The sequence below is a fragment of the Benincasa hispida genome, chromosome 3, assembly GCF_009727055.1.
Source record: "Benincasa hispida cultivar B227 chromosome 3, ASM972705v1, whole genome shotgun sequence".
Taxonomy (NCBI): domain Eukaryota; kingdom Viridiplantae; phylum Streptophyta; class Magnoliopsida; order Cucurbitales; family Cucurbitaceae; genus Benincasa; species Benincasa hispida.
This window is the reverse complement of record NC_052351.1, coordinates 3,231,331-3,303,419: the sequence shown is the minus strand read 5'-3', so window position 1 is coordinate 3,303,419 and position 72,089 is coordinate 3,231,331. Positions and strand designations below refer to the sequence as shown.

Here is a 72,089-nt window from a genome sequence, read left to right as displayed (position 1 = left end):
TTGAACCTCTGAGCATTTAATCGACAATACATATTCTATAACAGTTGAATTATGCTTATACGCTGATCAACATTATTATGATTCATTAAGTTATACTCATGCAGTAAATGAACGTATTTACGAGCTAGTATGGTCAGACCACTCTAAAGCACGGTTCATTTGTTCTGAAAAAAACTGTACAGCTTCTATTTATAATGCTTTTAGAACTATCCACTAGATACTCTAATCCATAGAGGAATTATCATTAGTTAAAACACAACTAGCCACTAGATACTCTAATAATACAATGGAAAATTCATCTCTCTTAAAAAAAGTTGCAGACTCGATGGAGGTATAGGTATAGATAAACAAAATACCATTTAGATTACCAATAATCTTTACAAGAGCACGAACCGTCTTTAAAATGATGAAACCTACTACGATCCCTTATGACAATCTCACGTTCAAAAACCTTGGATATGATTTTGATTGCCAGATGACAATCTGCACAAATTCTCAAATTCTTCATGATTCTAATTGGAGTTTTTGGTGGGGTGTTAACCAACATAAAAGCAATAGCAACTTTCTCTGTGTGATGAGACAAAGCTGTCTCCTTTTCTTCCTCTTCTATATCTGCAAGAACATTAACCGTGCGAGGAACATATCCTTCAATTTTCAACAACTCGGTGATCTTCGTCAGCATTGCATATGTCTCCTCACTTTGAGGATGAGATCTATCACCCATGATAAATTTATAAACACGATTTTTCAACTCGACTAGGCTATAGCCAGGAGTTTTCTTCACTCCTTTCATAAGCATCATCCTCCTCACGTTTTGCACGTCCAGCCAACGACGCTCCGATGCATAAAGGTTCGAGAGAAGGACAAAGTCGCCAGTGTGCTTTGGTTCTAAGAGCAGGATTTCAGCTCTTGCAACCTCACCCAGTTCCAAATGGCCATGAATTGTGCAAGCTCCCAACAAGGTCCGCCAAATTACCGCATTGGGCGGGACAGACATGTTTCGAATATAATCGTAAGCATCTCCGACCTTGCCTGCCCTGCACAACAAATCAACCATACAGCCGTGGTGCTCAATTCTTGGCAAGATCCCATATTCTTCTTTCATCCTTCTAAAGTAATTGAAGCCTTCATCAACCATACCACAGTGGCTACAAGCATACAAAACTCCAACAAATGTGATCTCACTAGGCTTCAACCCCTTCCTTTCCAACTCCCCAAACAGCTCAAGAGCTCGATTTCCCAATCCATTAACAGCCAATCCAACAATCAGAGAAGTCCAAGAAACCACACTCCTCTCTTCCATTTCATCAAACATCTTCAGTGCATCCCTAATGTTCCCACATTTGGAATAAAGATCAAGAAGGGCATTGCTAGCATGTAGATTCTGTATTAAACCAACCTTCAACATATACACATGAACCCTCTCCCCCAAGGCCAGTGCCCCAAGCTCAACACAAGCAGATAACAAACTAACCATAGTGAACCCATCAGGCTCCACGCCCTCAAATCCCATTTCCCTAAAAAGGGTCAGAGCTTCATTAGCCATTCCATTGAGAGCAAAGCCATTAATAACAGAGTTCCAAGCCACAAGATCTCTGTCAGACATAAACTCAAACACCTGGTACGCACTCTCAGCAAACCCAAAAACAGAGTACATGTGAACCAACGAATTCTGAACAAAAAGCAACGAATCAAACCCATTTCTAACAACAACAGAATGAATTCCCTCGCCTAGCCTAACATCCATCAACTTAGCAACAGCCTTGAAAAGAAAGGGAAAAGTATGCGTATCAGGAAGAATCGAAGACGCGGCGCGCATTTGGGAATACAACTCTATGGCCGGACTGGGATTCTCACTCTCGGCAAATCCTCTAATCATGGTGTTCCAAGTGAAGATATTGGGGGCTTGAATCTGATTGAAAATTAGGGTCGCATAGGACATTGGGGCCGAGAGGGAGACGAGAGCGAAGATTAGGTGCTTGTTGAAGTCGGGATTTGGGGGTGGGACGCCATGTCTGATGGAGAATGCGTGGATTTGCTTCAGCTGGGATTGGGAGGAGCCGCATAGTTGTAAGAGAGAGATGCATTTTCTGAGGATGAAAGAGAGGTGATTTTCAGGGAAATTTTGTGAGGAGGAAGTCGAAGCGATGGAACGTGCAGTGGAATAGAGGAGAGATCGTTGGGTTGAGCGCATTAGTACGTGCTTGGATGTTTGGTAAGTGGAAAAAGAGAATAAAATCCACTCGATCTACCAATGCCCGTGAATTATGAATGAGTTCGTTTGCGTCAACTTTTGGACCCAATCCAATAATTTAGATTATTAACTTATTTTATCCAAATAATTCTTATTAAAAAAATAAATACAAGTTAAAGTCATAAAATATTTGGATTGAATTGGTTCGGATTGATCATATTATTTTTATTCTAAAAGAAAGTAGGTTGTTGTTAGGTAAAAATTTGATTGAATTATTTTCATATGTTAAATTAAAATTAGCAACTTAATTTCAACTTATATAATGAATATTTTCTTTCTAAAGTACTAAAGATTATTTTTAGGAGTTATTGAATAATAAATTATCCAAAAAACGATAAAACTGTTGGATGTATGTCCTAACACTCGTAGTTTGTAATGTTAAACGTATTTTATTATTAATAAATATGTTATTGATAGTTATTCAATAAAGCTGTTATTGAATATGTGAATTGCGTTTGTAAAGTCTAAATCCAATAAACTAAAGATCTATGACTATTATTTGAATACATTAACATTACGTGGAGACATAAGAGTGAATCAAGTTTATAAATAATCAAAGCAATCTATAGTATACAAATAAGGTTGGTACCTTATTCTTGTGACACTATCGGATGCGACCCACATTTGGTTACATTCAACTTGCTTCTCAAATTATAGATGGTACTCAAAATATAGATGTTGGGATTGAAATTATTTACTATATTTGTTCTCCTTTCTTGCTATTTTGACCGATAAAGAGGTGAGGATTGAGAGATTAGAGGAATTGAGTGTAAGATATGCGTATACAATGCAGTCTAGAAAAATATTTTATTTTCTCATGTAAACTGCTTATCAGTGAGTTCTTGGAAACTTTATATACTTTCTCTATATTTGTTGTAAGTTCTCTCTCTTGTTTCTTATATTTGATGACTCCAATTTCATGGAAAAGCTTTGTTATCCTAATTATATAAGCCAATTAGAATTATTTTGACACACATGCACATATATCGTGGCAAAGTGAGAAGCAAAATGGAAAAAAATTTGAAAAAATAGGACAAAGAGATGTGAACAAGATAATTAGGGAAAGATAGAGATATGGATAAAAGAGTTAGAAAATATGTAAGGAGAAATTATTAAATTAATTTAATATTATGATTTTTCTTTTTTAGAATATTATTGTATATTCATTAATATATTTATATAAATTTGAATAAATTTATGGATGTACGGTTAACTAATACAAAGATATGTTAATTGATCATTTTCTTCTTTTCTTATATTAATAAAATAGAATAGTTTTGTATTTTTATACTTCCCTTTAGATTTTTTTTTTTTCTTTTTGACGGTGTTCCTTTAACAACGTATTAAACAAACTCAATATTTTGAAAATAAGAATGGAAATCTACTTTAAAAAATAACTTTTTTTTTTTAATTATTATTCTCTTCCAAATCAAAGATGAAGATGCGAGATAAAAAGAAAAAGAAAAAATAGGGAAGATAGAGATATAGACTATTATGGGAAAATTAAGATATGCATAGATATTTAGGGAGAGACTATTAATATTAATTTAATATTCTTTCTTTTTAATCTAATTCTACAATATAAATTTTCTCCCATTTGTTGTTGATAGAATAAATTTTATAGCGTCAACTAACACCAAGGACTCTTTTTTCATTTTTTAATTAATAAATAAAATAAATGTATGATTATTCCCTAATACAAGGTATATTTTCCCATAATTTAATTATTCTATTTTTTTGTTTTTGTAAAATAGAGATTATAGGATAAAATGTAATTTTTATAAAAATAAATAAATAAATAACCAAAAAAAAAAAAAAATCCCCCTCCCCTCCTTTAAAAAAAAAGGAAAATAGATGTTTATTAAGCCTCATGGGTAGAATTAGAATCGGAGTTCTGTTCGAATTAAAAGCGCACATGCAGAAGCAATTAGAATCTTAAGTACTTTAATTACATTAATTTTGAGGATTAAGTATGCACGTTCATAATATGAAAATAGGGTTTTGCGATTACAATCTTTTTAGAAACTCAAAATTGATGCAATTCCTTAGTTAATTATGATCACGAACACGTCCTAGACCACAGCTAGAGTCTTCTCCGCTATTCTCAGACTTAGAACTAATTGTGGGATCCAAATTGTGGTGAAATTGAAGGGATTTAGAGAGTTTGTGTGTTTAGAACAAATTCTTCCCTAGTTTTCAACTTTGCATGAATTTTATTTCAATTAAGTTTTCTCTTATTTATAGAGAAATTCATGCAATTGATATTGCATGAGAGATTGATACCAAAACAACATGCACAAGTGGGGATTGAAGTGTTAAAATTAGTGGGAAATTTAGGATTTTTCCTCTAACCCTAATTGATTTTCACAAAATCAATTTAAAAATGAATTTAAATTTACACATCCAAATTTGTAATTATAACTTAAAATAAAACTACTTCAAATGATTAATTTTAAATAAAATTTATTTCTTTTAAAACAAAATTTAAATAAAATTAATTATAATAATTAATTTTAAATCAAATTAATTTTTAGTAATTAATTAAACAATTTAGTTAATATAAATAATTTAATATCAGACATTAAATTAATAAATAACACCAATCCCGAACATGAATTAATATTCATGTGTCATATTTAAATCACATTTAAATATTCTCTAACTCTCTGATTTGTTTAATTCGACAATCAAACATCAATTATATCACATATAATTAACAATAATTCCCTAAACTGAATTTGAATGTGTCAAATTCTCTCATCACATTGTCATAAGGTTTAGTCTGATATGATCTAGCAGGGGAACTAATGGACCTACAGATCATGAGCTCCAACGATATGAGATTAACCAGCTCAACTCTTTAACCTAATTAACCAACATTTGTTAACTACCGAGACACTCCACTAAAGCGCAGTAGTTGTACTCTCCTCACTGTAGATATATTTATGTCCATTTGATTTAACCATGATTAGTAAGTCAATCCTTCATGGTTGTTCATAATTACAATTGGGTCAAAATTACCGTTTTGCTCATGTAATTATATCTTGCTCCTTAAGTCCAACCGATCCTTTAATGAACAGTTGGTTCATGGTCCAACCAACAAACCAAGTCCCTCTCGGGCCAATGAGAGGGTGGGACCCCTTGTTCAAGACTCGGAGTCAGCACATTAGAGAACAACCTATTTACTGTCCTTAGAATTAGATATGAATGAATTTTATTATTGCAGTACTATGTCCCTAACTATCTACCCGGTCTTGCCCTTAAAATGGAAGACTTATTGAGTCGGCGATGTTGAGCTACACTTACCCATGCAAATTAAAGGATAATCCCAAATAAACAGGCATAATTAGCTCAGGATTAAGATATAGTTACCTAGGCCATCAATATGAAATAGTCAGTTTTATTAGTAAACGACGTTATAAAGTAAAAGTGACTATTTCGTGGTTCGGTCTTATGCAAACTCATTGCATAGGATGTCCCCACTCGTATATCTCCACATGAACGATTCTAGATTACATCGTTTGCATCAAAGACAAAGTGAGTCGCATCCATAGTGTTTGCAGGTTAAGTTATCCAACCCTATCTCTATACTATAGACCGTTTTGGCTATTACTCGAACTTGATCCACTTTTATGTCTCCACTAACATTCAAGTATTCATGTTATATCCAGAAGTTCTTAGTTTATTGGATTTAAGGTTAAAAAGGTACAAATCACATATTCAATAACATTCTTACTGAATAACCTCACAATAACAACTTTATTGTCAAATAGAATATGTTAAATGTTTACAAACCACGAGTTTAGGACATACAACCTAATAAATTTCCCTCATTCGACACAATTTCAACAGTCGAATGGGGGGAAATCAGACCACCAAATATCGCTTAAAAGAAAGTCTCTTGCACCTTTGCCAATACAATTAGCAAGCAAATTAAAATTTCTATTTATGTGAGCAAAAGAAATATCATCGAAGAAACCAACTAATCTTCAGATTTTTTTTTCAAGCCAGCAAACATCTTCGATCCACATTTCAGTTCTTTTGGTTACCATATTAACAACTTAGAAGCAATCAAACTCAAGAGTAACATCTGTGGTTGGATAGATCAAGGTCGCAAGTTGAAGGCCCTTGAGAATAGCCCTTATCTCTGCTGACGGCATTGGGTAGCTCATATTTAACGATGAGGCAAACATCGCAATTAGCTTATCGGAGGAATCACAAATTGGAACTCTGAAACCAGAAGAGGATGAAACCTCCTCTTAAGTAGCATCAACGTTAATTTTTAGCCTGTCTTGATAAGGAGGAATCCAAGAGTTGGGCTTAATGATCATGCCAACAAGATGAGCTGATTTAATCAACCACGCAACAAACATAATCATTTTTATATCAACATATCTAGTTGCTTCATATCTAGCTGGATGGAATTTTTTCACCCTTATTTAAGTTGTTTGTATTGGACCAAATTACCTAACAAGCAATTGCAATCAGGTTTAACTCTTCCTCAGTACAATTATTGTTCAACATAAACCATCTATCAATAAAGCTACAATTGAAATTAAACTGCAGGAGATGATTCGAAGATATGTTCTGCCAAAAAGAGCGAGCTTGAGTGCAGGAAAACAAAGTATGGTCGATACTTTCATAATCATATGAACAGATAGGGTCCAGGGAGGAATGTTTTATAAAAGTCAATTTTATTGGTAAGATATTTTGCAATGCTCTCCAAAAGAAATGTTTTATTTTCGAAGGAACTCTCAAACTCCAAATATTTTTCCATACCTTTTCCATAGAATTAGAGCTTGGGGACTGAGCATAAAGTTGAGATATTTGAAACCATTTATAGCCGCTTTTAACTGTGTAAACACCATACTTATCAAAGTGCCAGATTACTTTATCTTCAATGGAAGGATTTAAGGGAATTTTCTTAATAACTTCCATATCTTCAAGCATGATAGCTTTCTTAAAAAGCTCTATATTCCAATTGTCCCCTTGGTCGACAAAATCAGCAACAAAAAACTATAAAACTCATGGTTAATACAAATAAGCTTAAAAAAAAAAAAACATCGAATTGAATTCCTTCTTGCTACTCTATATTGATTCTTTTCCTTTAAAAAACTACCACCCCTTAACAAACTTTTCCACAAATATGAAGCTTTTGGACAAAGAACAACATCCATGAGAGAGCAATTGGGAAAATGCTGTTTAAGAATCTAGATACAAGACTATTTGGATTGGCATATATTTCTAGAACTATTTGGCTACCAAAGCAATGTTAAACCCTTCCAAATCTCTAAGGTTTAATCAGCCCATAGCCTTAGGAAGACACAAGTTTTTCCATTTAACTCAATGGATTTTCTTCTTTTCATTAGAGGAACCCTACCAAAATTAGCAAACATACGGGTGATATTGACACAAAAAGTTTTTGAAAGCTTAGAGATACTCATTCCATATGTGGGAATTGCTTGCCCTACACTTTTAATCAAGACTTCCTTACCACCAACAGAGAAAAAAGAACGTTCCCAGCCATCACCAACTTTCCATACCTTGTCTGCAATATATTGAAATCTTTGCTTTTTCTTATAGATAAAGAAAATGGTAGTCCTAAGTATAAGCCAAGGTCCTCAACTAATTGTACACCAAGAATATTTCTGAGGAAGCTTCTTCTATCTTTTTTCACATTTGGGGATATAATGATGGCAAACTTTGAGTAGTTTATTAAAGCTCTTAATGCCTCCTCACAAACCTTGAAAACATTTTAAGGTTAACAAGCTTCACCTCATTTGCACCATAAAACATTAAACTGTAATTAGAAAACAATAAATGGGAGATCACAAGGCATGGGGAAGCACAAGAAATTCCACCAATATTGCCTCTTTTCATAACTTGCTGCATAATAAATGAAAGGTCATCAGTAATAATAAGGAAAAGATAGGGAGAAATGGGATCACCTTGACGAAGACCCCTACTTAGAATAATGTTGCCCTTCAGTTCTCTATTCAGTAATAATGAGAATTGACCGTATAAATGCAGTTACTCATGAGATCAATCCACCTAGGATGAAAACCCATCTTAAACATAATGGCTTTCAGGAATGACTATTCAACATGGTCATAAGTTTTATTGAGATCTAGCTCGATAGCAGCTACCCTTCTTCTAACTTTCTTATTTTTAATAAAGTGTATACATTCGTGACCAATCATAACATTATCATTAATGGATTTGCCAACAATGAAAGTAGACTATGGTAGAGAGATTATATCACACAAAACATTCTTCAACCGGTTAGCAATAACTTTGGATAAAATTTTGTAGTTGACATTATAGCTTATAGGACAATAATCTTCAACCTTAAGGGGGTGTTTGGCTCACCAACATGAGTTAAGTTGAGTTGATATAATATACCAATTTAATGTTTGGCCCACTAACTTTAAATATTGATGGAATTGAGTCGGTATATTTTACTAACTCACTCGACTCTCCCATCTTCCAACGTTTTCAATAGCTTCACTTACGGTCACTTACGACAACTATCGTCGTCACACTCTGGAAACAAACTCTTGGCTCTGACAACTACCTCTGATGAAAACTTTGGTGACCGACTCCCGACTCCGACAACCACCTCCAATGACAACTCTGACGAGCTATTTCAAGCTATGACAATCACCTCCAATAACCAACTCCGATTACAAACTCCATCGAAAATTACTTTCGAAGATCAACTTTATGACCACCTTCGAGCGAGCAACTCCAACGACCAACTCTAGCTTTGACAACCACCTCTGATGACAAACTTCGGCAACTAACTTCAGTACCACCTTCATGTGACCAACTTCTGGCTCCGACTACAAACTTTAGTGAAAATTATCTTCGATGATCAACTTTGACAACTACTTCCGACTATTATAAGATTGATGACTGTTAAAATATGTTGTAGGGTACTTGATTATATAAATAATAGTATTTTTTCTATATTAAGTGTGATATTTATATGCAAAAATTTGTAAAATATATTTTTATTTAATTGAATTCACATATCAAATGAGTGCTAAGAATATTTAGAAAAGTATGTATGTAGTTGCAAAATATGTAACACATAAAATGAAAATTTTTTAGCAAGAATTAGTAACAATTTGAGAATTTTTCTTTAATGAATCCTCCAAATTTGGAGGACCTGAAAGTGAATTTATTGAAGAAACGTGGTGGCATTCCATTGGTTACTAAGATGATGTGAGAGATTCAATCAAAAAATTGATGATAGAGTAAAAATATATAGCAATAAAAGAATAAAAAGAAGAAGATATAAAATTCATGGAGAAAAGTTAGGAATCAGATGTTTTAATTTCTTTTTTATTTCTCATTTTATTTAACCATATTTCTACAATAAATATATTGGGCAGTTGTTATTCATTGCCAAAAAAAAAAAGAAATAAATAAATAAACAATTAAAGAGAAAAAATTGCAATCCATATTTTATTCAGACAAAGATGATTAGAATTATCGAATAAAAAAGTTTCAAAACAAAAATAGTAATCACAAAAGTAGATTATTTAGAGTTTAAAAATTTGTACCAGATATCCCAAACATATGAACTCAACTCTACACCCCAAAGACAGACATATAAACTGAGACCAAATAACTATGCACCCCAAACTCAGACATATGAACTTCACAGACATACGAACTCCAGTCATCCTATCTCAACTTAGCATCCCAAACAACCCCTAACAGGTTTAGGAACTTTGGGGATTAAAACACTATTAGTTTTATTCCACTTTGCAAAGCTCCTGAAATTATTCAAAATCTCAAAAAAAAAAAAAAAAAAAAAAAATCTTCAATTGTTTTTGGCCCTACAGCATCTCAATATTTTTTGTAAAAAATAGTCGAAAATCAATAAGGTCCTGACGCTTTTTTTAGGAACATTTGGGAGATAGCCATTGTAACGACCCGATCAGGACTCAAGTTAGGCCGTTACTAAACACATGCATGCAAGGAACTTAAAACGACATGAAATAAATGCTAAATAAATAAGGTAAATTCAAAATACCTTTATTAAATTCAAATATTAAAAACAAATAATAGGGTACCCATAAATCATAAATGATAATAAATAGGTCTGAAAACAAATCTTAATAGTAAGTTTCAAATATCAAAACTGAAAATTGAAAAAACCATGAAAAGAAATATAAATATCATGAGGGAAAGTATAAAACTGGTCCCAAAGGCTCGATCACAAATTCCCCTTGTCAATCGTCGGTGTATCTCTATCTTTACCTGAAACAACAACAAGAGAAAGGATGAGTATAAAATACTCAGTAAGTAAGCCCACTACTGGGGTCAGGCTAGGCATATGCCCTCTAGATGCCTACCTCTGGTGAAAACATATAAATTTCTCTAGTCCTTATGGGACACATACATACGTGGAAAACTTATTTTTATCCTACTGTAGTTAAGTATGCCCACTACATCTAGTAAGTCTCATAGGACCCACAACCTCTGGTGAATCCCGAAGGAAAGCACCACCTCTGGTGGATCCCGAAGGAAACCACAACCTCTAGTGAATCCCGAAGGAAACCACCAGCTCCGTTGAATCCCGAAGGAAACACAACCTCTGGTGAATCCCGAAGGAAATACAACATCTACTGTGCATCTAACTAATCAGTGATGATACTATCAAAATCTCAACATCACAAGTATCATAACATGGTTCCATAACATACATATACACCTCAACATCATGGCTCTACAACATACATATACCTCTTGTCATTCTAGTCTCATAACATACATATACATCTCATCATCATGGTTCTATAACATACATATACATCTCGTCGTCCTAGTCTCATAACACACATATACATCTCATCATCCTCAAATTCAGTAAGATCTCCAAGAATAATAATATACTCAAATTATGCTAACATTCAAACATCTCTATGCGCACCTAGTCTTTTAAATCCTCGTGTCAGCAAGGCATACATAAATATCAAACCATCAATATATCTTCAGCAAATCATAATTATCAATAATTGACTCTAATCCTTTCAAACATTAGTCAATGAAGGCATATATGAATATCACGTTAACTAATGATCCTCTATAAATCATAATTATCATTGCATTGCACTAGAGCAGTTCCAGTATTAAGATTACTTACCTCAAAATTATGCCTAAGCGACACGCAAATTAATTTCCTCCTAACTTAGATGAATCGTGAATCGTGCCTAAACATAATCCAAATTTACAATTAATAAAAATGGCTTAGTTCCAATACCCAAATTAACCAAATAATTCCCAATAATCTGACCCAAAATGTGTTGGTCTGAACATCACCTCATACTACAAAATCAATACAACTTGACAACTCTAGTCACAAATTCAACCTTTAATCTCGATGGGCAGTCGCTTTGAACCTTCAATTCCAACCTTCAATATCACAATTGAGTCAATAAATAAGCAATTACTGAAGGATCTCTTACCGTAGAGTTACATGTGTGCCTTCGGATCACTCCGATCTCACAGTGACCGAAATACATATTATACATTCATATGCACAGTTATGCAAACAAATATTAATTAACGGTATACTAAGAACAATAAAATAACAAGGGAATGAGTGTCATACCAGTTGAAGACAATCTTCAAACTTCGGAACTCAATACAACGGAACCCTCCACGCGATCTACCAACGCCTAGCAGCAGCATCAACAACAGCAACACAAACAACCGCACGAACACGAACGCCGTGGGGATGACACCACCAGAAAAGAACCCCCGGTATTCTCAGAGTGAGAACCCAAAGCGTGGTCTTTGGTGAATTTGGTAGAGGAAGGAGGAAGCACGAATCGTGTAGGTGATAAGCAAGTGGAAGGGAAAAATGTATTATCGCATAGCACGCTGCTTATCGTTTAGAAGACACTACACGATCGTGTAGGTTTTACTGAACGATCGTTTAGGAAATGGTATACGATCGATTAGAGAAGCTATGTGATCGTGTAAGAATTAGTGTGCGATCGTTTAGGCGCGAAGAGGACGATCATTTAGGTGGAGAGTTACTATCGTATAGGCTCTCGAAACTTTAAGCGATTGTTTACGATTCACCAACACACGCCTGCGATTTATTTTGGACGATTGAACAAACTCTCCAAAAAAATGAAACAATTTCATTTTTATTTCATCGGTTACAATAACCAACTCACCTCAGCTCTCAAATCAGACGAATCTTCAAAATGGTAGGTTTGAATCGGCGACCTGGCCATTTGCACCCATACAAATCAAAGGAACTCCTGGAGTGAATTCCATCTTGTGTAGCTGAGTTTCCAGCTCCCAAATCAGACGAATCCCCAAAATGGTAGGTTTGAATCGGTGATCTGGCCACTCACACCCATAAAAATCAAAGGACCACCCTCAATGGCAGGAATTTCCAACTCATTCAGGATTGAGGTCATGTTACCTATGGTCATCCTACTGAAGTGAAGTCTCTGTCATGAACAGTGTTATATAACAAGATGTTAACACTTCGTGGTCAGGTCTTATACAAACTCTTTGTATAGGACGCCCCCGCTCGCATGTCCCCAATACGAATGATCAGAATCAGACCATCTGTGACAAGTCACAATACTTGTGACCATTCCACTGTTGGGATTGGTGTCCTAATTCTCCTAGAGTCTTGTTGTTTTGTAAAGATACACATTGTTCCATGAATAGGATGAGTGTTATTTAATTATGACATTTACTTGTATCCAATAAACAAAGCTCATCGGTTATCTTATGTGAACTTAAGTATGTATATGTGATATACAAGTGGATCATACCTTAAGTGATAACCTAAATATGTTTGTAATATAAGGATTAAGGTGGGATACTTGATCCTGGTCATACTACAGATACGGCTCGCTTTGTAGAAGTTTGCAAGTGTTGTAAACTACTACAGATAGTAGATCCTGACCATTCATGTGGAGACGTGCGAGCAGGGGTGTCCTATACAAAGAGTTTATATAAAACCTGAACCACGAGATGATTAGACTCTGTATATAACGTCGTTTATACTAGAGACTTATATCTCACCTAAACTACCACAGGTGACACGACCTCAATCCTTGGAAGCATGAGTGCATCCTTGTCACTTATGTTCTCTTTTTTTATATATACTTTTTTTTAATAATAATTTAATGTTATTTTTAATAAACAATTTTGTCTAAAGTTTTTGTAATGTATTTTTTTAAATAAAATAGTTAATATTTTCATAATAGTTTAATGTTATTTTTGAAAAACAATTTTACTTCCATGTTCTTGTAAAATATTTTTAAATAAAATAGATTAACCATGTTTTCTTCAAATATTATTGTTTTTAAATAGTTTTTAATGAATTTTTTTAATATAATATTTAAAACAAAATGTGTTTTTTTAATGAATAGAATGTAAATTTTTGGAAATGTTGACAATTTTATTTATGAAATTCAATTTCAGGTAAGCATTGCTAGAAATAATTTTGTTTTCTAATATTGATCCATATAATTTAAGTAATTAATAATTGTTATTTTTGTACACACAGTAAATATTACCTAAGTTATTATTAGTGGTGAGCAGGTAATTGTCCGAAATGTGGGCAGTTATCTAAGTTAGCGGTGAGTGGGTAATTGCTTGAAATGTGGTCAATTGACTATATATATACGTGATAGAAAGTTCTTCTTGTGTGCTCTCTCGCAATCTCTGGGTGAATTAAATAATATACGGTATTGGGATTGAAAAATATCAATTTAAAGAATTTTGGATATTTATTATTGAATCATCGAGTAAGTGTTCATTTAGTTAACATATGTATCTTGGTTGATTTAATTATCCTATTAGAATCCATGAGTGATAATCTCTTTTGTATTTGAGTTTAAATGATGCTAACAATGATGTTACTCTATTTTATTTAAAAAATAGATTACAAAAATAAAGTTGTTTAATAAAAAACAACATTTTATTATTATAGAAAGTTTTACGTATTTATTTGAAAAATACATTACAATTTATTTTCAAAAATACATTACAAAAACTTTGAAATAAAATCGTTTATGCAAAATAACGTTAAACTATTATTATTGAAAAAGAAAAAAAAAAAAGTGAGAGGGGATGCACTCCACCAAGATCCCGTACACAATTTTTTTTTTAAAAAAATAATAAAATAAAAGAGGGGACATGCTGATACTGTGAAGAAAGAATAATAAAAGATTAATTTGAAAAAAAAAAGGTGAAATTCATCTCTTAAATAGATACATTCCAATAAAGACAAGATTTTATCCTATTTTTCTAATATTTTTCAAAACAATTTTTTTCCTCCCCCAACCAAAAGTACCTTATTCATTCAATCGACCACAAAATTAAAGCTAGATATCACCGTTGAATGAGAAATTTTGGACTAATCACAAGTCACCACGTCGTTTGCTAAATTAACGACGAATTTCTAAATTATTGACTTTAGGTCCAATTAGAAGTTGACACATGTTCCGAATTGAATTGAAGACAAGTTTCGATAACATCACGCGGATGAATCAGATAAGATTAAATTGATGATACCCATGGCCTTGCTGGAAATACCGATGTCTGGATGAACTTGCTTCAACACCTTGAAGATGTAGATCTTCTACGTATCTACACTCTTCTTCGTCCTCTTCTTCTTCTTGTCTCCGGTAGCAGAGTATCATTCCTTCTTCAGCTTTTAAACGAATCGAATTCGATTCTCAAATTAAGTTCCTGGTGAAGTTGATAGGGTATCGCTGGTAATGGCTTGGAATCGTGTAAATGGGCCTGATTTGCTAGTAACGGTTCGGTAATCGCTGTAATTGATGATCGTCGCTAGTAAGGTTGTTCCAATACGTTGGCTCTCAAAATCTTTCCATCTAAGTTCAATTCCATTCTATTCAATTAGAATTAAAAATCACTGTATTCAAAATCTCAAGTCTATAAGCTTTAATCAATTTTTATATTCTAATTCAAGCAGCCAAATCGGGTGAGATAAATGTCAAATCCGCCAATTAAAATTTGGCCTCCAAATTTTAGTCAATATTTCGAATGGTTACTTGATATTGAGTTATGAATAATCCGAGTCAAAATTGGATATATTCAATTTTTCTCAAAATTCAGAAATCAACTTTTTAGTTGTCTATACTCATTTTTCAAGTAAAATTGAGCATATCCACATTTTTAGTCTAAACAAAATTGATCAAGATCAATTTCACATCAAATTTAGTCCGAATTCGAATAATTAATTGAATAAAGGGGACATAAATTCTACTTTAGGTTCAAATTAAATTTACTTAGTGAAATGTGTCAAACGACAAGATCAAATCAAAATTTTGAGACTAAATTCTTCAATATTTTGATCATGAGGCATTAATTAATGTAAAAAAGTCATACCTTTGATTCAAATTACATTTTTATTTTAGATTCATCACCCATATACGTGCATAAATTCGAAAAGAGCATTTTGGTGAATTGAGAAATTTTGAAATCACAGTCCATACGTCGTTGCTAATTACGCGATTTCTAAATCATATGACTTTGGGTCAATTAGAAGTTTGACACATGCCTGAATTTAAATTGAAACAAGTTTCGATGACGTCACGCGGATGAATCAGATTTAAGATTAAATTGATCAATTTGATATTACTATATTTGGGCTTAGTCCAAAAAAAAAAAAAAAATTTGAAATTGGACCCAATTCAGATCAGGGCCCAAAACAAGTAAACGGCTAAGGGTAGAGCCATGGACCACAAGCCACGAAAGTCACCTAAAAGACTCTATAAATACGAGAGTTTTTTTCAATTTGTAGGGAAATTGTGTCTACACTCAGAAAGATCCCAGAAGAGATCATAAGCAGCAGAGACTCCAAGACCCCAGAAGCTGCACTACTATAGAGGCCAGAAGACATTTGAAGACACATATATTTCCAAGCTTCTACTTCCAAAGCTTCTAAGACTTTGAAGCTGCACTGCTAATAGAGGCAGAAGACCTTTGAAGACACAAATACTCTTCCAACACTTCTACTTCAAGTTTCCAAGACTCCTGAAGCTGCACTCCTATAAGGCAGAAGACCTTTGAAGATACAAATACTCTTCCAAGACTTCTACTTCAAATTTTCAAGACTCCTGAAGCTACACTCCTATAAGGCAGAAGACCTTTGAAGACACAAATACTCTTCCAAGAATTCTACTCCAAGCTTCCAAGACTTATACTTCAAGAACGTTCGGTGCTTTCCTTCTCCAAGTCAAGCATATTCACCCAACTGAGAGAGAATTAGAGGATCAAGTATTAGAGAGCGAACCACATCGCATCAAATCAACTCCAACATCAACACTAACTCAAGTTCAACTCCACGAAATACGTTTCTCCGGAAACCTCGTGTGAACAATCACTAATAGCAGCATCAATGATCATCCATATTGGTAAAAGAATAAAAAGCCCATGCAACCCACCATTTCACGCGCTTCTTCTTCCAGTTTTTTCAAACTGAAATCTATTATTGGCAACAACTATCAGTGATAGCTTTCAATTTGAGAAATATTAATATAACCTCGAAATATTAACACTTGAAATATCAGCTTTCAATTTGCTACTAGTTATTAGTGGTCATCAATGATACACTTTCATAAATTATAATCAACCTTTAAATATTAACACTAAGACTATCAAATATGGTAAAGAGTACCAAAAACTTGACTGACTTTTCACCCGAAGAAAACAAAAATGCTGGGAATTACTTGTTTGATCCAGGAAAATAATAGTACATCTTCAGTATAAGACTGTAGAAATTTAGCCATTAAACTTTAGTAAGATAGCATTTTAACAAGAAAAATAAGCATAACCACTGAAATCAGAAGATTTCGACTATAGAAACGACCATTAAAATTGAATAATCACAGATGAATTTTATTTTCACAGATAAACTCAATTTAGAAGAATCAAAATCTAGGGCAAATAAATGATTTGGTACTTATTCAGTTCAATAATCGTAGATAGAGAGAGAAAGGAGAAGGGAAGAGCATGAAAGGTTTATCGATGTACCTTCTCGTATAGACCAGAACCAAATGACAGAAGGCGGGGGAAGCTAAGTTCTAGGGTTACGAGAGCTTTCTTTTATAAGAAAGACTGATAGGTTTCTAAAGGGTATTTTGGAATTTCTTTTTGGTAAAGTTATTGGGCTTTTACTCCGATAAATATTAATGAGCTTTTCCTCCAATAAATGTTAATGGGTTTTCTTTCATAATGTTATTGGGCTTCATTCAGTAAGTAGTAGCAAATGGTGCCGAGAGAACAGTTAAAGCCCGAATTGGGGGGAAAAAAACAAGAAAAAATCAATATCTTTAACTTTAAAACCTTAAATATAACCTCAAAAGATGCCAAATATACCAAATACTTATTTTTACTATGAGGGGTAGGGTGATAGTGATAATTGATAAATCAATAACTTAGGGGTTGGTTGCACAAAAAAAAAAAAAAAAAAAATCAAGCCTCAAATAAAAAAAATGTAGCACAATATTAATATATTAGAGATATGGCACAAAATTAAGAATTTATTAGATAGAAAAGGTGCTTAAAAAAAAAAAAGAAAAGAAAAGGGTTGCTCTGATTTTTTTTTTTTTAAATAAAAATTTTGTTTTATTAAGAGGCGCTGTTGAAGGAAAAATTTTAGACCAATCACAAATCACCACGTCATTTGTTAACTTAATGAAAGAATTCCGAAATCGTCAAATTTGTGGCCAATTAAGAGTTGACATGTGTCTTAAATTGAAATTGAGGACAAATTCTGTATTTTCGTCGCAGATGTCAATTGAGTAAAATTAATCTCGACCAATTTGACGTTATAATTTAGGCATTGGCCCAGTTACGCCCAAATATGGGCTTAATGTGGGCCTAAAATGTTAAAATAGGCCTAAGCTCAGTTAATTGGGCCTAAAGACTAGGCTCAAGTCCAATTAGTTAGGCCCCAAAGCTGCCCAAGTCCAATTAAATTAGGCCCAAAGGTCAGGCCCAAGCCCATGAAGCCCATTAAGGAGCTCCATAAATAGAGCATCTCCCCTCGTTTGCAAGGGTCCCTGAAGTTGACCACACCTGAAGACTGAAGTCCTTCGAAGATATAGAAGACTGAAGTCCTTTGAAGATGCAAGCATTCTGAAGCCTTAAGTCCTTTGAAGATACAAACCTTCTGAAGACTGAAGTCCTATCCTTTGAAGATAAGAGAGCCTAGAGAGAGTTCATCAACAAGCAGAAGATTCCTGAGACTCTTGAAGCTGCACTCCTAGAAGACAGAAGACCCTTGAAGACACAAACACTCTTCCAAGACTTCTACTTCAAGAACGTTCAGTGCTTTTCTTCTTCAAGTCAAGCACAAAAGATCAAATACGAGAGATCGAACCACATCGCATCAAATTAACATCAACATCAACACCAACTTAAGTTCAACTCCACGAAACAAGTTTCTCCGGATGCCTTGTGTGAACACTAATCCTCCAAGAAGATCAACAACTCCAAACGCCGATTGTCCAAGAAGATTAATAAGCCCAAAAGCCGATCTTCCAAGAAGATCAACAGGCCCAAAAGCCAATCATCCAAGAAGATCAACAAACCCGAAGGCCGATCATCCAAGAAGATCAACAAGCCCAAAGGTCGATCGTCCAAGAAGATCAACCAACTTAAAGATTATAGTTTATTTTGAAAGCATCAAAATAATATGTATTAGAGATTGTACTCACTTTACACAAAATTAATACAAAAACAAAGTTCAAGTTCCACAAAATAAATTTATCTTGAAATCTCGTGCGAACAGGCGCATTTCCTTTTTTAATTGTTTTTTTTATTACTCTGCTATGTACCATATCAAAATGTCCTCTCTTTTATTTATTTTATTTATTATTATTATTTTTTATTTTGTAAGGGAAGCATGAGTGCATCCTTGTCATTTCTTTTCTTTTCTCTTCTCTGTCATGAAATTCCCTCAATCAATAAAATATATATATAATATAATATATATCTATCATAAATTATAAACCTCCACATTAGTATATATCATATATACCTATATTATAACTCTCCCATCAATTAAAGTTTAATGTTATTTTTAATAAACAATTTTGTTTAAAGTTTTTGTAATGTAATTTTTAAATAAAATAGTTAATCTTTTTATGATAGTTTAATGTTATTTTTGAAAAACAATTTGACTTACATGTTCTTGTAAAATATTTTTAAATAAAATAGATTAACTATATTTGCTTCAAATATGATTGTTTTTAAATAGTTTTTAACGAGTTATTTTATATAATATTTAAAACAAAATGTGTTTTTTAATGAATAAAATGCATATTCTTGGAAATCTTGACAATTTTATTTATGACATTCAATTTCCGGTAAGCATGACTAAAAATAATTTTATTTTCTAATATTGATTCATATATTTTAAGTAATTGATAATTTCTATGGTTGTACACATCATGAACATTATCTAAGTTACTATTAGTGGTGAGTAGGTAATTACTCGAAATGTGGGTAGTTACCTAAGTTAGTGGTGAGTGGATAGTCACATGAAATGTGGTCCGTTGACTATATATATACTTGTGATAGAAAGTTCTTCTTGTGTGCCCTCTCTCAATCTCAAGGTGAATTGAATAATATACGGTATTAAGATTGAAAAATATTAATTTAAAGAATTTCGGATATTTATCATTGAATCATCGAGTAAGTGTTCATTCATTTAACATATGTATCTTGGTTGATTTAATTATCCCATTAGAATTCATTGGTGATAATCTCTTTTGCATTTCAGTTTAAATGATGCTAACAAGCATGTTACTCTATTTTATTTATAAAAAAAATAGATTACAAAAAGAAACTTGTAAATAAAATTGTTTAATAAAATAACATTTTATTATTATAAAAAGTTTAACTATTTTATTTGAAAAATACATTACAATTTATTTTCAAAAATACATTACAAAAACTTTGAAGTAAAATTGTTTATAAAAATAACATTAAATTATTATTATTTAAAAAAAGGGAGAGAGGATGCACTCCACCGCGATCCAATACACAACTTTAAAAAATAAAAGAGGGGACATGTTGACATCATGAAGATCAAACTAACAAAAGATCATCTCTTAAATAGATGACAAAATTTTTACCCTCTTTTTCTAATATTTTCCAAAACAACTTTTTTTTCCTCTCTCTCTCTCTCTCTTTTTCCTTTCCAAAAGTACCTTATTCATTCCATTGACTTCAAAATTAGAGTTAGATATCACTAATAGCAGCATCAATGATCAACCATATTGGTAAAAGAATAAAAAGTCCACACAACCCACCATTTTGCGCACTTCTATTTCCAGTTTTCTCAAATTAAAATCTATCGTTGACAACAACTATAAGTGATGGCTTTTAATTTGAGAAATATTAATACAACATTGAAATATTAGCTTTCAATTTGCAATTAGTTATCAGTGGCCATCATTGATACACTTTCATCAATTGGAGTCAACCTTTAAATATTAACACTAAGTCTATCAATGGCTATCAATGGTAGATTTTAATAAGTAGTTATCAACTTTGAAAGGAAATTGTCAACTTCCAAAAATTAATGTTTAAAGCTATAAGTGATAGAAGTCTATCAACAGGAGGACTATAAGTGACTATCGGTGATATCTACCTAAGTCATATGATAAGACTCCGAGTATGTGGTAATATCAAAACAAAGAGAATAAAAGAGAAAAGGGAAGTCAGCGGTTGAACCGGTTAAGAGTTATTGTAAAGATTGTTGGGAGAAGTTGAGGTTTAAAAAGAAGGAAGGAAACAGAAGGGAAAGGGGATTCTGAATAGTCAAAAGTGAGTTAGATGAGCTCTCAACAGTAGGAGTTCGGAGGACGTTGTCGGGGAGAAGCCATCGCAGTGTGTCGCTTATCATCTACTTCTACTAGGTGATCGTGTAGCAGAATTAATGTCACGACCAGATCCTTACATACTATGGTCCGACCGCTACGACATGCATGCTTAGACTTTTCTATTATGAGATGAGTTTTCGTAAAAATCTCAAAAGAACATATCTAAGATTTTATTAATTAGGCAGAAAACTATATAAAAAGTTTATTTTACAAAACGCCAGGATCCATAAAACACTAGCGTAGTCATACAAAAAATGCATATGCCTATAATAGTGAGTTTGATGGTTGGCCATTTGAGCGACGTCCAGTTCTACCACCTACGTTGTGTCCTTACCTACAAAGTCTGTAAACATAGGATGAGTATATAATATACCCAGTAAGTAGTTCTCACATAGGGTAGTGACCAAATGTACAATCACATGCAATATGTTCTGAAAACATATGATCGGGACCGAAAACGTATAATAACATGTGGTGGTCGGTTATGCTTCTAACATAAATTTCTCCGCCCTGATAGGAAGATGAGGACTTAGGCGGAAACTAGCCATTTGATGATTAGCGGGTTATGCAATCAGTAGGGCCATAGTCGCATCCAACATCAACCATTAACATAAGCGTAAGATTGAACTAGAAGGGTGCAACCATACATACCCTGTTAGTCCCTAGCATAATCATGACATAGAATTGGGTCTAGAAGGGTGCAACCATATATGCCCTGCTAGCCCTAGAATAATCTTGACATAGAATTGGTCTAGAGGGGTGCAACCATACATGCCCTGCTAGCCCTAGAAGCATGACCTTTATCTAATTAAAAATTTAATCTTATGAACAAACATAATGCATGGGGTCCCTTGTCGATAAACTTATTTTAAACATGTAATGCAACATAACAATAACATAATTATGCAACATATTAAAGGTACACTAGTTATTCCTTATTATTCCCTATGGTTTGATCAGTAGAGCTTTCCCTCTTAAACTAGAAGGAAATTTGGGCAGCACCTCACCCGAGCTTTTATCTCTTCTAACCTCACAGAACTTCCCCACTCACACGATTCTTTGTTACTGAGATTTGTTTGAGAATGGGTTAAATCTTCCGTCAAAGGGTCCTATTTATAGNGTTACTGAGATTTGTTTGAGAATGGGTTAAATCTTCCGTCAAAGGGTCCTATTTATAGTGGTTTTCGGCTCTTCTCAGTGTGACAACTCATCCTACAAATGGCTTCTTTAAAATTACTTAGGTTTAAGAATTTCTCTTAATAAGACACCTAATTTTGGCTAACGTTTGCCCCTACGTCTTCAATCTTTGTTTGTATTCAATTTTAAGGTTCTCCATGTATAATCTATAAGATTGTGGCCAAATTCAACGCATAATCCACGCTTTTGTCCAAATCTTGCTCTCTTTGTTCTCAGAATCTCGCTGGTTTAGCTCTCGCGACTCTCGCTGTCGCTGTCGCTTGTCTCGCTCTCGCTCTCGCTCCCGCTCCTGCTCTCGCTCATGCTCCCGTTCTCTCCCACTGTCTCGCTGAGAATCTCGCTCTCTCCAATTTTCTTTCCAATCTTACTAGTTTTCATGCGTGGTTGCCTTCATTGCTTGTGGATTCCACTTTCTCTTTTTAACTCTTTCAAATTTTAAGAGTATATGGGCAATTAATTCACCTCAAATTCTTCCAATGAACAGTGCCTAAAAAAAAGTTATCTACTGCCCGTTGTCTCCTGAATTAGCTAGCGTTCAACTTCTAATTAACCCTCCCTGATTCCGCTCCCTTATTCATTATTTTTGGACAATGAATAAATTTCCTATTTTTTTTCATTCTAAATTTCCACCCAATTTTTCTATTAAATTTATATATTTTTTATTCTTAATTATATATTTTATTTATTTTCCTGCTTTCTAAATTAGGGTTAGGGTATTACATTTACCACCCCTTTAAATAAAGTTTCGTCCTACTTAATATTTGACATTTAATTTCCTGTATGCGTACAAATCTGGGTCGTTACATTCTTCCCCCCTCAAGAACTTTCGTCCTCGAAAGTTTCTTGGTTCTTAAACAGATAAGGGCATTTGACTTTCATCTCTTCTTCTCGTTCCCATGTAGCTTCTTCTACTTGCTGATTTCTCCAGAGAACCTTCACTAAACTTATTTTCCGATTACGAAGTGACTTCTTCTATCTTGCTAGGATGCAAACTAGAGTCTCATCATATTCCAAGTTTTCACTTATTTGTAGAGGTTCATAATTTACTACATGTGATGGGTTAAACACGTATTTTTGAAGCATCGATATATGAAAGACATTATGTATTGTAGAAAGGGTAAGTGGTAATGTTAATCGATAAGCTACTTGGCCTCTAATATTTCAAATGGTCCAATAAAGCAGGGGCTAAGTTTGCCTTTTCGTCCGAAACGCATAATGCCCTTCATTGGTGCTACCTTTAGAAATACGTGATCTCCTACTTTGAATTCCAACTCTTTTCGACGGTTATCAGCATAACTCTTTTATCTGCTTTGAGCTGTTCACATTATTTCCCAAATTAGCTTAATTGACTCTGATGTTTGCTGCACCAACTCAGGTCCTAGTAGTGTTCGCTCCCCGATTTCATCCCAGTGTACAGGGGATCTGCATTTCTTTCCGTATAAGGCTTCGAAGGGAGCCATACCAATTGTCGCTTGATAACTATTATTATAAGTAAATTCTATAAGATGTATCTGCGAATCCCATGCTTCAGTCTATCAATGGCTATCAACGATAGATTTTTATAAGTAGTTATCAACTTTGAAAGGAAATTGTCAACTTCCAAAGATTAATGTTTAAAGTTATAAGTAATAGAAGTCTATCAACAGGAGGACTATAAGTGACTATCGGTAATATCTACCTAAGTCATATGATAGGACTCCAAGTATGTGGCAATATCGAAACAAAGAGAATAAAAGAGAAAAGGGAAGTCAGCGGTTGAATCGATTAAGAATTATTGTCAAGGTTTTAGGAGAAATTGAGGTTTAAAAAGAAGGAAGGAAACAAAAGGGAGGGGGGATTCTGAATAGTCAGGAGTGAGTTAAATGAGCTCTCGAGAGTGAGAGTTCGGAGGACGTTGTCGGGGAGAAGCCATTGCAGTGTGTCGCTTATCGTCTACTTCTACTAGGTGATCGTGTAGCATAACTAAGCGGTCATGTAATGGAGCCCAGTGATCGTGTAGCATTTAGTAAACGATTGTATAGAAATTGATGTGCGATCGTATAGTAACTGGGTAAGCGATTGTGTAATAGTTTGTAGGTAATCGTGTAGGAATTAGTGAGCTATCGCGGAGGATTCAGTAAGCGATCATTTAGCAATACTGAGCGATCATGTAGAACTTGTAAACAATCGTTTAGCGTTTGGTAAGCGATCGAGTGATAATTGCAAGCGACCGATTAATCTTGTTTGGTTCCTATCGTGTAATAAAGAAGTTGTTCACCGTTCAATTGTTCTTTCCGGAAGATTGTACCTACGATTACGTTAATAAAGAATTCAAGAATCAATTTCCTAACAAATTGATATCAGAGCAAACACTTGGGCAAGCATGGTTCAGAAACATTTTGAAGAAAAATCGGAATTACTAGAACAAGAGATCTCAAGATTCAAAGTCGAAATACAGAAACTATCGACCATAGAGGAGAACTTGGCGTTGTTGGCGAAGAGCGTAGAGAATTTGGGATTGCAAGTAGAGAAGCATCGACAAATGCTATTTTCTCATGTTACAGAACTGGCCAAGGGAAAGGCAAAAGTGACGGAAGAGGTAGAAAGATCGAATACTCATAATATGTGCGAAGCAAATTCAAGAAAGTCGAAATGCCGGTATTTAGCGGAAGCGTTCCAGACGCGTGGTTATTCAGAGTAGACCGCTATTTCCAAATTCATAAGTTGACTGAAACTGAAAGATGACAGTGGTAGTTGTGAGTTTCGACAGCACCACATTAAATTGGTACCGGTCGAAGGAGGGCAGAGAGCCATTAAAGGACTGGGAATACTTGAAGGAAAGGATGCTTGTGCAATTCCGATCTTTAAGAGAGGGATCGATCTGTGGAAGATTCCTGGCTATTAAACAAAGAAACAACGGTGGAAGCATATTGAAATTTGTTCTATAAGTTAGTAGCACCGTTGCCGCATCTACCGAACGAGGTTCTTGAGGAGACATTCATGAATGGTTTGACACCAAGGATAAAGACGAAAGTTGAATGCCGGGAATCCACCGGGTTAGCGCAAATGATTTCACTGGCACAACATATTGAAGATAGAGAAAATGGCCGAGCCGAAGTTGGACGAGCGCAGATATATGGGGGTAAGTTCCACAATTCGAACGCTTCAAAATTCAATACTGACAATGTGAATAAATCAGTAAGCGTGAATGATTCAAAAAAGGGGGAGAAGACCAGAGGGTCGTTTCCGATGAGAACCATTACATTGTGAGGAACATCGAGTAATGATGACCGAAGAGAAATTCCGGCAAGAAGATTAACAGATGCTGAATTTCAGTCGAAAAGAGAAAAAAAGGCTATGTTTCCGGTGCGATAAAAAATACACTGTTGGACATCAGTGTAAAGGGCAGGAGTTGAGAGAATTGAGGTTGCTTGTGGTGCAGGCATCCAGAGAGGAGTGGGAGTTGCATGAGGAAGACGAAGCAAGAGAAACGACATTAGAATTGAAGAATATGTGAGAGTGTCATTCCACTGTGTAACATCACATCCACGACCAATTACGGAATAGTTTTGGGATCGGGACCTGCTATGCGAGGCAAGGAAGTATGCCAAAATGTAGAAATGAGGCTGGGAGATTGGAGAATGTGTGATAGTTCCATTCCATTGGAGTTGGAAGGTGTTGACGTTATTTTGGAGATGCAATGGTTACACTCTTTGAGAAAAACAGAGGTCGATTGACAAAATCTGACAATATCATTTGTTCGTGAAGGGCGAAAGATTACTCTAGAACAGTGTGATGAACAAATTTGAAGTGTTCAAATTCGGTTATATACCTAATGTTTAATTGTGAATTAAACATAAAGAGATATAAAATAGGAGATATTTAAATAAGATTTAAATATCAAGGTTATGAATAGGGATTCATATTCATTGGAATTATTGTTAGATTTAATATTAAATTAAATTAACTAAATTATTTAATTAATTATTTAATATTAATTGAATTTTAAAATTAATTTTTAAACTAAAAGGAATTGGTTAAATTTGCATTAAATGTCAAAATTGTTGACTAGGTAAAAAATGCAACGAAGTTAGTGGAAATATCCAATAATTGTGAATGAGAAATGTCAACTTTTGCATTGCTAAGTGTTGTCTTCAATTTGAAGACACTTGCCCCACAAATCCCACTTTGAGTTAGTGGATTTTTTAGTGTCAAATTCTCATCAAACTCAAAGTTGCATGTTTTGCATAAAATGACCTTTAAAAGGGAAAGATTTATGTTGTTTAGAACTCTTGGCCAGGTGGAAATTTATGAGATTATGTGATAATCTAATAATTATTTTCTCTCAAAGACTTGACCTTTTCCTCTTCAAATTACTGCTCACTGCCCCACCATCCCGTTCTAAGGCTGAAGAATATTCGGGAAGACTCTCGTGGTGGTCTACGAATCGTTCGTGAGGATATTTGAACTATTTTGGAGAAGATTCAGGTAAAACTTCATAAGAAGTTTGCAAAGTTGTTTTACAATTTTCAATTTTGACTTTAAGTCTTTGTTCAGCTTCCTTCCCTATTTTGACAGCCTTTTCGAACACAAAACCACACTTTTATCAAGCTTCTTTTGATCTTCATTGCTTGACAATTTGCCATTGTTATCTATAATTTGCTTTCACTCATTATATAGAGTCCAAAATTCTTCGAACTTAAAAGATCCCTTAGTGAATCTTCTCCCAAGTGGAACATTAGAGAAAAAGAATTGAATTGTACGATGGTCTGAAAAGAGCCAATTCAAATGCATCACAGACTTTAGGTTGAATAACTCCCAAAATTTGTTATTGCAAACATAATGATCCAACCTTTCCCATATACATACAAAATTTCTAGTGCCTTGCCAAGTGAATAGTGAGCTTGAATACCTCAAATCCATTAAGCCACAATCATCAAGATAATCTATACATTTTTTCAAGTTACTTTCAGATTTAGGAGATCATTCCCTCCTCTCATTATTTGCTGGAATATCATTTAGGCCTCCTCCAATAAGTCAAGGTAAGTCATAACCATTTTGAAGTCGATAAATTAAATCCCAAGTAAGGATCTTTTTTCTACTTTCAGGATAACTATAAATCTCTATAAAACATCATCTAAAGTCTCCCCAAGTAATATCAACTTCAATATGGTGGGAAGAAAATGATTTTATGTCCACAGCCACTGTGCCCTTCCAGAAAAGGCATAAACCACCCCTCAAACCGAATCTACTAACAGGCAAAAAAAAACCATCACATTTACATCTATTTTTTATTCTCTACCAAACATCATATCCAAATTTAGTTTCTGTCATGAACAACAACATTGGATTCTTATGCAGGTCAAGGTCACTCAATGATCTAAATGCTCGAGATTTTCCCAAACTACGAGCATTCCAGCAGATGATATTTGTAACGACCTGACCACTCAAGTACTCTAACAAGGGTCGTTACTACCAAAAGCACATTTTCATTCAAACATTTTGACCAACATATCATAAGTTCATTGACGCCGGAAAGACTATTTCAAACAAAATTTTTAAATTGATAAATAAATCAAGTAAACAAAATATATAATCGGGGTAAGAAAATGTTTACAAAGATATTATTCAAAACAAAGCAATAAAATATTTCGTCTGATAACAAACTCAAATCTCAAAACAATTAAGTAACAAAAAAAACATGGACTATGCGAAAGCATTTTCTATTGTTCGTATGGCTCTATCACGAGTCTCATTTTTTTTTCGTTGATTCAATTCTGTCATTACCTGGAGAAAACATTAAAGAAGAAAGGATGAGTATAACAATACCCAATAAGTGATCCATTATTGAGCCCTTTAGGTAACCTATTAACCAGTCTATCTAGGCATCTGTGTACACCCATATCATATCAGTCGCAATGATCCTAAAGAGTCACATATCAGTTGTAAACGTGATCGTGAAGGAACATGTATCAATCATAGTATGTATCATAAGGGTACACAAATCAGACGTAAGCTTGATCCCGAATGAACGCGCATCAGTCATAGTGTGTATCCTAAGGGTACACAAATCAGTCGTAAACGTGATCCCAAAGGAACACACATTAGTCATAGGTGTATACCTGAAGGTACACATATCATTCGTAGGTGTGCCACCAAGGAGCACATATCAGTCATAGGAGTGTATCCCAAAGGTACACAACAGTCATAAATGTGCACATATACAGTCATGGTATGGACCCGAAGGAATACATAATCAGTCGAATGTGTATACCTGCCCAGATAAAAAGGTTAACTGAAACCATATAAACTTAGCATGCATTAGTACACATATCAACCCTTTAACATAAAAAAAATACATAACTTAAGGATAATATATGGTGACGTAAATTTGGAAGCGCAATATATGATGCATGTCTTAGGTTATGCGTTTGTTCTCATGCATCGGTGGTCATGCATTGAAATGGAAAGTATGCATTGATCGCATATACAATGACCATGTGTTCCTGTCACAAGTTTTCTTGCGCTCTCGCCAAGTATAACAAGATTGCAAGTTTCTCGGGTGATCTGAGGTCGAACTCAGGGACTTGCAGCTAAATGGTATGCGATAACGTGATGCGGCAAAGAAATAAAAGAATGATGAGTGTTATGAGCTATGCACTACTTCTACTCCTAACTAACAGATTAAGCGGTGGAAGTATGACTAAGAGGTAGAGACACGACAACTGTTAACGTGTAGTAAAATGCATGAAAAAATAAATAAAATGGTGAGGATGTCTTCATTGCAACACCAAGCTTGACCGCAAGGATAACTCCAGTTAACGTAAGCTATGCGATCATGCTATACACACTTGACGAAAACACATGCGATGAATATGTGATAGTGTCGTGAGGCCTTATTTCTAAGTCTCCATTCTTGCTCATGTGTTCCCGCACATAAGTAAGATGACCGCATACCACCATGTTCTACTTAAATGGTGCATACACTGTGTAGTAACAAACGAAGCTTATTCCTAAGTTCCCCATTCTTGCTTATGCAATCCAATCTGCTTTCTCGAGTCTTAGATTTGGTTTTTAGACTACTCTCCCAGGTATGCCTAAATGATGAATGATGCACTCATAAGACAAGGTAATCACATAAACCTGGTTGACATAAGATTATTCCTATCTCTAGTGAACACTTGCTTACATTGCTTAATGCGACCAACTACTTACCCTCCCGGGCAGTTGGTTGCTGCTGATTCTACTCATAGAAAAGCATTGCGTCCGCTTATATACAAGCGTTACTACAGCTTCACACTAAACAATTAAGGTTTTCTTACAACACTCACGTAACGCACACCTCCCTGTAGTTTGCTACATGCTTCATATTCCTATGCCGCATGATTAAGTATGTGATACTCTAGCAGTCTTACTTAGTGATGCAATGAAAGTAAAGGATGCCAAGTAAATGAAGATGGAGATGGAATCGAAGGAAAATATAGAAATGCATTGATCACAAAATGTATTAATCTCTTAAGCCACAATGTAATACAATACAAGGATAGAAGAGAAAATAGAGGGCCAAATGGAAGCAAGGTCTTGTTTCCATCAGACGTGTATCAAGGCTGCCGGTGGTGCCATGGATGGGCGGTGGAGTAGACTCTCTCGAGCTCTAACTCCGGCAAATGCTCCAGTCGTCACTCGGAATGGTTGAGGGGATGAAGAACTCTCAAGACTATCTTCTCATGCTTTGGTCTGGATCACAAGGATCTGCCCTCAGGCAGAAAACCCCAAAAGATGATTTGAAGTTCTGCTCAATGGCTTCTATTTATAGAGTTTGATCGCCGACAACATTAATGGCCCTTCTCTGAAATTCTGCAACTAACGGCGTGATAGACCTACTCTGAATCTCTGCTGCTAACGACTTGGTAGGTGAAATGTCAACATCATCTTTTGATACTTTCGAGGTATGCGTTCATGCTTGGTTTCTGGAGTATCAACGCATTTCACCACCCTTGCGGTCATCCCTCTATTATGGTTATTATTCTATAGCCGCAATCTCTCTGTGATGACCACATTCGCTTGACAGCCGCAACTTCTATGTGATGGACGCATGCGGTTGATGGCCGCAACATCCATGCGTCGAATGTATGCGTTCGCCTTTGTAATGGAGAGATTCCTTGCATGCGGTCGTCTTTGCGATATCCTGGCTTCCGCGTATGTGACTGCTTCTTGCGTTAGCTACAAAGATAGACAATTGAATGCATAAAAAAGCATAAAAGTGGGTTAGCTGAGATTCTTAATGCCGATCGACGCAAGCTCATTTTTTCATGAGTTCTTAATATAATCGTCACATATTCTACTTAACAGCCTTCATAATTCTAAATAAAAGACATATAATGATGTGCATTTCTGCCTGTCATCACACCCCCAAACTTAGAATCATGCTTGTCCTCAAGCATGCTTTATACTCAAGAAATTCATAGTTCACCCTCCGGCTTTCCTTTGTGATGACCAGCCTCTCAGAATATAACTCCTACCTCTAACCATGGCAGCAACGTTCTCTTTCACTTCAGCTACTTCTTCAAAGAGATCTTTTCTAAGCTTAAATCCGGGAAGCCTTTACTAAAAAACCTTCTACTCATTCCCCAGAACTTTGTGTTTAGCTTTTAATAATGCGTTTGTTGAAACAGTTCAAAGCTTTTCGATTTTATTATTAGAATGCGACATTGAACCCGGTTACGCTCTTCATTTTGGCTTGCCCCCACGTGTATCATGTGGATAGCCAACTTCAGTTGCGTGCCATATTCAATTCAACTCTTGTCTTGGCTTAATTTGGCTTGCGCTAGACAAAGGAGTTGCGCTTATGCGTTGATCCTGGCGACTTACTTTCTGTCTCTTATACACATCTAGATGTGTATAAGAGACAGGCTCCATATTCAACTCAACTCTTGTCTGGCTTAATTTGGCTTGCGCCAGACAGAGGAGTTGCGCTTATGCGTTGATCCTGGCGACTTACTTTCGTTTTGGCTTGCCCCCACGGGTGTCATGCGAACATCCAACTACGGGTAAGTGCCTTTCACAACTTAACTCTTATCAGCATGGGTTGCTCCATGCGCTGACAGTGGAGTTGTTATTCTCAATTTTTTTTATAGTATCACAATGTAGTGAACACATTTCTCCGGGATCGCTGCCATCCCTAAACTTAGAGATTGGCAGCGCTCTCGCCGCAAAGCTAAAGACAAACTCAACACAAATGCGGTAACAAATGTTTGAGCAGAGGTTTGCACGTAATAAAGCTTAGACTGTGAAATTTTGAAGAAGCTATCAAAAGTAATGTGAGCTTTGCGATACTTAGTTAGCAGATGTAGTGAATTATACGTACCATCATAGATGCATTGCAAAGGTAAGCAATCGGACGAGAGATAATTTCAAAAGGATAATGCGTACAAGATAACAAGAAAATAACCTTTGAGTAGAATAACACTTGCGATCATGCTTCAGAATTCATGCGGTTGAAGCCATGCATTGAATGATGAAGAGGATTCTTCCGTTGTAACTGCGCACCGAGGAGAATTATTGTCGCACCTATAAGGAGCAAACGCACTACACTAAGAAGGCAGCCATATATTCAAAATAACAATAAAAATAAACTACATTAAGAAAAGTAAGGTAAAGATAGAGTAGAAGACGTCCCCGGAGAAATTAGAGTGATGTCACTACAAGGAGTCTTCCATGCAGGAGATTGATCTCAACTGCTTAGGTCAAGAAGCTCGCCCTGACCATTAGAACTTCCAACAATTGTTGGGCACATGTTGGCCACCATGTGCTTAGAACTACCTTTAGCTCATGCGACTGATTGCCCTTCTATCCAGGGCTCAATACTGGCTTTCGGGCATCGCCTACACTTCAATATTGTTTGCAGCTTGGTCGCACAAGCTATAATACTCCCAAGGTAAAAAGGTTGCCTACGAAAACACAAAACTCAACAAATAATTAGCTGCCAAGGCCCCGGCAACGATGCCAAAAACTTGGTGATGTAAATTTTGAAGCGCAATATATGATGCATATCTTAGGTTATGCGTTTGTTCTCATGCGTTGAAATGGAAAGTATGTGTTGATCTCATATGCAATGACCATGCTTTCCTGTCACAAGTTTTCTTGCGCTCTCGCCAAGTATAACGAGATCGCAACTTTCTCGGGTGATCCGAGGTCGAACTCAAGAACTTGTAGCTAAATGGTATGCGATAATGTGTATGAGGCGAAGAAATAAAAGAATGATGGGGGTTATGAGCTATGCACTACTCCTACTCCTAACTAAGATTAAGCGGTGGAAGTATGACTGAGAGGTAGAGACACAGCAACTGTTAACGCGTAGTAAAATGCATGGAAAAATAGATAAAATGGTGAGGATGACTTCACTATAACACCAAGCTTGACCGCAAGGGATACCTCAGTCAACGCAAGCTATGCGATCATGCTATACACACTTGGCGAAAACACATGCGATGAATATGTGATAGTGTCGCGATGCCTTATTTCTAAGTCTCCATTCTTGCTCATGTGTTCCCACACATAAGTAAGATGACCGCATACCACCATGTCCTACTTAAAGGGTGCATACGCTATGTAGTAGTAAACAGAGCTTATTTCTAAGTTCCCCATTCTTGCTTATACGATCCAATCCGCTCTCCCGAGCCTTAGATTTAGTTTTTAGACTACTCTCCCAATTATGCCTAAATGATGAATGATGCACTCATAAGACAAGGTAATCACATAAACCTGGCTGACGTAAGATTATTCCTATCTCTAGTGAACACTTGCTTACATTGCTTAATGCGACCAACTACTTACCCTCCAAGGCAGTTAGTTGTTGTTGATTCTACTCATAGACAAGCATTGCATCCGCTTATAGACAAGCGTTGCTACAGCTTCACACTAAAAAAATAAGGTTTTCTCACAACACTCGCGCAATGCACACCTCCCGGTTGTTTGCTACATGCTTCATATTCCTATGCCGCATGATTAAGTATGTGATACTCTAGCAGTCTTACTTAGTGATACAATACAAAGATAGAAGAGAAATGGAGGGCCAAATGGAAGCAATGTCTTGCTTCCATCAGATGTGGGTCAAGGCTGCCGGTGGTGCCATAAATGGGCAGTGGAGTAGACTCTCTCGAGCTCTAACTCCAACAAAGGCTCCGATCGTCACTTGGAATGGTTGGGGGGATGAAGAACTCTCAAGACTATCTTCTCACGCTTTGATCTGGATCACAAGGATCTGCCCTTAGGCAAAAAACCCCAGATGATTTGAAGTTTTGCTCAACGGCTTCTATTTATAGAGTTTGATTGCCGACAGTATTAATATTCTTTCTTTGAAATTCTGTAGCTAACGGCGTGATGGATGTGATGGACTTGCTCTGAATCTCTGCTGCTAACGGCGTGGTAGGTGAAATGTCAACATCACATTTTGATACTCCCGAGGTATGCGTTCATGCTTGGTTTCTGGAGTATCAACGCATTTCACCACCCTTGCGGTCATCCCTCTATTATGGTTATTATTCTGTAGCCGCAATCTCTCTGCGATGACCACATTTGCTTGACAGCCGCAACTTCTATGTGATGGACGCATGCGGTTGATGGCCGCAACATCCATGCATCGAACGTATGCGTTCGCCTTTACGATGGAGAGATTCTCCGCATGCGGTCGTCTTTGCGATAGCCTAACTTCCGCGTATGCGACCGCTTTCTGCATTTGCTACAAAGATAGATAATTGAATGCATAAAAACGCATAAAAGTGGGTTAGTTGAGATTCTTAATACTGATCTACGCAAGTTCGTTTTCTCATTAATTCTTAATATAATCGCCGCATCTTCTACATAACAGCCCTCATAATTCTAAATAAAAGGCCTATAATGACGTGCATTTCTGCCCGTCATCAATATACCAGGACGCCCATGGTCCTCATCACGTAACGTCACAGTCAAAGTAGTCCAAACAGTTCATATCATTAAATCAAAACAGTCCAATCATCATCATGTGGTAGGGACGCTTGGTTCGAAGGCGAATAAGTAGTAAGACACTTACCTTGAAACTGAGCTCAAATAACAAACTAAACTCTCCTCGCTAATGCAAATTCTTGAATCAAACCATATACATAAACCAAAATTTACTTCAACATGTAGATTTTTTTGAAACTCGGGATGTTACAATATTCTTAAGTCTTGGCAGGGCTGACAAGCAACCTCAGCCATAAGATCATAATCAGAACAATTTTTTTTTATTAAACTAAGAGGTTCACCCGCTTCTCATTTCCTCTGTTTAAGAATAGTTTGATCTACTTTGGGAATTACATCATCACTCCTTCACTGTCAATCGAGGGGCTTCTACCCTTAACTACGAATTAGTCTCAGAAAAAAATAGAACTAGAATAGGATGACATTTTAAAATTTTTCTGCCAATATTTACTTCATAGGATTTCATGGTAATGGTACATAAATATTTAAATCAAAATCTCTGTTTTGCTCAGCACAAGACTCCTTGGGATCTCATGAGTATTGAATACTAAAGATCCATTGTGAACATCGATCCCATAAGTATTTTCCTGATCTTCAAGACATCTCAAGTTGTTGGTACATTTAAGTTGCAAACAATGTATGTGTGATATACATATCTCCAATCTTAAGAAAATTGCGATATTATAATTCAATTTTGATGTAGTTGAATAAGTGTGTTTTTCTACTCGTTGTTATAAAGAATCGAGAAATTTTGGTGCTAAAGAATGAAGAAAATTCATTCTAACTTGAACTTTATATGCTAATTGAATGAAGAAGTCCTTTCTACTACTTTAACCATTCCACTTTCCCCTCATCTATCCACATTCTCCTACTCATTTCTCCACTAACTATATGAGTTTGTTTGGATTGACTAGAGAAAAAAATGTTTTAAAAAAAAATCATTTTTACTTAAACTATTTTGATAAAAACTGTTTAAAATGAATTTTAAAATGATTGTCAAATACATCAATTTTTTTTTTTTCAAAATTAAATACTTGAAAAGTTAATCAAAACATACCCTACATCTCTCTCATCCATGTTCATCTCTCTTCTATCTCTCTTCCATTCAACCTCTCTTTCACTAAACTTTATGATTATAAAAAAAGATTATAAGATATGATAAAATAAAATATTTTATGAACAATATTAATTAACTCTGCTTTCTTAAATAATACCTAAATATATTGTTGCTATTTTCATCCGAAATACTAATTACATTATATTAAATTAGAAAATAATATTCCACACTGATCTCTCACACTCACATTAACATAAACATTAATAAGATGTTCTTAGTCATAATGACATATTTAATTTAAACCGTTAAAAAAGGCTTAAATGTAAAATTTAAAGATAATAATATATCCTAGAAGAATATTAATTGTTTTTAAGCCTACGTAAATAAAGCAAATATGGTTTGTTGAACATCATAATTAAAATAAAATTTTCAAACATTAAAAAAAAGCTTACATAAAAATTTACTAGATTTGAATGTAACAAAATAAAATCTGTAGAATGTGAAAATAGAAAATAGAAAATCAAAATATTAAATATTCTTTTTCTTTCAAAAGATAATACAACATTACTTTAGACCATAGTTAAATTTGTATTCAATGTTTTCATTCCATATATGATCAAATAAAATTGAAATATCACAGTAGAAAACGTGTGTTTGTATATATATTTTTTTGAAGTATCCCTATTGAAATCTAGGATTGAGTAGAAATCAGATTTTATTTATTTAAATTACATTCTCTTGAAATTATGGAATTATTTTTAAAAATAATGTTATTTTAATATTTATTGACAAAAATAGGGTTGATTTGAAACTATTGACAAAAATATGGTTGTGAAATCGTGGACGGGTCCACGATTTTTGAGTGGCTAAATCGTGTACCCCATCCATGATTTAAGGCTAGCCACGAATTAAAGCTAAATCTTTTTTTTTTCTCCACATTTTCTCCCATCTATCTTCTTATATTTTCTAGCATTTTTGCATCTTCAAATAATTATGAAATTCAAATTTTCAAAGGCCTCTAGTAAAATAAAAATTGAAACAAATTTTTAGCAATGAATTAAGGTTAAATTTGTTTCCACTTTTTTCCCTAACTTCTGTCTTTTCATTTGTTTTTGTAGTGTTTTTTAAAGGTTACAATAAAATAAAAATTGAATCAAATTTTAGTCACGAATTAATTCTAAATCTTTTTTTTCCCCACATTTTCTCCCAACTTCTATCTTCTTCTTTTATTTTTTAGTGTTTTTTTTTTTTTTGCATTTTCGGAAAATCTTTTACTGTGAAATTCAAATTTTGAAAGGGTAAAATAAAAATTGAATCAAATTTTTAGTCACGAATTAAGACTAAATCTAATTTTTTCACATTTTCCACCAACTTTCGTTTTCTTCCTTTATTTTTTAGTGTTTTTTTTTTCATTCTTGGAAAATCTTTTAATTTCAAATTCTTAAAAGCTTACGATAAAATAAAAAAAAATATTTTTTTCACATTTTTCCCAACTTCTGTCTTCTTTTAATTTTTATAGTGTTTTTTTTTTTTTTTTTTTTTTTTTTTTTTTTTTTTTTTTTTTTTTTTTTTTTTTTTGTATTTTTTGAGAATTTTTTACTGTAAAATTCAAAATTTTAAAGACCTATGGTAAAATAAAAATTGAATCAAATTTCTAATCACGAATGAAGACTAAATCTATTTTTTTCATATAGATTTGTTTTACCGTAGTTTTACATAGATTTGTTTTACCGTGAAATTCAAATAGATTTGTTCCCTTTGTATCCACTTAAATCAAAAAATAATAAAAAAAATAATAAAAATTTGGAATTCGTGGATCCGTCCACGAGTTTGTTAGCTGTACCGGGTACACGATCTTGCTACCCTATTTTTATCATTACTTTTTCTCTCCACTTTACTTTTATAATTTCTTTTCTATATATCCTATTTTTGTTATTATTTTTAAAAAATACACTATTCTTGAATTTACCCCGAAATTACGCTCTGAAAATTATGGACTCATATATTTTAATTTTGATGTAAATATATGGCATATTTGTAATTGACTAAAAGTAAACCAGCAATATATATTTTTTTAAATACTAGCTTTTTAATATATTATAGATACAGATTAATCTATCTACGATCTATATTATATTAATAAAAGGGGTTATAAGGGAGAATTTTCTCTTTCCCTTTTTGCCCTAATATATTTTGATAATTCCATTATTATCATGTATTTATTTGATATTGAAGAGACATGATTATTTGGGTTTGGCAACCATGAGACATAATTCTTCCATTTTAAATGTATGAGTGTGTGATAGTACCCATAAAAATTAAAAAATTGATGCCCAATACATTAGTTATCGTAGCAAATTTTGAAATTCCACAAAACATTGAGAAGTAAAATCTTTAACAAAATAATGGATACTAAAGTTTTTTTTGTTTTCCAAAGGAAAATATTTTACCAAGTTATTGCAAGAGATACTCTTATCCATCATCTTTCTTTCTTTATTTTAAAAAACCTATTTTATCCCTAAATTATGTTTTGAGGAAGTTTTTAAAGTGCAAGGTTTGGTTATTCCTTAAGAAAATACAAATAGAATATTTGAATGAAAAATAATTACTAAATAAATTGGACGAGTGTTTCACAACCTAATTAACCATCTGTTCATTCCTAAGGTGAGGTGGGAGTAAAATTATGCAATGGAGTGAAATCATTCAACAAAATAAGTAGCAAAATACGTACCTCAAATAAACATTGTTCTAAGGCCGTGTGACAAATTTTGCTTGAAACAATGATAGAAATCAGAGAGCAAAATGGACTTTGATCGATTGTGATGACAATTTTTTCGTTATAGGTTTATTTTTATATAAAAAGATTTTTTAGAGAATAAAGGAATATGGTGAGAGTGTTAAGAAAATGAAGGGAATATCATATAGAAATTGGTTTGATTCTTATATTTTTGTTCGTAATTTCTAATTCTAAATTCCACATCATTTATTTTCAATAATGTACATTTTCTTTCTCTCATTGATTTCTTAGATCATGTGATTTGTTTTACTCAATTTTCGTTATTTTAATTTATTTGTTTGCTATGAGCTTATATTCTTTTAATTGTTCTTTTATCTAATTGCAATTCATTTAGATATGGTGATTAACACTAATAAAGTACATCTAATTCATAGATTCTCCGACTAGATTTATTTTAAAAATGCAGCTAACGAAGATAGAAAAAGTTGGTCAAAGTGAGAAAAAAATGGAAAAGATGAAAATATCAGAAAATTATTGAAGGAGGAGATATAGATAGAAGAGTTGATAAAATTGGTAAGATATAGATGTGAAATTAGAATTATGAGCTTTTGGAAAAAAAAAATGTTTAATGTTTTTCTTTAAATATTATAAATAAGTATCTATTTTACCTTCTTTTAAAAAATTTATTTTACATTTTAAATATAAAACAATATCAAAATTGTTGAAAAAAATTGACGATGGTAAAAAACTTAATTTTTTGGGTGTGTTTTTAACATACAGAACCTACAAAAATTTATTTTTAAAAAAACAACCAAATGTTTGAAACCAGATAATAGTAATAATAACTAGCCCAATAATCATTGTTTTTTTAGTATACCCAACAATCATCTTTATACATTTAATAATTATATTCTAATATGTTAAGAGTGATTTATGTTATTTTGTTTAAAAAAATTATATATATATATATATATTTAAAATGTGTGTGAATGGATCAAATCTCATACTTCAAGGTTGATAAATACAAAATTTTTATTGACATTATTGTTCTCTTACTTAAATTTGTATATTTACCATTTTTTAATTAACCATTATAATAAATTTATTATTAATTGTCAATTACAAAAAGAAATGAAATTTATTGTCACCATTATAATTAATGGAGGGAGGTTATAAATGTGTTTTTAAGTAAATTAAAAATGAAAGTAAAAAAAACATAAAAACTAAGTCATGTTTGACAACTATTTTATATTTTATTTTTTGTTTTTCTGTTTTTAAAAAATTAAGTTTATGGACTATACTTCCACCTCCAAATTTCTTCATTTCTTATCTACTTTTCAGTTTGAAAAACTAAGTCAAATTTTGAGAACTAAAAAAATAGTTTTCAAATTTTTCTTTTTGTTTTTAGAATTTGGCTAACAATTCGATTATTGTACAAATCATTGTAAGAAATGAGAATGAAATATGTTTAATTTTCAAAAATAAAAATAAAAAACCAAATGGTTACCAAACGGGACTAAATTATCTTAATGTAGTAGTTATATTTTAATAATACAATATTATATTTGATAAATTAAATTTTAATTAAATATCATTCATTAATACATTCTAATAAAATTTAGTTATAAATAAACAAACAAATAAATAATGTCATATGGATAATAATGTCTTCTTAAAAAAAAAAATACAAAGTTGTTATTTAACTTCTAAATAAATTGAAGTTTTGTTTCTAAAAAAATAAGTTAAGTTAAAAGGTTGGAATACGATTTTTTTTTTTTTTTTGTTATTTAACTTCTAGAAAATGAATAACTTGTTACTAATACTAATATTTGTGAATAATATAATTCTAAAACTTTTATAGTTCTAAACAATTTGTAACTGTTAGTCTTCTATTATTTTGCCGTTAAAACCTTGAACTCAAATTTTCTTTATTGTTAGTTATCTCACTACAAAAGGAATAACTTGTAAACATTGGTTAATAATTACCAAGACTGAAACTTACCGACGTAATAAATTTTAAACACTAAATTTGTAATTTTTAAAGTTACAAAAGTAATAAATTAGTTTTACCACGACTAAAGAACTTTAGGATTTTAAATAAATGTTAAAACCATTCACATATATATAATTCAAGTGTAACAGATATCACAATTTGTAATATGTTGAGACAAATTTAAATTATTATTTAAGAATAAGAAAGGAAGCATGTGGTCAAATGAAAATATTGTATTTGTAAATTACGATGAACTCAAAAAGTAAGTTGGTCTTACAATAAATAGTATGTTTGTAGTTTATGAAAAATAGAGAGGATGAAGGGGTCTCATTTGTTTTGTTAAAAAATGTTTTTTTTTTCATATATAATTAGTCTACTAATATGATTTTATATTATAATTAAAATTTCTAATTACAATGATAATTAAATAAATTTATTTTGTAGAATGAAATGAAAAAAAAACCTGTTACTTTCAATTCTCCATATTCTTGTTCAAAATATTAGTGGTATAAGATGAGAGTTACCAAACTTTTAAAATTCTATACAATTATTGTATTATATTACTTATTAATTAATAAACTACTATTTATAATTGATTTAAACCACAAACTTTTTCATCCTCACATACTATTGGCAATTGAGCTAAGCATTTTTGTTTTGCTAACTTTAAATTTAAATTGTAGCTTTATTTCAAAACAAACTACAAAAAGTGGTGTTTTTAATTTTAAAATACAATTTCAAGTATTGTACTAAAATCAATATTTTTTATACCATCTTTGTCGACCATTATAAACTTTTGAATAAGAATTTGAAGATTTGAAGGTTGCACTTTGTTTTTTTAAATTGTCATGATATAAAATTATGAACAATCGTAACTTTTGTCGATCATGTCTTCTTTTGAAAGGTTTCAAAATTGCTATTATCACTTTTCTAATTTAATAGAAAATGGATGAAAAAGTTAAATCTAAATACACACATTTATTTTTTGCAAAACTAAGAATTCAAAGAAGTAAAGTTGTGTATCTTGAATCACTACAAGAAATACCCTTTTTTTTTTTATAGCTTGGAAAGGCGGAAAAACTTTATAATTTATAATTCAAATGTCACCCTCTCACTTTTCTATCTTTGTCACACTTCTCCCTTCTCTTCTTCTCTCTAAACCTAAAAATTCCTCACTCTTCTCCTTCTCTTGCTTCTTTCTTCTCTATGGATTTATGCTGTCCATTCTTCGTCGCCGCTCCACTGAGAATCCATGGGTTGCAAGAGAGATAAACCTTATCTTTCCTCCCACCTTCCTACCTCCATCGATAAGAGGCAACACCCTCTGCCGTTGGAACCGTTGCCTATGAAGAACGAGGATATACACACCCTTTTCAAAGCCTGCACCACCACTTTCCCTAATATTTATAAATGGGGGCAATATAGGAGAATTTTTTGTTTCCTATTTTGCCTCTACCTTTTAAGTAAATTCCAATTTTACCCTTTCTAGTGGAACACTACTTTCGAGTATGGGTGACTGATGAGTCTAAAAAGTACCATTAATATTGGCGGGATGCAACTCTTGATGGGACATGATTCTTGGAATGTATAAGTCTGTTGAGTCCAATAGACAATTGTTATCAACAAGTTGCAACTATTCAAACAGAGATGATTGCGTATTTAACTAGTACCTTCTTTTACTTAAGGGTGAGATACATGTATAATAAAACAACACATGATATTTTATATTCCATATATTGAATTGATGCATGGTTGAGAAAGAAAAAAAGACATAATTAAAGATTTGTTTTTCTACAAAAAGACTAGGAAAAGGAGAAAAGTAGGAGGAAAAAAAATTAGCCTGTAGGGACGAATAAAATTAAGTTCTTTTTTATATATGATTTGCATCAAATATTACTTATATTATATTGGTACATTTGAAATTTAGGGGTGCTTATAGTTATAGCAAAACTAGTTTGACGCATGGGTCCATTTTTGTTGCATGTGTTCATTATGTATATATAAAAGAAGAAACGAATGAAACAGAAATCCATTCACATGATTCATGACAAAAATAAATCAATTTATAACCTTAAAATTTGCAAGTAAAATTAATTAAAGCTCAATATCAATAATTGTATTAACCAAAACTAAAATTAATTAAAGTTCAATATCAATAATTGTATTAACCAAAACTATTTTAATTCTCATGAATTCATTTTTCATTTTAATAACAAGTAGAATCACGTTAGTATAGAATTATCATATCAAATCTTCTCAATGCTGTCTCAGTTACGATTACGAATATAATTTAAGATTTCAAACTAATATTGGGTCAAATGAAATGTAACAAAGGGCAAAGATTCAATAGAATCTCCATAAATTAGGAACTAAATGCGTATTATTGCATATCGGTTAAAATTATATAACTCCAACTCCAGCATCATCTGTGCCATCAATTAAATGAGCAAGTAGATGACATACAAAGACACTTCAAAAAGAAAAGAAAAAGGAAAATCCTTCTTATCTGAGCAAGACGAATTTATAACATAACCACTATACATTGCAAGATATGTCAAGATTTTAAAATCCAAGTGATATAGTATAAAATCGATTAGTTCAAGAATAAACTAAGCATTGAATATTTGTCACATGAACTAGTGACTTTACAAAAACATCACTTGGTTAGTTGAATTTCAATAAGTTTCTTAGACTTCCTATATATAAACACGACGAAATGAAAATACCAAAAATGAAGTGTAGAACATAAGTACTTACTTTAATATGGAAAGAGAGCCTCTCAAACTTCTTTTCTTGCAGTTGAATGGTAGGCTCCTTGAACCAACTACCATTGGAAGAGAGGCAGCAAGTAAATATTGGGCCACGGTTTGGTTTTCTCACTATGCTTCTAAAGCTGAACCTTCAATAAAAATACAAATCTGTATAGTCAGAGAAATCGCTGCCCCCTGAGAACTCATAGTAATCATCATCATCAGTCAGCAAATTGGTGTCAGACAAACCAAAAGGGTAACCATAATCGTCATCATAATCATCATCATAATCAATAATTTCAGTTGAAAATTCATAATCATCAGTGGGATCATGAGGCACGCGCAAATCTTTTATCTTTCCAGAACATTTTGTTCCCAACTGTCCTGCCAGATTCAAATTAAAACACTGGCGTAAATCAAGAGATTCTAAAGCAGGACAACCATCAAGAATGGCTTCCAATCCACTGTTTGTTAGGCTGTTGCCAAATATCTGAAGGTGACGTAGATTAGGCATATTTTCAGCAATAGCAAGGGCTCCTTTATCACATTCAACCCGTCTGTAAAATTGACGGTTCAATTTCAGTGATTTCAGACCAGGACAACTCTGACCAAGAGTTCCCAAAGTTTCCACGTCAAATGAACAGAAAGATAACTCAAGATCCTCCAACAATGGAAGTCTTGAAACTGCTTCAATCAATCCCTCATCTGAGATGCGATTGCAATATACAAGGCGGAGTCTACTAAGTTGATTTGAACTGCAACAAATTAATATATAGAACCATCAAAGTGAAGGAAACACAAACTCAAAATCAAGACATCACATAAACACCCAAAAATCAGAGAAAGCTTTGTCAATAAGAAAATAGTCCGAAAGAATCTTCAGTCACCCATGACTTACAAGAGGCTCCTCTCCATTCTGACTAGTGGGAAACTTCTTCTCCATTAAACGGAATACCAAAAGAAAAAAAAAAAAAGAATGGAATTGCATATGCTCCATGTTCATTGGGTTTTACTTCCAATGTCCATGCTATAAGAAAAAGAATTTTAATAAAATATTTGACAATTGTGATGGAAAAAATGAAATAGTTTTCACAGGAAATTGCAGAGCAAGAACTATTTCAGAGAAAACTGATTCTAAGCTTCACATAAAAAACTTGTCATCCTCCACATCATAAGGTAACGCAAGGCAGATTATCTATCCATAAACATGATTTTTCCTGCAATAAATGAATTGAACATATATACTAATCTATACAAAGCCTTATAAATGGTTCAATTTTAATTTTCGTCCTGAATGTTCCCCCTCATTACTTTGTTTTTACGCTTTCACTAATGATCTCTACGCTTTAGATAAAAGCCCACTTCAATTTTTTTTAGCTAAAAGTCAAAATTACAGTTCACAGAAATATTAAGTGTCATCCCATAGATTCACGTTTGAATTATGCATTACATGAACATAAAACAGCAAAGAACAAAAGCAGATATCTTTTTTTTCATTCGAAACTATAAAAATAGAACAAAACAAGGAGAGAATCACATTTGGAAAGTAAAATTTAAACAGCAAGTTCAATACGCAATGGGCAGGGGATCCAACGGCATTCAATTACAGTAGAGACTTGAGGTTGATTTCTCCCTATCATATAGTTATAACAAGAGAACCTTACAAACATCTAAGCCAGTGAAACAAAAATTAAACAAGAACATACCTCTGAGTGATATAGTGGAGCAAATCATCGGTACCAAAATGCTCAATGTTAATGTCAACCAATTGACCACAACTCCGTCCAACAGCCTGCCTGCACAGCTCCTCCAAATCGTAATCCATGTCCCACCAATCACCGGAATACCGCATATCGATGACGCGCCACATTAGAGGATCCTCGCAGATCTTACGCCACGAAGAGCAAACGTCTTGAGCGTTAGTGAGGATATCAACGGGACCTAACTTGTGCAGAATCATCGACATGACATCTGCAGGCAGTTCAAGCCAGTTCCTCGATTCCTCTTCCACCGAATTAGGGTTCGAGTTCGATTCCATGGCTATGGGAAAAGAAATAATTGAAAACGATAGTGATTTTTAGGGAAAATTCAGAGGAATTTTAAGATGGAGATGGAGATTGGGATGATCATCATGAGTAAGAACTAGGGTTTGGTCGAGGAAATGGGAAAGGTTCTTCTCGCATTAACAGTTCGTAATCGCATCAAGTAACTTTGTTATGGGCAGCGTAGGATTTGCAAAGCTACTGTGCAAACGTAGTTACCTTTTTATTATAGGTTAAATTACAATTTTCTTAAACTACTTACTTCCTAGACTTTTTTCTTCTTTTCTTTTTTTAAAGTGGGTTAAAACACTGTATTATTAAGGATTCCGTATTTTTTGAATAAAATTTGGTATCTCAAAAGTTAATTTTATCAAAATTAGATAAATAATAGAGGGATTTTAAAAAAGAAAAGAAACTATTTACACAAAATAATAAAATTTAATATTCTTTGATAAATATGGATAGAAGTCTATCGATGTTTATAAAACCAATAAAAGTCTATAATTCATACTATGTGATAGATACTTATGTCTATCAGGTGTGTTTGGGGCAAGAACTATCATACAACTATAATAACCACCTCTTGTTACATTAAATACAATTTTGTATTCTTCGATTAGCTACCTCTATTTGCTAAAGTATTTACTATTTACTACCGTTTTTACTGTTTTACATTTATCATTTTTTTATTCTCTGTTATAGTGTTAACTATTTTATTCTCAAACTAAAATAGTTTACACCTTAAACACATAATATTATAACCAAAACCAAAATAATTTACACCCCAAACACAAACTATTATAATCAACTATAATAACTTATAACTATAATAACCAACTTTTTGCCCCAAACGTCCCCCTAAGTGTCATGTTTTTTGCTATTTCTGTAAATAGTTTGACATTTTTTCTATTTGTGAAAATTATCCTAAATAATAACTATCTTATGAAAAAAAATACATTATATTAATATGTTTTCAAAATCTATAGTGGAACTGCAAAGATAATAATTTTTACAAAAGAAAACAATAAATTAATGGGATGTTACTAAATATAGCAAAATAAGCTAACTTATTTATAAATATAGCAAAATGCTACTTTTAATTAGTGATAGACCACAATAAACCTTGATAGACATCACTGATCAACAGTTTTGTCATTTAAAATAATTTTATAAAACTAATTATTTGGAATAAATCTCCCTAAACTAAAATTAAACATTTGAAATGAATAAAATTAAACCGACTTCAAGCACATGGATATAAAGAAGTATTTTCAAAGTTTTATAAGCCAAACATTTTCTTTTGAAATGTTATGGATAAAGTATAAATTAAATCTAGTTAAAAAAAAAGGACGAATGCCTTTTTGCTTTTTAAATTACCATCTTTTTCATGTTGGCTCCAATCAAACATCTAACACATTTTTTTAGTCAATCCCTTGTCTTAGATGTCATAGCAATCTATAATCCAGAGTCTTTTTAGTTGATTTGATTTGCCAAAAAGTGAGTTTATGTCGAAAGATACATCAAGATAAGACATCTCCAAGAAAAACAATATCGATAAATAGACATGTGGAAGGAATAAGTAGAAAAATAATAAAGAAATTAAAAGGAAACAAGAAAATTGAAAAAAAAAAATTACAATCACACAAAAATCTCTCTTCAACCTAAATTACAAGAGTATTCACTCAAAGCATTATACCACTCACATAAGTGAGCTAGTATATCAAGCTCAATATTAATTTGTCAAACCACGGTCAACCGTAATTACAAAAGTACTGTCTTCTAATATTTTCCCAAAATGCAATACATACCCCATTAGAGAAATCTTATAATATGAAAATAGTTCAAACATATATGAGGCACTAGTCCAGTGGAAAATTTTCAAAAAAAACAGAAACGCATATGCTAAATATCATCCCATAGTGTACTCATGTTAAGTGACTGTGTTTGATCTGATATTGGATATAGGATATAAACCATATCCAGTTATCAAAAAACAAGAAAATTTGAAATCATAAGAACGAAATACGTTAAAAGCATACTTTTAGTCCCTTAAACTTTCATAGAAGTAACAATTTAATTATTGAACTTTAGTCGATAACATTTTAGTTCCTATACTTTGAAATCTGTAACAATTTGGACCTTATACTTCAAAATTTGGAATAATAATTCATGAAAAAACTCTTCAAAAGTAATTGTTAACTTCGATTATTTAATCTTTATAGTTTATAAAAAAAAAAAAACAATGATAAGGAGATAATCAATTGAAACTAGAAGCTCAAGATACAATGGGCTGAACATGGAACGAAATAAAAGATTCTTCTGACTACCACATAAACTAGAACTAAACAAGATTTTAGGTCCATTTTATTGGAATAAATGGTATGTAATTATTTATGTAGATTACATTCATCTTTCATAAATGTATATTTTTTCATAAAGAACCAAATTGAAGTAGAGACAATACCATCCGAATGGCCGCAAATTAGTCTACAAATATGTCTTTTCCTCAAATTACATTCTAACCTTTTTCACAAACACTTTTCTCTCATAAAACAACTCTCTCTTTTATAAATTTGTTCGGTTTTACTTCGCTAAATCTTGTGAACAAGATGTTCTTCTATAAGAAATATAATCTATCCTACCTTAGAGATAATTGCTCAAAATTGGATCATCTCATGTATACAAGGGTTATGTATTTACTCATATTTTTGGTGATATTACTCATAACATATATTATGTTAAAAATGGAGTGTCAAAAAAATCAATTATGGATCTCAATTGCTATGTTGTGGAAATAAAAACAAAATCGATGCGACCTTGACACTAAATCGCCAGAAGCCGGTTGCTCCCCTAGGTTAATACAACACTCTTCTCAGATATGCACTCGTTGAAAAAGAATTGGAATCAAGTAAAAACTTTGCTCAGGATCACTAAAATAGAGAGTAATAAACCAAAACTCAAATATCACTTTAATGACTAAAACAACCATTTTTTTTTTATTAAAATCCAACAAAAACGTTTTTTTTTTCTAAATTAAATAAAAAAATGTTTCATATCTAAATTAAATACAAAAACCGTTTTCAAATTAAATTAAATATTAAAATACATTTAGAAAATTTTGCCTAATTTTATGACAAGTCATTCCAACATATGACTAATTGACTAGTCATTCCCAACAATTCCCACAAGTGACTGGCAGTTAAAAGAACAATAAATAATTTATCTGAGTAAATATAAAATATGACGATTTGAATTGATGCATAGTGAAATAAGGCAACAAGTTTGTTAAAGAGAGTGAGTTACCTCTTGAACTTTCAATAACTCTAAGCGTTTTTCTCCTTAAATTTTAATTGATTCCACGATAAAGACATGCTATTTAAGGGCATTAACATAGAACCTTGGGTCAATATGAAAGCTCCAGAAAAAGACCCTAAACTTTTTCATATAAGACAACCACACCTTCACATTTACGTTTATTGCTTCATCAATTATATCGCAATAGACCTCTGAAAAATTGAACTATGAAGATTTCACATCTAGTCCATGCCAAGATCAACTTCATCAAGTCTGTCAAAGACAAACCACTCAAAAACTGAGCTATGGAGATTTTACAACTTTCCATCAAGTCCATATCAAGACTACCCAAAGAAAGGCTATGAAATTTAAAGGTTTTAGTTATAAGATCTCGTGTCATGCACATAAAAACCTAACTCATAGGTTCCCAAAATGCCCACAACAGTCTTTACATGTTAAAGCGTAATAAGTCATTCCAATTCATAATAGCATGCTTTCATGGTACATATCCATTCTTAGCATCAAAAACTTCGTTAAGGCGTTTGACTCGAAGACAAACTGATAGTAAGATACTTACCTCAAATCTAAACGACATGACCCAACCCTCCTAGTTTGAAAAACTTCTTGGTAAAAAAAACCTAAATCGCAACAATCATGAGTAAAACAAGTTTTAATAATAATAAAAAAAAGTAACTTTAACCATAAAGCCCAATTAAAAAGCATACCACCATTTAGATAACCCTCTAATCGAGACACTTACTTATCCAACTCGTGGTTTGATTCAAAACCAATTCCAAACTTCAATTAAAGTGCCCAAACCTATACAAAACCCATACGCAAGCATTTAGAATCAAATTCTAGCCTTTAAACCATTCCAAAAATACTTTCTAAATCCTAGCACTCATCAACCGTGTGCCAAAATTGTCAAAATTAACCTCTGGCACCGCTGGACAGCAAGTAAATTACCCACCAACTCAAATCTACAGTTTAAACATTGTGTGCAGGTAAGGTTTAATCCAAAAATCTAGTGGACACCCAACAACAACCCAAAATTCCAAAATAAAAACCAAGATCTTACCCAAAATCGGGAGAAATCAGCGATTGGACCGAGGTGAATATGATTGGGCAACAACTGATGGATGGTGGCAATTGGCGTTGATCAGATTAACAAGACCCACAAACAACAGTGCTCGAAGAAGGACATTAGACGACGACGAAAAGTCGCAGGTGCTTGCGATCGTGATTGGCGTGAGCGACTCGACAGTTTGATGAGACCGCTGAATGGCGGCAGTGGCTTCGCTGCGAGTCCGGCTGTGGAGGCGAGGCAACGTTCAACTACGAGGAAGAGACGGTGGTTGGCTGAGACCGAGAGCTGGAGAAATGTACTAGGTGTCACGATTTAACTTTGAGATAGTAGATTGTGAATCCATTTGTGCAGATAATGCAAATGCAACATGTGAGTGTCGACACATCTGACAAAGACAGGGATCCAAGAGAAATGCCATGATGCGACCAAGGAGGATGGTGCAATATCCAACACACCAACATAAGTGAGCAAACATGTCATGTTGAACATTAAGCAGAAAGACAAGCAACCATGTCACGGTGGATAGCGTTAATGGTTACAAGCAAAGGAACCGAGGGTCAGGGAGACATGCACCGGTCAAGTGCATTTGTGCATCAAGAGTCTGTATGAGGGGACATCATGTCTAGCAAAGCCAAGTGATTGGGAAGTAACTCGCAAGAATGGGTTACTATCCCGTAAGAATGCTCCCTTTGTGTGGAGCCAATGTGTCCCTTATTTCATTCCACATGCCTAAGTGGGTGAATTCACAATTGTTGGGGCACGTTGGAGATGACCAACAATTTGGCAGTTCAGAGAAAGTAAAAAAGTTGCATCAAGAGCAAGAGAAGCATCTTCGCAGCATTGCCACATGAGAAGGCCAATAAGTCAGCTGAAGGGTAGTGCAAGCAAAATAGAGGGTTGTATTTTGTTTTCTGACTTTGCAAAAGTGTGGGTGGGTGCCACGATCTGTAAAGTTCCATGGCAGGCTTGCGAGCATCACCTCGAGGGGTGCATCTTAATGTGTTCTCGGAAGGTATGTGTTATGGCTGCGATGATGGCCAAGTTGTGTGGGATGAAAAGATATCCCTTTTAGCAGAGCGAGAGGATGCCGAAGCCTTTTCCCATGCGTATATTGTGAGTCTAAGAGGCCAAGTCCTAAAGTTGGGCGCGAGGAGGCCCGTGGATGGGATAGCTCATACATAGTGGCACTTTCTATACTTGGTCTGAAGATAACGTATAGAAATACATGTTATTCTGTCTCTTTTATCTAAAACAATTAGGAAAAAGCGCTGAAAATGCGACAGCTTGATGAAAAATTTATAGAGATAATTACATCATGCGATCACTATTGAAATTGGTGTCCTAATTCTCCCGAAGTGTCGTAGTTTGTAAATAGTTTGTACACACTGTTTATAAATAAAATAAGTGTTCTTTTAGTTACATTTACTCATATCCAACAAACTAAGACCCGTTGTTATTCATGTAAACTTAAGCATGTATGTGTGACATATAAGTGGATCATGCCTTAAGTAATAACTTAAATGGTCTGTAGTATAAGGATAAATGAGGGATACTCTATCTTGGTGACGCTACGGATACGGCCCGCTTTGTAGATAGTTGCAAGTGTTGTAACATGCTATAAATGGTATGATCCTGACCATTCATGTGGAGACATGCGAGTGGGGGTGTCCTGTATAAAAAGTTTGTATAAGATTGGACCACGAAATGATTAGTCTCTTTATATAATGGTGTTGATAATTGAGACTTACATCTCACTAAAATGACTATAGATGACATGACCTTAATCCTGAATGTTTTGGGAACTTCTGCCTATGAGGGTGGTCATTTAATTAGTATGGGTGAGAGTGGCTAGATTGCCAACTCAACAAGCCTACCTTTTTGAAGATTTGTCTGATTAGGGAGCTGGAAACTTAGTTACACAAGATGTATTTCACTCCTTCCCCGAAGCAAGGGTAAGTAGATAGATTGCTTCCTTAAGGGCTGATTTTGGGTCTTGAACATAATGACCACATCATCTCTTTGGAAGAGAAGAGTCAGTCATAGTAGGACTATGGCTTATTGTTCATTAGAGGAATCAGTGGTGCTTAAGAAGTTAGATGTGACTACAGGGGTAAAATAGTAAATTAGCCCAGTTGTACTTACGAGTGATTTGTAAGGGTTATCGCACTGTTGATTGATTTATATGGACACAAAAATATATCTGCAGTGAGAAGAGTGCAACTGTCAGTCTTTAGTGGAGTGCCCGACAATTAACGGATGGTGGATCTCGTGATTAAAGAGTTTAGTCAGTTATTCACGTACCGTTGGAGCTTCAAGCTATAGGTCTATAAGGTCCCATTGGTTGCTCAATGGGTTCAAGTTGAGAATCAGATTTTAGGGTTAGTTTGAAGTGTTCAAATTAACAAGAGGAAATTCAATAATATGTGATATAATTGGTGTGATGTATTAGATACATTATTTGGAGGAATTAATGTAAATATGATTTACATTAAATACCATGAAATAGAAAAAGAACTATGGTTTATATGTTTCATATGATGAAATATTAAAACTATAGGTTATAAATATAGTATGATAAGTTGGTTGCATATTTATTTATAATATATTAATTATATGATAACTAGTTATTTTTCTCTAATAACCGATTGAGTGGGAGGTTATTGGAAGTTTTATGGTAATCGTAAGATAAAAGGAAAATTGTTTTCCTAATTTTAGTAGCTTCATTTGGAAAGAACTCACGGTGACAAGCTATCAAGTAAAAGAGTTTTACTAAGCAATAGTGTTGGCAGAGACTAAACGATCGCGTAGAGTTGACTATACGATAGTCATTCAGCTGATCGTTGCTACGCGATCGAGTAGCAAAGTCTATACGATAGGCTTTTGTTTTCTAAAGATCGAGTACATCGTCTATATGATAGACATGAAAGAGTTAAATAATATGAACTGGAAGTATCAAAGATCCATAAGCATTGAAATTCACTAATTTTGGCAAAAACTAAAGCATGCTCTTCTAAAAAGTGAGTTTTCAGAACATACCTTTGATGAACTGTCCAAGAAAACGTTTGTACAACTGTTGTCTTCACTTGATATCACTGTGAACCACCTCAAAGCCTTCCCTACTATGCTTTTGGAGCTTTAGGCAGAGTTGTGAGACTTAAAAACAGCTTGAAGAAGTGAACAACTAAGAAGAACCCGCAGCAACCGATTAAAGAAGATAGTTTCTTCTCCACAAAAATTTTTCTCTCAAAATTCTGCATTAACCTTTCTCCAACTACTCCAATCTTCTTTATATAGTAGATGAACATGCAAAGAAATTGAGTGCATGGCTTGCAGCTCATGCTTGGAGAATCAATGTAGAGAGGATAATGACCTTTGTGTGAGCATAAAGATGAAGGAAATGGAGAAAATTGAATCCCCATTTTGTGCAACCATGCAAAACCGTTTCTCCATTTTCTTTTAAAACAAAAAATGATTTTGAAACCATTTTAATACAAAAATGATTTTCTTAAATTAATTTAATATCAAATATTAAATTATTTTTTGCACAATAATCATCTTCATATATTTAAATCATATTTAAATATATTTTCTCTTGTTCCGTTTAATTTGAACGTTTCAAATTAATTTCTCAAGCTACCCTAAATCTTATCCATTTATGAGCTAGTAGGGGGACCTCACGGACCTACAGATCATGGGCTCCAACGATTCGAGATTAATTGACTAAACTCATTAGTCCGATCTAACCCTTGTTCGTTAACTAATGGGACACTCCACTATAGCCCATAGTTGAACTCCCTTCACTGTAGATATGTTATCTCCACTTAATAAAAAATAATTAATAAGTCGATCCCTCATAGGTTATTCGTAATCACGGCTAGGTCACAAATACCGTTTTGCCCCTATGATTACATCTTGTTCTTTAAGTTCCTACTGATCCTCTAATGAATAATTATGATTCATAATCTCTATGAATCAAATCCTTTCTCTATCATGAGAAGGCGAGACCCCGTTGTTCAAGACCTGGAGTAACATCCTATCTGCTAACCCTAAATAGGGTAGGATTGAATTCCATCTTGTAAGGCTATGTCCCCAACTATTCACCTGGTCTTATCCCCAAAATGGTAAGCTTATTGAGCGGTGCTGTTGGATTACTCTCACTGTTTGCAGATCAAAGGATAATCCCAAACAAATAGGAGTTCATAGCTAGCTCAGGATTAAGATCGAGTTAACCTAGATTATATAATAAATGAAATAGTCAGTTTTAACAGTTAACGGTCTTTATAAAGAAAAGTGATTACTTTTGAAGGCAGTTCAAGCCAATTCCTGGCTTGAGCTTCCGGCTGCTGACGGATGGAGGTTGACTCCATGAGATTAGGTTTGGACTAATTAACAATTGAAACGGAAGGAAAGACTGTATAATATATATTATATATTGGAATGGAGATTAGGGTTTGGTCATGAAATCGAAGTAAATGATCGCATTGATATTTTGCATTGGAGATTGGAAAATTTGGATGTTTGGGAAATTGGTCTGAGCATGCTATCCTTTGGAATATCTCATGCATTGGCATTTGGCGAGGGAAATCGAAACGCCTGTCTTTTTTCTTTATTACAGTTTTATAGAAGAGTAAACCTCAACATGTATTAAAGACTTTATGCACGCCACCATTATCTCACACATAAAAATAAATTAAAATATTTAAAAAAAGATAAAAAGAATTTATCATATAAAAAATTATGATAGAACAATTTGATAGGATAAGTACTAATCGAAAACATAGAATGTCATGAATATAAATGTAATTTTAAAATACTAGTGAAAAAACATATGTCAACTAAGAAAATTATTATGATTTTTAAATATAATGGTTTTTAGTATTTATTAAGTAAATGTGATATAGTTTTATTTTAGGGATATTTTCAAATATAATAAAATTAATCAAAATTTTATACATATAGTAAAATTTTACTCTCTACCTGTGTCATCTAGGAAGCACATATATTTTTAATTGTGCAGATAATTGATACCAGATACAGATACGATATAGATATATCCAGATATGTGTCTGATACAAGATTTGAAGCAACTGATTTTTTTTTTTTTTTAAAAAAATCTAAGCCCAACCACTTAAAAAGATATTTTTTTATTTTTTTATTTTAAAAATCACTCGAAAACACACTTTTAATCACTCAAAATTAATTTAATTTTAAAGGAAATTTGTATTGAATAATACAAATGGGAAACAAATCTGATTATATATACCACATTTTTAATATTTGCTATTATAGCAAACATTGACCGGTAAACCTTTCCTTTTTTTTGGAATTCCAAATTTACCTTCTCTTTTCCTTTATTAACTTTCATTTTTCACATTCGTGACCTCCTTTGAACATTGCCGTTCATGACCTTCTTCTTCTTTCACAGTGAAATATCTATCGTCTCCATGAAATCAAATCAATGAAGCTCCGTGATACTTTTTGCTTTCCTTTTTGTCGTTCTTTCCTTTTTCTTTCACGGTGAAATATCGATGAATCAGTCTCCATGAAATCCCATTCGTGAAGCTCCGTGATACTTCGATCAATTCCAATTCGTGAAGCTTCGACTTCAATTCCAATGTATTACCTCCAATAGTTAAACGTCCGACTGGACGACCACGTAAACAAAGAATATTATCAATTGATGAAAAGAAAAGGAGCTCGAAGTGCAGTCGATATCATCGTTGTGACCATAATTGTAGGACATGCAAATTTCCACCAGTTGTTTAATGAAGAAGCTTGATTTGTAATTGATGTTTGTAATGAAAAAGCTTGTTTTGTAATTAATGTTTGTTATCAATTTATCAATGATAGTGAGACAGCCAATGTTTTTCACCAATTTGTCAATTAGATTGTAGTTGTTGCTTGTTGTCATCGATTTTACCATTAGATAGTGAGACAATTTGTTATTGATGTTTGTCATAAATATATTAGAGACCTTGTTACTAATGTTTTGTTAGTGGAACAGACTTTGTTGTTGATATCCATTCTTTAGTCAATATGATGCTTTTATTTATGAAACTTTCGTTTTCCTTTAGCTACAACAATTGAAAGAAATGATATTGGTGCATAAGCAGACAGCTGCTTGTGAAGAACAAGCAAGCAGTTCATCGTGGAGAATTACAGTGGGATTTTGTAAGGAGAATATCGCTCTCGAGGGAAATCTCGCTAGGAATTGAGGTGAGTATCGGTAAGAATTTCACAGGAAAAGCTTGGTATCGCTCTAGAGAGTATCGCTGGTGTCGATCTAGAGGATCTCGCTGGTGTTGCTTGTGGGGATCTGTTATTCTTTATTAAATGTAATGTCTTGGTTGCATGCATGTATTTATGTAATCTTTGTAGAACCTTAAGGGAGGTTTGCTGTTTGTATATATTACTAGTGTTTTAACAGGTTGGTATTTAGATTAAAAGTCTTGGGTGGTGGGTACTGGTAGGAGGGGCTAGTAACTACCACGGTCATATCCTTTTCCAGAATAAAAGAGTAATCTGGGAGGGGAGGGTGTGACACTATATGATCGCCTACCCAATGCTAGACGACCGCCTACTAAATGCTATACGATCGTGTACCAAATGCTACACGATCGCTGAGCTCGGCTAAACGATCGCTTAGCTTTGCTACACGATCACTGAATAACAAAATACTATACGAAGTTGCAACGATATCCATCACATTTATGAATCAGTCACATTTATACTATACGATCGTCCTCTTTTCCCTCCAACCAAACAACTTCTAAAATAAATTGAAAGTTGCAACTATATCAATCACATTTATGAAGGATTCATATTGATTCAATATAACTATCATTGATCTTGTAAAATAACAATGTAATTTCCAAAATCATAACAATCACTATATATTGTCAAAATAATTTCCAAACTATTGTCAAACAGAAGTCTATTGTCAATAAACAAGTTTATCTATTGTCAATCAAAGTTGTGATATTTTGAGATCAAAGCTTGGAGCGTCGTCATTCCACCTTGGAGATTGCCTTGTAGCTTTGCTTGGAGACACCTTGGTGGATACATTTGGAGAGACCTTCTTTTTTGTCTTTCTTTTGTTTCTTTGTGTTCTCCAAAATTTTCTTGGTGCTTGTCTTTTGGTTTTCTTGTTGTCCTCTATATTTTCGATGACAACCTTTGGTCGATATTTTTTTGGACTCTTTTTAAGAGTCTTTTCAATCACTTGAAATCATGGAATCAAATATAATATGACATCAATTGCTTATTCAGTATCAGTCGAGTAAATAAACCTTCCTATTATTTATAATATCACTGATAACAAACTATCAATAATAGTGTGTTATCACTGATAGTTGGTTATCAATTGATATGTTAATGTATTAATTAAGATCATCAATCAATCAATACTTACATTTTTTTTTCGTCATATCTTCTTTATCTTTTTTCTAATAAATTAGCATCAATGATAGCATCCATCAGTGATAGTTTGTTGATAGATAAATCCATCAACAAACTATCAATGAACTGTCAACATATTCCCTAAAGCATCAGTAATAACTTCTATCCTAAAAACAAACAATGTGAAACCATTACATTCATATCATTGATAAAACAATAATAGTGATAGATACTTTTCCTATGAATAAACAATCATCAAATCACAATACAGGGAACTAAATTAGCATCAATGATAGTTTGTTGATAGACAAATCCATCAACAAACTATCAATGAACTGTCAACATATTCCCTAAAGCATCAGTGATAACTTCAGTTAAACAACAATAAATAACTAAATTAGTATAATATTCACTGAAACATCAGCAAATCACAACGAAACACAGTACTAATCTTCACATAATTAGCAATCAAGTCAACAATAAACTATCTACATATTCCTCGAAAAACTAGAAAATTACAATCAACATTACAAATAATCTTCACATAATCAACATTTTGATGACTACGCTGCGATGACTACACTATGACCAAAATGCATAATAAAATGAAACACCTAAAAAAGCTGGAGAATGCATGTAGCCCTAATTTGAAATAACTATTTATCTTTTTATATAAACTGTCAATGGAAGAAGAACGAAGCCCTATGTTTTTGAATTCTTGCTATCAGTGATGAAGAGATGAACAAAGGAAAAAGAAGAAACGAAGAAACGAAGAAGAACAACGTACATTTTGAAGTTTGGAGTGAAATCAATGGGGAAGAAGACAATACTGTCAGAGCGGAAGAAGACGACACTATCGAAATCAAAAGGTTGAAATCGGAAGGAGACGACACTGTCGGAGCTTGAAAGGGTTGGAAGTGTTTTTCGCGTTTTTCGGAAGAAGATGAAGGGTAGAAATGAAATTTATAATTAATAAAATAGTCTTTTACATTCTGGCCAAACGGTTTTATATGGGCCCATGTCCATTTTAGTATTTTCCTTTTTCTGGGCTAAATCTTTAATATAAAAAATCTATATTTACAAATACTTTTATCTTACTACATAAACTCTAATATTTATTGTAAAATAAATATTCATGCAACTTTCCCAATTTTAAATTTTACACTTTTAAATGCAATTTTCATATCATCAAAATTTTTTAAAGGACTAAACATGTTTCACGGTGATTTTGAAAATAATAAAAGTGATTTCAATTATTTTAAAATCACTTCCAAACATAAAAGTCCACTTAAATTGAGCAATCCAAAACAAAATAAATAAAAATGATAAAAACATAAAAAAAAAGAAGAAAAAACCTGAAACGTAATTAAATCTTCATTCTTCCCTTCAATCTCACTAAGTCATGATTCACACTCCTTTCATCATCAACTTCATTCTTCATTCTTCAATTTCTATTTCTTTCCTACCGTTTGCTCTAGTCACACAATAATCACTCGACGTTATTGGATTTTCTTTTTCAAGTTTTCACTCTCTTCTTGAATTTATTTAAGCTAACTTAAAATAAGTATTATAACAATTAATTAGACATTATTATATATATATATATATATATATACATGTAATGCATCTTCAACATATTCGTATTTTAGGTTTTTAGAAATCAACGTATCGTCATACCGTATCATATCCGTATCATGTATCCGTATTTGTGTCTATGCTTCTTAGCGTGTCATAATAGACACTGATGATAGGGGTGTTCAAAAAATCCGGTAACTTGACCAACCCGGAGTACCCAACCCAAATCGCAAGGGTTGGGTTGGGTTAAGAATGTTAAAAAATATTAAATTTGGGTTGGGTCTCGGGTTACCCCATTTCAGGGTCGGGTCAACCCGACCCGTATATATATAAATAAATCAAAGTTAAAAAAAAATAGTCAAATTAAAAAGAAAAAAAAAACAAAACTGGTGACCCAATCCAACCCAATCCGGAAATTTTGGGTTGGGTTGACCCTCCAAAAAAGAACTAATAGGGTTCATTATTAGCCAACTCGAATTTTTGGGTTGGTCCACAAAAATCTTCCAACCCGATCCAACTCAGACTACGTACACCCCTAACAGATGATAGTCTATATCACGATAATAGACTATGATATTGTGTTATATATATTTGTAAATATATTCCACAGTTTTGTCATTCAAAATAAAAATTTAATTTAATTCTATAATTTTTTTTAAAAATATTTTAATTACTAAAATTTTTTACAAATTGGATAATTTAATAATTGATATTTTTATGTTAATGTCTTTTTCATAAAAGCTCTTCGATGTGGTGCAATGTAAATGAATGGTGCTATTAACTCAATTATCAAATATATAAGATACTATTTTTGTAGGGTAATAAATATAATGCAACGATTTTTAATTTAATGTTTTAGCTATTTTCACCGTAAATAGAGTCACTCTCGTATATAAAATTATGTATCGCTTCATTGTATGACCACTTTCATTAGATTTAAGGATCTCAACAAACACCTAATTACCTTAAATAATTGCCCTCTTTTGAGAGAGAGAGAAAAAATAGAATTTAAAAGAAACTTTTTTTTTTTTTTTTTAAATAGGAAATTGGGAAATTAACATAAATAGCACGTTCAAATTCTCATCTTACAATACTAGCACTCTTTTTAGAAACTTGTTACAATAATTTTTCTTGACAAGACACATCACATAGAAATAATTATCAATTCTACTATTGAAGATCCTTTCTAAAATCATGTAAGTGACATGAACAACTAATGTACGTCTTGTACTTTGTTCTTTAACTAAATTAAAAAAAACCAAGCAACATTGTAATCTTTATGAATTTCAAGCATAATTTGAATGCCATTGATACCATAATCCAATAAGATTGACAATTGTATGGAAGAAAGAGATGCATCCAATTGAATTTCCATTAATATCAAACTCACAAAATTTTAAAAATGCATAATTTCAATGACCAATACGCACCTTTAGTCTTGTAATTCAAGTAATTATGTTTATCATCTCATTGTCCATTATGAAACACCATTATTGCAAGCTTAAGCATATTTCCAAATCAATGCAAGAAACACAAATTATAGTTATCGCCCTACTATTACACACATAATATTGATAGATAACATAATAAATAGAAAATAGAGTCTGTCAGCGATAGACTAATATCTTTGATAGATTATGATATGTATCTATCCGTAATACACTCATATTAATATATTATATTGATATTACTATATCAGTGATAGATTTGTATTGAGAAGTTCATGACGACTTGAAAAAAGAAAGTAAATCTTAATCGAAACAACAATTAACTCAAACCAAAACATAAATTAACTCAAACCAAAGTAGAAATTAACTCATGAAGCCTCAAAGGAAATATCAAAAGTAGATGAAACTTATAGAAATCATCAAATTGACTAATAACATCAACAAACTTCAATTAAACAGTAATACAACACAAATTAAAACAAATTTAGAAAACACAAATGAAATTGAATACAAAAATTGAGGAAGAATCATGACCTAGAATTGGGAGGAAAAATCTATCGAGCAAATAATGTAATGAATTTAGATTAAAAAAAACTGAGAGGATGCGGAAACAAACTAAAGATGAAATCTAAACATACCAAAAAATCCCAAATGACGAGTAGAATCCAAATTGCAAGCATAAATTGATGGATGAATAGATGAGAAAATCGAAATTGTAGATACAACTACTCAAAAGCTGATCGCACAAAGAGTCAGATGAACATCGATTTCATTCTTTAAATCTCGCAAAACATTAATGAAGCTTAGAACGATTCTTACCTTTGTAGATTCCTTAATTGCCACAACAAGTCTCTCGAAGTTCCAACGAATGGATCCTCAAACGATCTTGATCACGAACAACTTCTTAAATGATGTATCAAATACATAGTGGGACGTATCTATAGTATTACTAGGATAAGGTACCCAACCTTATCCCTGAAGTAATACACAAGCAAGCAATGGAAGCAAGTAGAATCAATAAACACTCTAATTACATTTAATTTAAGTTATAAAAACATGCTTTCATAAGAGGGTTTGAATAAACATACCTTTAATGAATATTTCCAATTCCAAGCTGCTCTTATCGTTAATTCAACTCCAAATCGATAGTGAACCACCGAGAGATCTTCTCTATTATTCTCAGCTGAATTTGAGTGATGGAGCTCGAATTTGAATGAATTTGGTAAACGAAATCAAGAGAGTTTGTGAGAAAGAAGATGAATACAGCTGAAGACATTCTCCAGCAACTTCTACTTTTTCATCAACCCAATTGGAGAGTTTTTAACAAGCCTCTACATGCAAGCACTTCCTCCATGCATTGAAGCCAGCAGCTGCTTCATTTGGAAATGGGAAATTGTGTGATTAGCATGGATTTACACATCATGCTAAGATGAAATTGGGAGGAACCCACTTACAAAACCCAATTTTCTAATTCAAATTTAATTTCCATTTTCTTTTAATTAATTCTAAAATAATTAAACTCAATGTTATTAATTCCGTAATTTTAATCAAATTTAATATTTTAATATTCAATTTCTCATATTGAAATTTAAAAAATGAAAATTAATTTGATTTTTAATTAATTAATTTAATATAAAATATCAAATTAACCGCACACCTAATTTTAAACATGAATCATATTCATGTAATTAATATTTAAATCAATATTTGAACATTATAAACTCTCCAATTTCGTTAAATTAAACGTTAATTTAAACAAACCCTAATTTGATCTTGAACTAATTCAAACTCAAAAACCTTAATTTCAATTTGAACATTTTTAAATTTGGAATTCAATTTGAATAATTCAAATTGATATCATTTCAAATTCACTCAATTTAATAATTCAAGACATTCATGTTTTACGAGCTAGTAGATGGACCTTATGGACCTACAAATCACGAGCTCCAACGATTAAGATTAGTTTGCTAAACTCTTTAGACCTAACTAATCAGTATTCGTTAACTATCGAATCATACCACTATAGCTCAATAGTTGCACTTTCCTCACTGTAGATATATTTATGTCCACACGATATAACTATAACTAGTAAATCGACTCTTTACAGATTGTTCATAATACCGACTGGGTCAATATGTTGTTTCACCCTTGATATTATATCTTGTTCCTTAAGTTCCAACGGATCCTCTAATGAACAATTGGTTTGTGATCCAACCACTAAACCATATCTCTTTGAGCCAATGAGAAGGTGGGGCCCCTTGTTAAAGACCTGGATCCAATACTTAAGAGAATAACCTTTCTCCTATCCTTAAATCGGGTAGGCGTGAATTCTGTCTTGCACCTTTTTATCCTTAGCTATCTACCCGGTCTTACCTCTGAAATGGGAAGCTTATTGAGTCGGCACTGTTGAGCCAACTCTCCCTATGCAAATCTAAGGATAATCCCAAATAAACAGGAGTTCATAATTAGCTTAGGATTAAGATCAAGTTACCCAAGTCATCTAAGTGAAATAGTCCGTCTTAAACAACAAACAACGTTATAAAGTAAGAATGACTTATTTCTTGGTCCAATCTTATGCAAATTCATTGCATATGATACCCCCACTCCTCATGTCAATACATAAACGAATTTGGATTACTTCGTTTGTAGTATCTTTACAACAACTTGTAACAACTATGGAGTACACCGTATCCAATAGTATTACTAGAATAAGGTACCTAACCTTAATCATATACTATAGACCATTTTGGCTATTTACTTGAACTTGATCTATTTCTATGTGTCTACATAAAGTTAAAGTATTCATATAATAGTCATGAGTCTTAGTTTATTGGATTTAGACTCTGAGAATGCAATTAATAGATTCAATACCTTTATTGAAGAAATGTTAAATTAACATCTTTTATTAATAATAGAATATGTACTTTTACAAACTGCGAGTTTTAGAACATAAAAACCAACAATCCCTATACTATAAAATCCTTTAGACTGTCTCTTGAACATTGATCTCCATATGTCTCTACATATAGTTCAAGACTCATAAGATAGCCTTGGATGTTAGTTTATTAGATTTAGGGTTAGCAAAAGGAGAAAAACCTCAATTTCTTTATTCTAAGCTGGAAAACCTCAAACTGGAAGTCCTCAAAATTGAACTCCATATTTGTTTCTGACTGATGGAGGAGCATCTTCTTAACGTGAAATTTTCTTTTAGTCTTCTCTTTAATCTTTACCATCTTACTGTTTGAGGTATGTGTTCTTTGTCTGATGCTCACCATTAGAACGAACTTTGCACAATAAGAAATCTCACTAAGTTTGAAGAAAGATGATTGAGCAAGAAAAACCCACAATTTTTTTAAAAAAAGAACTTGTCACCAAATAAATTTATAATACCAATCTCAAACTAACACTAAAACTTAGCTGGTGTATAGTTCAGAAGATGAAAACCACTCCTCATATAGTAAAAATAGATGAGAAGGATCCAAATAGTACTCGAACATATTTTAAGCCATCAATTTATGTTAATTTTATCTTGGTGGATATTTTTCATGAATTGCATGAAATTGGTGACTTTTATTTGATTCAATTTATTATTAGCTTGATTCTAGATTTTTTTATATTTTCTTTTTTTTTCTTCTTCTAAATTTTACTTTTATTTACCATTCTTTATACTAAAATGGTATATAATGGGTTACTTATACTAAAAACATCACCCACTATAAATTTGTTCCTAATTTGTACAAGATTCTAACAAACTCAAATGAGATTAAGATGAACCCTAGGTACATTTTCGGGTAAACTCATTGTTTTTGCTCCATATGAAGTAGTTTAAAAGCCATTAAAGAAAGTTGGGCGTGTACATTTACCAAAATCAGATCCAAGAAAACATAAATGGCAGTTTTTTTTTTCAGGCAAACAAAATAATAGTTAAGACTCATCCTAAGAACTTCTCATAGTTGTCTGCAGACCATTTGGTTTTTTATTATTATTCTTTAAGCCTATAGTTGTCTGAAAAAAAAAAAATAAAGAAATAATGCTCCTATCATTATATAGATGAAGTTAAAACAAATTATATAGTTCCCTTTACTAACCATTTGATTTTTTTGTTATTATTCTTTAAATCTATAGATATTATTTCCACCCAAATTTGAAAACTAAAAAAATTGCTTTTAAAAACTTGTTTTTATTTTGGAATTTGGTTAAGAATTCGACCATTTTACTTAAGAAAAATTGTAAGAAATAGAGAGTATTTAGACTTAATTTTCACAAACAAAAAACGAAAAATCGAAATGGTTACCAACAGGGCTTTAGATATCTTCATTTTATTTTTCATATCGATACTCATCATTATTCTCCTATTTATCTAGCTATACCAAGTTTTTCAGCAACCAAAATAAAAATCAAAATGTTAAAACAAAAAATCTCACAAAATTCCAAAATCAAAATCTATCCTTAAAACATATTAAAATGACAACTAGCCAAATACATACCCAACTACTAACGTACAACCTTGTTAAAGCATTTAAGTGTTTATGATCCCATGATGTTCACATTATTCTCTTTTTTCTTTGCGTTAGTCTAAATAGCTTAACTGAAGTGGATACTTTTATTTATTTATTCTTTATTTTTAGATTAACAAATGTCAAACAGTTAACAAAAAAGAGAATATGAAAATATTGAAGAAAAGAGGGGAGGAAAAAAATAAAGATTAAAAGATAAGATGACAATAACAATTTCTATTCATATATTAACAATAAGGACAATTTTGATTTTTTTTTTATTTTGTAAGTTTAAAGGTATTTTGTAAAATTTTTGAAAGTTCGAGAATATTTTTGTCATAGAACATTAACAGGTTCCATTTAAAACTAATGATAAGAGCATTTTTTTTTAATTATTTTTGAAATTACAGGGTATTTTTGAATTTTTTGAAAGTTTAAGTGTTTTTTTTACGCAAAGCACAAAGTTTATAGGAGTTTTTGTATAATTCAAAATTTAAAATATTAGTAAGAAAACACACATTTTTTTTAGCGAAGAAAATTGTTGTAAGGTTTAAAGAGATAGTATAATTATTAATAATACGATTTTAATTTGTAAACAAGAGAATTTTATTTTCTAAATAAGTCGACAAAAAAATATTTATAAAATTTTTAGAAGATCGGTGAGAAAAAAAAAATTATAATTACTTTGTAATGACCATCATTAAGTTTAAAATATACTATAAAAGAATATATAAATTATGCACGTATAAAATAGTTTATAAATTAAAATATTTTGTATTATTTAAAAAATAAAATAAAAGGAACCTTGTAGTGTTAAAAAAAAAAAAAAAAAATCTCGTAGCACCTAAGAAAATCTTGTAGTTTTAACTTGAAGGGACTAAAATATGTGTTTTTTATTAAAAAAAAAAAACCATGGCGTCATGAGTAAATTGTAATTATTCGAATTCAGGAATGGTACATGAATGAACCGATATCACATCTGAATGAAAAGGATCAGAAGACATGAAAGTATAGTTAAGAAAAACTTAAAATAATTGAAAGTTACTATCTATACTAACAAGGTGCAACTTTCTTTTCGGTGACTCAATCATAAGAACTCTAAAGTTAAGTGTGCTTAGCTAAGTATGCTAAAGGGATCGTCCGAATCTTATAAGTAGGAGAATTTTCACATTCTTATTTTGCCATTCATTTTTAACCATATTCCCATTATACTCTCCTTTAATATAGTTGTAACATCTTTTCATTTTCACTACCTTTCCCCTAAAACATTCCGTGCAAAGGAGACCACTAGTTAAACATCTTTCTATATAAAGAGACCATTAATATTTTTCTTTTAATCATCATTTCTGACAAAAAAAAAAAAAAAAAAAGTAATCATCATTCTACTTTGTTTTCTCTATTTTTTTAAGTTAAGTTCCTCCTCTTCTTTCTTTTTCTTTTGTGTTTTGTTTCATAGTTTTTTTTTTGTATCATTGTATGTGTTTTTTTCCCAACATTTTTTCAGCATCCTCAGAAAAAGCATTATCAAACAAAAAAAATGTAAGTCCTCATGTGTTTACTTCAATTCACCATTTCTGCAAAACATTCTACATTTATTTTTTTAAGAAAATTAATATTCTTTTATTTTGATTTATAGTCGTTTGTGAATACTTTGTTTCTCATTTTTTTCTTTTGTTTATTTTCTATTTCATAGTTTGTTATGTCTTATTGTATGTATTTTATTGCCTATATTTTTTCTCAACATCTTCGAAAAAAAACATTAGCAAAAAAAAAAAAAAAAAAAACAAAAAAAAAAAACAAAAACAAAATGCAAATCATCCTCGATATAATTCAATTTCTTCTTTTAATTCACATTGTGTTTATTTTAGAATTTAATTTAAGTTTTATTTTGATGGACAAGATGAAGAAAATCACTTGATAAATTTAGGGAAGAGAAATATATGAAAGAGGAGGTGAGAATATTTTGAATATTTTTTTAAACAAAAAATGTATTTCTTATTTGGATCGACAAGAACATGATATGATAATGGTGAGGAGATATGGAGGGAAGGCTGAGAATATTTTAAAAAATGTAAATACTCCTTTAGTCTACTCTATTTTTTCTAGATAAAGATTAGAGGATTTTATTTTATGAATGTTGAGGAAATTGGGGAGAGGATGATCAATTTGAGAAAATTAGGGAAATGATATATGAGAATAATGTTAGTGAGATATTAAGTAAAATTTGATTTTCAAATTTTAATTTCATCCCAATTTTTAAAATTATATCTTTATATCGCGCTGTAATTTATATTTTATATCAATTTTCTTCTTATTTTAATTTTTCTTCCACTTTTTTATGACATTATAAATTTATGATTACAACAAGGTAAGTTAACTATTTGTTAAGAATGAAATAAAATAAACTATTATGTTTTGAAAATAAGAGATTCAATTAAAAATAATAGTAATAGAATATAAGCTTTTTCATGACCATAAAAAAATGTCATAGATATTGAAATTGAAAATTTTTAGATTTGTGGCAAAAAAAAAAAAAAAAAAAAAAAGAGTGTTTACTGTTTTATTTATATTGAAGTAATCATTTTACTATTTTAAATATAACACTAAATTGAAATGGTTGGGATGTGTGTATATATAATAATAATAATAATAATAATAATAACAACAATAATACTAATATTTTGTTCCTTTTCAGACAAAAAAAGCTCTTGTATAATTTTATAGAATCGACAAAATATTTGAAACAAAAAAATTAATACCCAATTATTTTTTAAATAAAATATTTTTTCAAATTAAAAAATAGTAATATAAATATTAAAATTATAATTTTGAGATTTATAGCAAAAAGGATTTAATCTTTTACTTTAAAAATTATAAATGATGTATCTATTTTATAATTTAAATATTCAAAATTGTAAACTTTTTTTATGACAACAAGATTGTGTTCATTTTAAAAAAAATGATTTTTTTTTTCATAATTTATAAAACCAACAAAATCTTTGAAACTAAAAAAATTAACTACCTCAACTTTTTATTATTACATTTAATAGTACATATAAATAAGACTATCCTTTTCCAAACATAAAAAAAAGAATTAACCAAACCTTTTGAAAATGTTTAAAGAAACAAAACTTATTTTTATGAAAATAATTAGAACGATCTTTTTTATTTTAAATAAAAATCTAAATTATAAAATTAGGATTTCATATTCTATGAAAACAAAATTATGAATGACTTTTTTCTTAACCATCCAAATATAACCGATAATATCTTTTATGAAAATAATTTTTAAATTATATGTATCTACAACATAAAATAATCTTAAAACAAAAACTAATACTTATAATATTTCACACATACGATATTACGTATTTCTTTTGTATATGAGAGTGACTATACCGGTACATATGTGACAATATTGAAATTTGAAATAAAAACGGTTGCATTATGCATATTAATTAATATCACTAGAATGTTTGTTAAAGGTGCTCCAAATGATCAACGCTTATTATACTGAGATATAAGGGTGTACATGGGTAGGGTTGGGTTAGTTGGGTTGGGGGTATTTTTAGGTTCAACTCGAAAATTCGGGTTGGTTAATTGGCAATCCAAATAACCCAAATAAAGTCTCTGGGTTGTCGAGTTATAACTTATTTTTTATTTTTAATTAAAAATATGTAAATTTATATATAACACATGAATAATAACTAAAATCTCATAAAATTCAAATGCTAAATACAAAATATCTATGATATTTATGGCAAACTTTAAATAAAAAGAAATATATATATATATATATAAATTTCGGGTTGGGTTAGGTCAACCCAAATTTTTTTTAGCTAACCCACGACCCGACCCAACCCAACAAAAAAAAAAGTTTAACCCAACCCAATCTAAGAACAAAACTAACCCAACTCAATCCTTATATTTTAGGTTGGATAGTTCGAGTTGTTTGAGTCGTCAGGTTATTTAAACACCCGTACTGAGATACAATCTCATGTACAATGGTAAAATAAGGTAATATACATAGAAGCAATATTCAACTATAGAGATATGAAAAATCGGAAGTTGGTAAATCAAGGTTGGTTTATTCTTTTTCTTCCAACTATAATTTTTTAGCTTTATGATGATACCGTAATCAAAATGTTGGGCTTGACCTATTTTTAACTTTAGAGAGTGTTTGATTCGTGAGCTAGATTTTTATAATCTAGGATTAAGAAACTTGAATTTTCTTATGTTAAGTTGCAAGTTTGTAAACTCAAGCTCATAAAATTTACATTATGCACTGCAAGCTAACTTTTATGAACATATTACCAAATATAAATTTAACAAAACTAGGTTTCTGAAATCCATTTCTTTTGCAATGCAAATAGACTACAGGCTTGTTAAAGAACAAAAATAAAATAAAATTGCGAGGGAAATAGCCCCTTGGTCTTTGTGATTTTTCAGGTATGTTGGATATGAGGAAGGAGGGCGCAACCGACAAAGGCAGTAAGGTGGAAGGAAGCCTTAAGTGTTGTTTTGTTTATGAAGTAAAGAGCTCACATCTCTGTCTTCAACACTCTTCTCGTGTTCTTCAAGTTTTAGATGATGGAAGATTGACCGATGGTCAAGGCCGTATTGTAGATTTCAGAAATACAGTCATTATCATGACTTCAAATCTTGGAGTTGAACATCTCCTTTCAAGGCTAATGGGCAAGTTGCTCGTGATCGAGTAATGCAAGAGGTACCAAAAATATAACCAAGTTCTTTGTTCTTTCTGTCCATAAATCTTCATTTGTTCATTACAATATAACTAATGAACGTGCGCACGGAAGACCGAGAAGGCCAACCGCTAACAAAAATTATCACCGAATCCACATTGGTCTATCTCCTCACTCCTTCCAAAATATGGGTACCCCTTGGGGCCCAAACCTATAACCCAATGTTGGAGTATAAAAAGGAGACTTCCTTTTCAAAATTTATCAATGTGGGATTCTCAACCAAAGGTTGGTTCCCTTTAGTTTTTCCTTTAAAAAAAAAAAAAATCAAACTTTCATCAAACAATCCCCCACTTGAAAATTTAAACATAAGAAAAAATATTTTTTTCATCGAGCAATTCCAGTCTATACAACACTATGCATAAGCAAAGCTGTTTTACGACTTGAACCTTTGCATAGTGTAGATGATTCAAAATATACTAGAGTAACCCTTAGTTTTGAACTCTGTCTCTAACAACATCTCACACATAGTGTCATTAGGATGTAGTTCGAAAGTTTGTGCTTTAAGGCTTAACACGTGTATCCCGGTTTAATGAATGGTCTAGAGAGTTAGCATTAAAAACTCCATAGGAAGCGGCCCCCACTTCCACATTCCCATAGGTGAGTTTATCAAGAGTACTTCTGTAGCTAGGTACCCCACTTGTCATCAAGTATATATCTTATTAAGAACTGAGTTCAACATCTCTTACGCTTTAGGATATCATGCTCAAACTCTAAATCATAGGAATGGAACTCTGTGTTTGTTTTAGCATGATTCACTATATATCACTTGAGATCAGTTATTACCCGTTAACTTGTTTATTGGGATCTCCAGTTTATAGGTTGAGTTTTCCTCACAGTGATTCATCTTTTTATAGGCACGAGTCTCATCCTTTTTGAGGTTCTGAAAACCTTCTCTTTGACCAATCCTTTCGTCAAAGGATCTGCCAAATTTTCATTAGCCCGTATATGATCTACTCTAACTGCACCAGTAGTGAGAAACTCTCTAATGGTATTGTGATTTCGACGTATTTTTTGTCTTTTTCCGTTGTAATACAGTTCTGAACTTTTACGATTGCTGCAGTGCTATCGTAATGGATCATATGGCTGGTACCAGCTTTTCCTATAAGGGAATCTCTGATAGTAGACTTCTAAGCCAACTTGCTTCTTCACTAGTTGTTGCTAGTGCCTTCATTTCTGACTACATCGTAGATTGGGATAAAATAGTCTATTTCTTGGACTTCCAAGAGACAGTTGTAGCTGCTATATTAAAGATATAACCACTTGTAGTCTTTGAATCATTCGGAAAGGAGTTCCAATCAGCATCGTTGAACCCTTCAAGGACAACGAGAAACTTCTGTTAATGTAATCCTAGGTTTTAGGTTTTCTTCAAGTACCTCATAACCCTTTCTATAGCATTCTAGTGCTCTTTACTAGGTCTGCTTGTTAACTTGCAAAGTAATCCTACAACGTAAGCTATGTCAGTCCTAGTATAGTCAACAACGCATCTAAGACTGCCTATGATGCTCGCATATTCAGATTGATCAATACTGTCATCAGTGTTCTTGAACAACTTAACACTAGGGTCATAAAAAGTACAGACTGGTTTACATTTAAAGTAATTATATTTCTTTAGAATCTTTTCTACATAGTGAGAGTGATCTAAAGAAATTCCCTTTTCAGACCTAGTCACTTTTATGCCTAAGATTACACTAACTTCTTCTAAGTCTTTTATGTCGAAGTTTGCACTCAATATAGACTTCATATCATTTATGACGTGCAAATTCGACTCAAAGATTAACAAATCGTCTACACATAGACACATGATAGTGCAAAGATTATTTTCAACCTTATGGTAGATGCATTTGTCACTTTCATTTACCTTGAAACATTTAGATAGCATTAGGTTATCAAACTTTTTATGCCATTGCTTAGGAGCTTGTTTCATACCATAGAAAGATTTTTCTAGTTTACAAGCCTTATTTTCTTGACCATTGACTACAAAATCCTCAGGTTATTTCATGTAAATATCTTCTTCAAGTTCACCATTTAGAAAGGCGGTCTTTACATCCATTTGATGTACTATGAGGTTATGAAGGACAAGGAGAGAAAGCAAGACACAGATTAAGGTAATTCTAGTAACAGGGGAGAAGGTGTCAAAGAAGTCTACAATTTCTCTTTGTCTAAAGCCCTTTGCCACTAACCTGGTTTTAAACATGTCAATTGTTCCATTAGGTCTAAGTTTCTTCCTTAAGATCCATTTCCACCCTATTGCCTTGCAACTGGGGGTAGATCTATTAAGTGTCAAGTCTTATTTGACTCTAGAGAGTCCATCTCATCATTTATGGCTTCTTTCCATAAGTTGGCATCTACAGATGGCAAGACAGCTTTTAGATCTTTAGGATCTTCTTCTACATCATAGGTCTAGAAGTCAACCCCGAAATCCTTGGTGGTTCTAGTTCTTTTGCTTCTTCTAGGTTTTGGATCGGTTTTCGATGTAGAGGTAGGATTTCTAATAAAGGTTAGACTACTAGACCCCCCACTATTTCTTGATTTAAAAGGAAATCTATCCTAAAAGAAGTCGGCATCGTTTGACTCAATGATAACTTTGTTTACTATATCATAGAACCTATAAGCTTTACTATTTATGACACAACCTATAAAGACACATTCATAGGCTTTACTGGCTAGCTTTTTTCTTTTAGGGTCTGGAACCCTTAGCCTATGCTAGACAACCCCATGTTCTAAAATATGACAAGTTTGGTTTTTTATTCTTGAGGATTTCGTAGGATGAATTTTTGTTTTTAGACTTTAGGATTCTATTTAGGACATAACACATGGTAAGGATGATTTCATCCCACCAATAAGACGCGACTTCTGAACTAAGTAAAATAGCAACTACTAGCTCAGCTAAAGTTCCATTTTTTCTTTTGACTTTTCCATTCATTTCAGGAGAGTAAGGTACAGTCTTTTCGTCTATTATTCCATGTGAGTTAAAGAACGCATTAAAGCTTTCCGAGTCGTACTCAGTTCTACTATCACTACAAAGTCTTTTAATCTTTCTATTCAACTAATTCTCTACTTCAGAAACAAATAATTTAAAGGCACCAAACATATCACTTTTTTTTTCCA

At 32.6% G+C, this 72,089-nt stretch overlaps 3 protein-coding genes across 4 annotated transcripts; 1 reads left to right on the top strand and 2 right to left on the bottom strand.

The window, feature by feature from the left end:
• Window positions 1-338: 338 nt before the first annotated feature.
• Window positions 339-2,259, bottom strand: LOC120073941 (pentatricopeptide repeat-containing protein At4g21065). Its single transcript, XM_039026863.1, has one exon. The coding sequence runs from the start codon at window positions 2,192-2,194 to the stop codon at window positions 365-367; it is 1,830 nt and encodes a 609-aa protein (XP_038882791.1). The 5' UTR covers window positions 2,195-2,259; the 3' UTR covers window positions 339-364.
• Window positions 2,260-41,138: 38,879 nt separating this feature from the next.
• LOC120074658 (F-box protein SKIP19-like) lies at window positions 41,139-45,108 on the bottom strand. 2 transcript variants are annotated; one of them, XR_005481034.1, is made up of 3 exons: window positions 44,585-45,108; window positions 42,886-43,633; window positions 41,139-41,721 (listed from the first exon to the last, which is right to left on the bottom strand). XR_005481034.1 is itself a non-coding variant. In XM_039027856.1 (2 exons), exons 1-2 carry the CDS (start codon window positions 44,914-44,916, stop codon window positions 43,030-43,032), a joined length of 936 nt encoding a protein of 311 aa, XP_038883784.1. In that variant the 5' UTR covers window positions 44,917-45,108; the 3' UTR covers window positions 42,489-43,029. The 2 variants fall into 2 exon arrangements, 1 of the variants encoding a protein (XP_038883784.1); XM_039027856.1 differs by lacking the exon at window positions 41,139-41,721 and having other exon boundaries at window positions 42,489-43,633.
• Window positions 45,109-68,678: 23,570 nt separating this feature from the next.
• LOC120073055 (chaperone protein ClpB-like) lies at window positions 68,679-70,237 on the top strand. The gene is made up of 2 exons (XM_039025654.1): window positions 68,679-68,932; window positions 70,042-70,237. Exons 1-2 carry the CDS (start codon window positions 68,679-68,681, stop codon window positions 70,235-70,237), a joined length of 450 nt encoding a protein of 149 aa, XP_038881582.1.
• The last annotated feature ends 1,852 nt before the right edge of the window (window positions 70,238-72,089 follow it).

Coding starts and splice junctions, on each gene's coding strand:
- LOC120073055 (XM_039025654.1), top strand. CDS start 68,679: ATGAGGAAGGAGGGCGCAACCGACAAAGGCAGTAAGGTGGAAGGAAGC. Junction 68,933..70,041: donor GGCAAGTTGCTCGTGATCGA/GTAATGCAAGAG, acceptor CGATTGCTGCAG/TGCTATCGTAATGGATCATA.
- LOC120074658 (XM_039027856.1), bottom strand. CDS start 44,916: ATGGAATCGAACTCGAACCCTAATTCGGTGGAAGAGGAATCGAGGAAC. Junction 43,634..44,584: donor CTCCACTATATCACTCAGAG/GTATGTTCTTGT, acceptor AATTTGTTGCAG/TTCAAATCAACTTAGTAGAC.
- LOC120073941 (XM_039026863.1), bottom strand. CDS start 2,194: ATGCGCTCAACCCAACGATCTCTCCTCTATTCCACTGCACGTTCCATC.